We start from the raw sequence: 66,472 nt of genomic DNA, 5'->3' as shown, positions 1-66,472 counted from the left end.
GATTACAGGCAGTACTTGTCTATTTGTTTCTTTATTCTAATATTCTTTAGGATCACAAAAAAGTTAAAAGGACGTATTTTTCCTATTATTCTTTTCGTTTAAATGTTGAAAGTAAAGAAAAAATAAAGAGATTACTCCAACTAATGTTTGAGCCAGTGCCTCTTTGTACATTCTTTACACAGTTTACATGTACCATATACTGATAGGCAAAAATAGACTGACCTTTAATTTTACAAACCTTGGTATAATAAAGATCCATTTTAAAATTATAGAAATAAAAATAATCCATATGTTGCTCATCTGATGCCAGTGTTGTATAAGCATCCTGTGCCTCGTATCCAAAAGAATGGAATGTTTCATCAGGGTTCAATAAAATACATGTGGGAGTTTTCTGTGACAGAAGATTTGACGTTCCAGAATACCAGTTCTGCGAAGTGTGAAAGTCCCGCGCAGTATCACGAAAGGAAAAAGCATAACCACTATACGTAGTTCCAAAATCTATTGCTGCAATGACAAGCCAATTTGTAGCCGAAATTTCAGACATAATCTAAAACTGAAGGAACGTTTTACTTCCCTCATTCACAACTTTCGTTTTGTCTTGTTGTGATCGGGGACATGAGCAAACAAGTACCCATCCTTTACATACACTTGATAAAATAATCAGATCGTATCGGTTAAGTGCCTTTTCCCTTTGTATGTAATGTGCCCTTTAAATTAAGACTTTGGTATAAAAAAAAATTGGCACCCAGAGAGTGGATGAACGGATCTGATGTGATTTTAATTTTGCTTAGTGTTGCCTCATACTGAACTTCTTTACATGTGTAATACAAAGTTAATATTTTTGATATTATATCATTACTATTAATATGAAAGGACACAATGCGCTAATACCTATATAAAATAATCCGAAGATATCTATGCACACATCAAGGTAATTCATTCTTTCTTTAATGTCTAAGGCATTTATAAGTTCGTAAATCTTTCTCTCTGTTATACATTTAGTTTAATGTTACTAATCAATAGATATAGCAGGACTACAGTTTTTTGACAAAGAAGGGCTCATTTTCAAAGGTAATTGGTCAAGCTGCCCTGCAAAATAAAAAGGATTTAACTCACATGCTAGATATTACTTGAACTGGGTATACAATGCTATCTTTTGGGTGGAAAAAGGTTTTAAACCAGACAGACATAAAATCAATCTACGAAGACATTCACAAGCCTTAACTTCAAGACCTTATCTTTGAATGAAAGAGATGTTCAAGGTGAGACTATTCTTTTGGATGATACAACTTCTGTTTATATTTTGTGTTACAATAATATGAAAGGAGTCATGGGATAAACCCAGAAACAACAAAACAGACAATAACATATGTACATATACTTTCTTAGGATATGGCTTAAGATAGTTTCCTAAAGGAAAATGTGTTCCCTGAATGCCTTTAGTATTGCTCCATAAAATTCCTTCCATTTTTTATGTTCTCTTAATTTTATCAAATCAGCTCAGAAAATCATTCGCATCACCATTTAGCATGTGCAGATTAATATGGTGCTTGTGTTCTTTTTAATTAAAAAAATACCATGTGAATATAACAGAATTAATTAGTATCATCAGAATTTGTTCAGATAAGGCCGACAATTTATGTTATTTTATTGCAAATACAAATTAACCTGTGTAACTATTTAGGATATTTAAGATTAAATTAACTCTTAAAATGGAGTCGTTTTAAAAAAAAAAAAACATATGGACTTACAGAAAGAAAGAAATTCTGCCACAAAATCAAACCTGATTTCATTTGCCAATTCAACCCTGAAATCTGTCAGTGAGAAAATGTTAATGCCAAATGCACATTTTCCAGGGACATATTACAAAGTCGGTTGTAAGGTGTGCCAAATGCGTTGACAGTACAATATGTACATGGCATATTTATATTTAACTAGTACAAATCTGAGTATCTAGATAATACCGGGTATACATTGGCCATATTTCTATAAATCTGTTCACTTTTGAGGAGTTATGTACTTTTTAACATATCTTTGCCTTTTGTAATTCCCAGTATAAATAATAGTTTCTTACATTTTTCTTTACATTTCTACTAAATACATGCCAAGATATATCATTTATAAATTGCATTTTAAAAATATATTTCAACTAGAGGGATGTGGGCATTTTATGAAATACAAGTGAGCTCAAACATCTCCTAGGCCTGACTTTAACTTCAAACTAATAAATTGCAGGGCTACGCCCGTCAAATATTGTTCAATTATCACAAGCAGATTAGAGTGCAAAGAAGAAAATCGTGTCATCCACATAAGAACAAAGATTTAAATGAACTTCTATTCCTAATTTTTGATGTACAAATAGTACAATGGCGCAGTATTTAAAGAGTTTGCCTTAGAGTCGAGGAGTAAGGAGTTGATATTACTTCGCGGGTTCGAATCCCACTGCGGAACGTGGAGACCGATTCTTCGAATGAGACAGTATAAACCGAGGTCCCGTGTGACAGTAGTTGCTGGCATGAAAAAGATCCCTCGTTGCTCAATGGCCCTGAGTGCCAAGTTTAGGTCTAAAAATTGCAGCCCTCCATCGGCATGAGGTGGTGAAAAATTCTTGAAAGGTCGGTTAAACAAACAAACAAACGATCAAAACAATTAATACATCATATATTTCTCAACTGATTGTGTTAGAGTTTTATAAATGTTCATCTGCAGCTTTGTTTATTGTACGTTTTTATGAATTATGAACAATGTTACAGTCTGATGAAACATAAACATACATGTACTAATCATTATGTTTATTTTTAGACAGTGAAACTGTCAACTTTGTGAGAGATTACACTCTGCAATTTGTTGTCGAGATATAATAATTAAAATAAAAATATTATATTATACAATATCAAATCAATTTTAAAACTTTATGTCAAATTAATTTTGAAAGTAAAAATAGTGGCTACCCAATAAGAACTATTCAATTGACATATGTTATCAGTTGATAATAAGAGGCTAGATTCTTCTGCCAAATTCCAAAGAGATTATGATCAGTGATGATCTTCTTCTTTCATAAATATTCTTGCACTAAACTCATTAATTTCTAATTTGATAGACTGAAATCCGTCTCTTATCAAAATGTTCCTTTAAACACCACTGTTTGATGATTACATCCATTGGACAAGTGGAATTTCTCTTGTTATTGACACAAAAGAAAATTAGTTTTGTTATAAATTATATTGCTGTACAGTAAATAATGAAAACGTGTATTTTCTTGATTTGACATTTTTTAATATGGTTACTGCAATACCCTCAGTTCTCATTGTGTAACTTAAAAACATTTTTTTTTTTTTAATTTTACCTTAATTAAAGGTCCCAGTGAACTTTAAGTAGGATGCGACACACCTTTTGTCTAAGATGAAACAATTGACCTAGTTTGATTACTCTAATATATAGTTTTCCAGTAATGGGTCGGACAGAATTTTTCCATATTTAGCCATATCATTTTAAATAAAGGTCACAATAACCTATTCTTAATGTTCAACACTCCAAAGTTATAAAGAACAAACAGAACGGACAGACAGACTGACAGACAGACAGAAAGACAGAACAGTGATAACGATAGGGAACCCACAAATTCTTGCCGGGCCATTATTATTTACAAAGCGGAGAAATAAACTCATTTTCAAAGGTTTATGTGAAGGGAAAACTGTTATAAAGCTATTGTCGGTTTTCAAGCCTTTTTATTGTTCAATATATAATGTTCACTGACAATGAATAGTATCTTTATTTCAATTTCCTCACTACAGCTGAGTACCACTGACTTCTTTTCGTGTAGTTTACTGCGTGTACTTAAGTGATTTAGGGAGATTCACTATAATGTTTTTAATATTTAAAGACATTATACTGTCTAGTATACAGCCGCAGTACAAGGAACTTCAGCTGTACCTAAAATGGCCAAACTTCTTAAGGCAAGATTTTAAAATATTTTTTAAAGGTATATGCACATTCATTGCAAAACATGTATGTTTACAATTTCTTCAGTGTTTATAGTATATACTATTTGAATTTGGATAATAAAGTCATTAGAACTATTTATTCTTCAAATTTCTACATGTAATCAAATTGGCAAGAAAATAAATGTCATCTGACAAAACAAATTGCTCCGCAATAACATACGCTACTATTTCACAAATGTAAACAATTCTACAAATTTGAAAAAAATATAATAAAAAGGTGTACATTTTTGAAGCGAGTATCTTCGATGGTTGTTCATTCAGGGAACGTGACACCGCCACAGAACAGCAATTGCTACTGGTGAGTCTTTTATGTATACACGTATTATTCGATGTATAGTAATGTCTATGATTTGGCTTGGTGATAAGGACCATTTGAATTTCTTCCTCTAATATAAACATAGCATGCAACGACAACGATAAGAAAAGCAATGATACAACCGACAACGATCCCAGCAAACATTCCAACGTCTGTAACAGCTGCAAAATAGCAATAAAAATCCCTATAATACACAAATCATTAATCTATAAGTATTGTACGTAGATTAAAAGCAAAATCTTAGTATTATACGTGTTATTTTTATATTATGAATTGGGATGAATCGTTCATTTTCCTACGTTGCGAAAGGGATATAACATCACCAATGTGCGTATGTGTGACATTGTCTGTGGGTGTGTTAGTGTACAAGCTTATGGGCAAGACCAGAGGAGCACCCTCCTACAAAGGAGCAGCAGATTTTGCATATTTCTTTCGCATTGTAATAGGTTGAATCATATTAATTTTCAATATTAAAGGTAAATTATTTCTCGGATATACATGTAGGTTAATTACAACTCAGTTGTTCAAGTTACATGTAAATAATAAAGAATAATTAAAAACTGAGCAAATTGGAATGATATTGCTCTGATTTTAGTATTCTTGTAAATTGTATGCTACTTTATAAATGCATATCTCCATCCTATCCAAAATACATAAAACTCGATGCAGTTAAGTAATTTTTTAAAAGTAAACGTGTCCGGCTTGGGCGAAGATTACTATCGCTATAGGATGCTCTGCGTGGCTGTGATTTGGTTTTTTTGTTATCAAGATGATTTTAAAGGATTCATTGAACGAAAAAAGTGCAAGTATCAGCCATTTATATGTACTGTCCTTACTGCTCTTATAATACAAATTATCATACACATAATGAATAGTTTATAATAAAAAAAAACTCATAAAACTCTAGAGATTTTTTTTCAGTAACTTGGCTTTTTATTGAACGCTGAATTTATCTTACGTAAATGGGCATTCCTGAAACATTCTAAATCACAACGCTTGGTAGGGTCATTGGAATGATGACACTTAAAGGACTGACGTTAATTCAAATACCGAAACTGAGAAATTCTTATTAATTGGAGTCATTTAATTGAAATAATTAACCTACATCAATGGGAGATGTTTTCACTATATAATAAAGGATTTATTGAGTTATAGTTTTCACTATAGAGTAAAGGAGTTATTGAACTTACATTGGTGGATATTGGCACTCGTTGGCTGTACAAATGCATTCGCAAGCTCGTGTACTTAAATTGCCGGTTCGTGCCAATATTCACCAATATAAGTTCAATAACCCTATAATATATTTCTTTTTAGATTTCCATTCATTTCCTGTGTATATCACATATGATAAGAAGAAAAATTTTGTAAATTTTTGTACTGATATATAAATTTGCAAAGGTTTTATTTTATATTACGCTATATGATGAGCAATCCGTATCTATCACTGTATGAATATAAGAACGTCACATCACTACAAATGAAATGTTATGACATAGAGGATTGATCATTATTTCACAGTGGCGTCATAAGTAGTCGACTAGTTCAACACATTCAATTTAAACTGTTGATCATTTCATAGATTTAAATCATAATACGCAAAAGTTTGTTGGAAAGCAGTCACTTAAGTAACAGGGTATCATCATTAAACATTTATCGGGATATACGAGGGTTGTGCGATAAATTCGTAGACAATTTTTTCTATTTTACAGTCTTTAGGTACAGATATTTATATTTAATGTCAATATATTAGGTAAGATAAAATTCAAAAAAAATGCAAAAATTAAAGAAATACATCACCAAATATAGAAACGCATAGCATCGATAAGCGGCGCAGTAAAATCACTTTCAATAACGTCCAAGTTGACGTCAATTATTTTTTACTCTTTTTCAAAGTACACACCTTCTAGGTAAATACATTTAGGATGTTTTAAACTTATTCTTGGTATATGTAGTAAAACCTGCTTTTATCCCGAGTTTTAATAGCGCATACTCTTTCCATGTTGATGTTTTCTTGTAAAAATCAATTGTATGTACAGCTAAAATTGAGCAATTTACTAACTGTAAGTCTTTTATTGTTATTAGTCCCCTACCGGTGAAACCGGAGGGGACTATAGGTTTCCTCTGAGTCTGTCCGTCCGTCTGTCCGTCCGTCTGTCTGTCTGTCTGTCCGTCTGTCTGTCTGTCTGTCCCTCTGTCTGTCTGTCAGTCTGTCCCACTTGGTTTTCCGCACTTTTTTCCTAAACGCTTGCAGATATTGAGCTGATTTTTGGTATGTAAGTGTATCTTGATGAGTTACAGATCAAGTTTGCATTTCGTTCCGCTTCATTGATTTTTGACGGAATTACGGCCTTTTCAATTTTTACGGGTTTTCCGCAATTTTCTTCTAAACGCTTGTAGATATTGAGCTGATTTTTGGTATGTGGCTTTAACTTGATTAGTTATAGATCAAGTTTGCATTTCGTCCCGCTTCATTAATTTTTGACGGAATTATGGCATTTTCAATTTTTAACGGGAACGGAACCAGATTACACTTGCCGGTAGGGGACTAGTATTGCTAATGCAATACTCTCAGAATGCTTGTTCTTTCATCATTTACTGCTTCGCGTATGACGCCAATACGGTAGCGTCAATTTCCTGAGGTCTTTCATCATCTTCTACGGATTCTCTTCCTTCCCTAAATCGTTTATGCCACTTGTAAGCTACCGCCAGGAAAACATGATAGGCGTCCCCAGCCATGTCCATCATCTGGATAGGTTCTTGTATTGTCATCCCTAGCTAGAAACAGATTTTGATAGCAGCCCGTTGTTCCCGACATTGTATTGATTGTCAATATTCCGTTTAGTCATTTTGATAAGGCTTTTAGAATCACCTGTTTCTTTATAAACAGGCATCCGAACGACATCAAAATTTGACTATATGACATCACTTCGTCATTGAAGATAATACCTGAGTGGCAATATATTTAGTGTCATAATAAAAAATCTATTGCCTTATCAATTTGAGTATTTAAATTTTAAAGTTACTGTAGTACATTTTACGTACTGCGCCGCTAGGAGTCATAACATAGAATTAAATGATATTTTATTTAGTTTTTATCTCAATCATTTTATTCATATTGTAAATATTGTTTACAGTTTTCCTAACGATTTCATTGATAGAATATTGAAAGGGTACTATTACGCAATCTAAATATATCGCGATCGTCTACGAATTTATCGAACAACCCTCGTAGAGATTTCATCACGTGATCATCCCATATTTATATCCATATAAATGTTTTAAAATTATATCTTTTTTAAATGTACATATGTATCCATGAATATTTTTTATAATTATCTTTTTAGTACTTTATTACAATGAAATTCGTTTATTAATAATAATTTGTTACCTTGATATGAAACTGCAAAACAAAAAAGAAATCTATTTCATTATGAAATATAATCCTTTGACATCATTAAATGTTTATTTCTTACTTTATTGCTGATAGCGATGGTAAAGCAAAATCAAGAATTTATATAAATATTTGAAATTTTTTTTAAAATGGAAAACTAACTTACATTTTGTAGATGCTATATTTTGAATAATGAATGTGAAATTGGCATTTTTAAACCCAGTTACTGGTTTTATATTGATGCCAAGTTCCGTTTCTTCACTTGTACAAAACGTATCATTTGCTGTTGTATTGCAGTTGAAGATCTGGAAAGGATATTGTTAATTCAATGATCAAATTTTACTTCAGTCCTTCATAATAATAAATGATTAGATTCCTTCAATGATAACTAAACATTATGTTTGAAATGATAATTGTAACTAATATCTATTCATCAAAATAACGCTTGTTACTCATTTTAAACGTCATTTGGCCCAAAAATTCCATTATTGAACAGTAAAAACGAGGGATCTTACTATGATATTTTCGATGCCCCGTTCATTGTATTTAAATTCAACAGTAATGCTGCAGTTTGGGTCGATGAAAGAAACAGGAGTAATGCAAAACTTAAACATATCCAAAGTTTCGTCTGCATTGTGAAGCGCCACCTCTCGGCAATCATTAGGGATTTGCTTCCCTTCGTACTCGAAAATGAATAATAGAGAAGTGTTGATATGTCTTGGTTTCGATGACAAATAACACGTGTTATCAGGGAAAACATCTGAAATAATCAAAATTAGACATTTTTTTAAGGTTTGAGATCAAAATATTCTGCTTAGTTTTCATCATAAATATCAATCTATAATATTTTGAACCAGATAATGAAATGAAAAATGATGAAATTAAAAATGTTTTCTATCTTAACACAAATAAAAACTCGATCAAATAATTTTCCATTGTACAGAATAAATTCTTTATTAATAAAATGAGAGTTGTGACTTTGCTTGTACTTACATGTTATGTTCATATTTGTTTCTAAACTGGCTTTGACAAAAACTGCTATACTCGTGACAATAAGCAAAAAGAATAATTGATCCATTTTCTTTACAAAACAGCTGTAAAATACAAAAACGTTATTAAAAAGCCCTAAAATACTTGTATGTTTTGAGTTTATTTCATTAGATTTTTCTATTTTTATTAAATTCCCAGATTTATTTTTATAAAGCGGAATTTCCATTATAATGCGGATTCCCCCAGTTTTAAATGACCCTGACTAAGGTAAAAATATTTCCAACGTATTAGAAACTGACTATACGTGAACTTCTAACCTTATAGGACCGAGGACATGTACACCGGTGATCCTTAAAATACCTATTGATTCATACAGGTTTGTCGTCTGCTTCACAGCATTTTGTTTAAAATCGCTTACAGTGGGCATTAATTCCAAATTTTGAAATAAATTATTTAAACATCAGTTCGTATAAAAAGAATAAAATAAAAAACGTACTTTTCAGGAAATTCTATCAATGAAAGGTCGGGGGGAAATCACACTTACCTATCTTTACACTGCTACAAAAATCTGTGCACGTGTTTCCTGGATGTCTTCTTCTCGGTAAATAAAAATCACGAAGGCATTGTTCAGTGATAGAAGTAAGCATTAAATGTGTTATTACAATAAAAACAGATCCATTATTTAACCTTTTAAACGATGGATTAATGGCTTGCAACAACAAATGCAGCGCCAAACGATATGCCGATGTATGGAAACACTGTTGTGCAACTCTCTGACCACGCTTGTATGGTTTTTAACTCTCCTTACATGTAAAACATGAAACGTAATTCATCGTTACGCTATACCTCATCTATCATCAGATGAATCAGAAGGTCACAATTAAATTATGAATTAAATGAAACGATTTCTCCTTTCAAGTGTCATCAAATAATTCAGAAAACCGGTTTTTGTGCGTTTTATGGTTCTTTGTTCTATCGAACATATCAGTATTTTTAAACTACTCTCATAGATTACCTTAAGTTTATGTAACATTGCAAAAATACTACGTATTTAATATTTCTTTTGTAAACTATTGCCAGCTTTTACACACTATACCCCGTTTTAATAAAAATGATAAAATCATAAGTGCCTCTTTGAATTAATTTGAAGGCCAGTTTGAAACCTCAGTGTAGAATATTGTATTTCTGGTATATAATTTGATGCATGAAAACTAATAGAAACTGAATAATTCATTTATTAAATTGATATTGAATGATAATCTTGTTTTTAAATGTTAAATGTTATGTGTTTGGTTTTTTTTTCACTGAGAGTAAACCTTTATTTGCAATGTAATTATTTCAAAAGCCTTTTTTTTTCTTTAACAATGAACAATTAAAGTTATCTAACGCAGCAGCTGTGTTGTTTTCATTTATGAAATATGAAGATAAAGAATAGTAATCAATTTCAAAAGCCCATTTAAACAATACAATTTGGGAGCAGAGCAAATATGGATATTGAAAGAATTATACACACAAAATTGAAACACAATGTTTGTTAGTAGATCATTGTCAGTTGACTAATCTTATACTATTTTATTTATTGACCTCAAGGAACTCACAAATACTATGTGACGCTTACGCTGCTTTTTCTGAACAGAAATCCATCATATATCAATAAAGTGTTTTTATTTTGAATAACGAATACGTATTTATTCAAATGGACATGATAAATTTGTTAATTGAACATTTCACAATAAAAAAAAAAAATTCATTTGTGATCTCCTCAACATTTCATTTATGCTATAAAACAGTGTGAAAAATTTATATTCTTCACAAATGTTTGCAAAGTATATCATATCCCAAGAAAATGAATTGAAATACATTAAAGTAGGGAAGTCTAATATGAAGCTTTTCTTGTTTACCAGATAAGTGAAATAGAACGAAAGAAAAATGGACAATAGATGATTTCATTTATGTGAAAGGCAATTTTGTACTATATTCTATGTAAAAATCAGTCATGGCTCTTGAATCACTCTGTAAACCTGTGTATTATAATTTTCGAATGCAAAAAAAGACTTCACCGAATCTAATAGCTGGTTACTTGTTTATCTAAGTACAGTTACATGTGCGGAAGATTGTGATAATTGTATAACTTTACTTTTGACATCTGACGTGTTGGCAGATAATAAAAAAAATGACGAGAGCATGAACGTCTAAATATCTTATAAACGAATCATAATATACGATTTGCCAATATTTTGCTAAGCTTATAAATATAGTTAATTATCTTTATTTAATGCTTCATAAATAAAATACAGTCTTCCAAAGAATGAATGTGTCACTTGATATATCATCATTAAAGTGTGAGTTTATTTTTATTATTTGCACACAAGCATTGAATTCCATGCAAAAATATTCACAGATAGACTGTGAAAGAATAGTATTTATCATAAAATTTGACAGTTAAATAGAAGTAGGATTCCTCAAGCGTAAGTTATCATTATAAGATAATCATTTCTTGATATATGTTTAATTTAACAATCGGTTAGATTCATAACTTTGCTTTATTCATGTCAGCCCACAACTTTGCGGTATACCTATTCCGATTTATTTTTATATATCTTACGGAACGCATTAATTTTCAGTTTGTATGGTAAAATGTATATCATAGTACAGTGTCTTGTGGTCAAGATCATGTAATATTTGTATACTACTTATCAAAGTCCTACCTCTCAAAATTCAACTACATAAATTAAGTTAAATTACAGGTTCGGAGTTTTTTTTTTTTTTGGAAAACAGATGTACAAATGGACAAAAGACAAAAAACACAAAGGAAAACGATACCTTACTGTTCTGTAAGAATCATTTGATACAAACTTTAATCAGAAACATTGATTCTACAAATTTTACGTGTCCTATGTAAAAAAAAATGTTAGGGGCTTTCTTCAACAAATTAATATATACGAACAGTGAAATTACTAGTTTCTCTTTCTGGTATAAATTGTATGAAATGAAGCACCTTTCTTCTTATCGCAATATGTTACAGTACTTGTTTGCTGGAAAATCAGACTGGATAAGAAAAACATGGTGTTTTATGTGTAAACCAATACAATTTGTATAATTGATGTCCATATGATTTAAAATGTAAGCTTTTATAAGTATTAACGACCCGTAAATCTTGTTTAATTGTTTTAATAATGAAAACATATTGCAGTATTTTTTAGAAGAGTTTAGCCATTTGCTACTTTGCTTTCAGAAGGTAATACACGTTTCTATGAATCAAAAATGTTGATTATTGAGAAATTTGTCATTGAACAAGTATTGTTTGAATTGAATTCAACCTTTAATTCTAGAAGAATACAGACGTAATGGTTTTGTTATTAATGGTTCTACATTCGTTATTCGTTTTAAATTCTGCAACTGCTAGACAGCCACACGTTTACATAAAAGGTAAGAATACTGCAATTTTAAGAAAAGTTTTAACCTTTGTTGTTTTATTTTAATTTGGAGATGCATAAGATAGCAATATTTATAATCAAAGCCTTTAAGGGGACTGTAAGAAAAAACATACTGTAAAACAAATTTTAATTTGCGTGCAAGAAATATTCGCGAGTTTCACGACCTACTTTAACTCGCGAATATTAATCGCCGCGAACCATTTATTTTGGTTTGTATTTGTAGAGAATGTTTGATTTCAAACTGATGAGTCGCGAATAAAAGTTGACGCGAATTCTAGTTGGTTTACAGTATAATAAAAATCATGTTGACAAAAGCAAGTCCCTGGTTCACGATCTAGATAAAATTGAAGTAAACCGACAGATTTTTATTTCCTGTTGTCGGGGCTGGAGAACACAGAGTTTTTCTATATTATGAAAGAAGTAATCGTCTTATTAAATACCTGAATAAAACATGCATTGTTTTCGAATATGTAGAGATATCTTCTAATATTTTGTCTTAAGAAATGAGCAATTATATAAATTCATAAGCAGAAATGTCATTTCTTTACCCTTATTGAGGGAGTCTGGTATTTTTTCTATATGATATGTTTATTTTTTACAGTTCTGATATACATAAGCTGAAAGAAAACACTTTTATTTGATAAATTTATAGCAATTTCTGTGAATTGTTCATTATGAGAACCTGTGGGATAGACTTTCTAAAGGGTATTTTTATATTTATTGAACTTATTTAAAGGCAAGACTTTTTAAAATCACAATGATCACTAATTACAATAAAGTATGTAAATGTATATATACAATGATTCAGAATGATTAAGCAACAAGTTATCAATGATATCAAACATTATTTTACGTATAAGTACTCATTCTAGAAGTACTTATTCTATTTACACATGAATAAATATTAGGTAATAATAAAAACAAAACAAAAAACAGAGTCTTATAATTGTCGAGTTTTTCAATGAAATATTTCAGGAAAAGTTGGTGATTACTTGAAGAATACCGACTGGAAGCAAGTTAAGGCACAGGCCTCCATAAGCGGACCTGTCATTCTAGATGTTCACAAGCAGTATATCCTAAACAAAGGACTTGTCTATTCAAGTATTGAAACTACTGCATAAAGGGAAATTTTCGATCTCGACGTCAGTGAGCGAATTCGAAACGGGGTGAAATCAATGGAGACAGTTATCTTTCTTTGAAATTCTGGGTGAATTTAAGGGGTGGGGGGAGTTTATAAGTGTAAAAGGTTGTTGATGGGTGAGATAAACTAGGCGAAAACAACCCTGTAAAAAGTAACTAAACTAATTTATATCAAAAAAGTTCTTCCTAGATATCACAGAATTCATGGAAAAATCCATTCATGTCAAAGTCCAGTATTTTAAAAATAAATAAATAAATAAAATATCCTAAAAACTCTTTTAATGCTCGGTTTTTTTCATATGTAATTGATCAATTTATGATATGCCTAATTTTGGTATGAAAATCGTAGAAATATTTACTACTCACCAGTTTTGATTTATTCTCCTATATATGTTTCTATTCCTCTTTCCTATAAACAGCTGGCTATGGTTTTATCATTTAAACAAATATTAATCCCTTTCTACCAAACCTTTATCTAACTTTCTAGATGTCTCCGACAATCGATATTGCTCCACTGAATTAAATTCATTGCATCCTCAATTAACAAATATTCATTTTATTACCCAGATATTTATAGACCAAGAGATTGCTCCATCATTTTGAAATTCTCGAAAACAAAGTTGAAAAGTGGTGTATACACGATTTACCCTGACCTCAGATCATCAACCAAAGCTTACTGTGACATGGTCACCGAGGGAGGGGGATGGACGGTAACCTGATTATCTTAATTAATACTTATTAGTAATCAAAGAGGTAGTTATTAGTCAAAAGATATTTTTTTATGTAATCATCATCAATACATCATTATCATATGAAGATATTTTTCCGTCTTGTGGTGTTCAACCAATTGTGTCTTAGGTGAGAAATTCATTATATTTAATAAGGTAAAATGGGTTTGATATATTTTATTCCTCACCCAAATCCCAAACTCTAAAACAAAATAGGACAACTAACCTGATCAACATATGCAATTTTAGGTTATCCAAAATCGTTATGACGGAAACACTACCTTTGACCGGAAATGGAATGACTACAAAGCTGGTTTTGGTAATCCATCTAAAGAATATTGGATAGGTAACTCTCTCTCTCTCTCTCTCTCTCTCTCTCTCTCTCGTGTTCTTTCTAAAAGAGTTTCAATTTATCAATTGAACTACGTGTAACTATTTCAAAGTAATGAAATCTATTACGAATAGAGATCATACTATTCAACATGTTACATGTTCACACACAGAGTTAAGTCATTTTTTTTTAAATTCAACTTTAAAACGCATTGAGTCCTTATTATATCATATAATTGATAAGATTGGTGATACACTTTGAAAAATGTGACATAAATAGAAATTTAGAACAGTTGGCTATTTTAAAAGAGAAGTTTAGACAAAAACCATAAGGTCTTTTCTGGTCATATTTTGTCTGTTTTCTGCCTAAAGTTCGGGTTTTTGTCTTTTTGAACTTTTTCAGAAACAATGAATCAATATATAATAGAAGCCTTAAAAACATTGTTCTAGAGGACAGTACAGTAACAATGGTTAAGCTTATAAACAATTATTCAGAAGTTGCTGAGTTTTTTGTTTTCAGAGCCAGAATAAATTTGACCAGAATTAGTGAAAAATAGAAGGTGGGATGGAAAAATTATGGAAATTCTCAATCATTGCAATAGAATTGCTTTAGAGAAAAGTATATTTTATAGTTTTAGTGTATTTTGTGTAGTGGTTAGCTGAAACTTGTTCAGATAAAAGGCGTTCTTCTTAAGGAAATGATAATCTCCATGCTCTGACCCAGCACGGTAACCAGGTTCTCCGAGTGGATCTTCAGAAGTTCTCAGGAGATCGTGGTCATGGTAAATTTTACAACTTCGTCGTTGGAAGCGAGGCTAAAAAGTACAAGCTTTCGGTAGAAGGGTACATTGGAAATATCGGTACTTCTATTTCTGTACACAATAATAATACTTATTAGAAGTGGGAATAGGTATTTCTTCATGTCTTTCATGCTTTTCCTGACATTGAAACCAGATTGAATTTGTATGTCAAATTCAAAATTTAAATTATTATTGGATTACATTATTTGAGCACTATACCTTCATTTCAATCTACACCTCTGAGAACGAAACGTAATTTTTCTGATGTATGTACATTATTTTATTCCCTTTCATTACAGGGGACGGTTTGAAATATCACAACGGAGCATATTTCAGCACTAAAGATGTTGACAATGATGAGTCTGACTCTCATTGTGCGAAATCTTGGAGCGGAGCCTGGTGGTACAAAAGTTGTCTGCATTCCAACCTCAATGGAATCTTTTCGAAAACAGAGAAATCTGGAGCCCAATACATGAACTGGTTCCAGTTCACAAAAGCCAACAAGGCTTTGAAAACGGCAAGAATGATGATAAGAAGGAAAATGTGAGGAAATATGGCTTTAGCGCAATAAAGAGAGTGTTGAGTCTTCTGCAGTATTATTCATAATTTTGCAGTCGCCCGCGTGGCGCAGTGATTAGAGCGTTTGCTCTAGAGTCGCATTGTACGGAGTTGATCCTTACGTCGGGGGTTCGAATCCCACTGCGGGACGTGGAGACCGGTCCTTCGGATGAGACTGTGTAAACCGAGGTCTCGTGTCGCAGTAGGTGCTGGTACGAAAAAGATCCCTCACTGCTCAATGGCCCTGAGTGCCGAGTATAGATAAAAATTTGAAGCCCTCCACCGGCAAATGGTGATGTCTTCATATGAGTGAAAAATTCTCTAGAGGGACGTTAAACAACAAACAAACAATCATAATTTTACAAATGAGTAAAATCAACTTACTTCCACCCAAATTTTAATTACACAAAATTTAAAGTTTTCATAAATATTCAAAAGGCATTTAAAAGTTACTGTTATCACAATATTCATTCTACAGTCCGAATTTTGAGGGGGAAACTAGAAGGAATATACCACTAAGAAATATTTAGTAATTTCGGTGTAAACTACTCAAATGGACGTTTGTGGCAAAAGACCCTGGTTTACTTTCTTTCACAAAAACAATCATTGACACCTTAAATGAAAAAAATATGTTGTATTTAACAATAGAGTTTCCTATTTGAATATCTTAGTTCTATACGCAAGAAAATATTTGTAACATTGCACTTTTAAAAATGAAAGTGAAATTATCTGAAAACGATTCATCTACTTACATGAGCATCTTAAGGTACAAAATGAACAACGGATAACATTTACTATTATTATATAGAATGGGTATAAAGCTTGATTCACATTTCACTTCCTAAAAAAAGAGTATTAAGTCGATATTTATTTGTCTAGTATTTGAAATTATACCATAGGAAATTTTAGTTACTGACTTATTTTAAAGAGGAGATCAAATACTTTAATCCTATCCGCCTCCCTGAAGAAAAAATGAACGTTTCCCTCATTCATTGAAAGAGAATTGATTGAATCCTTCTTTGAACTTATACAAAAAAATGATTACAACTGTTATTATTTGTATAATATGCATAAATGGTATTTGGAATAATTGGTCGAATCGGCTTTAAATTTTTTTATAATTCTTTGATGCTTGTATTTCCAGCCTTTTTAATACATTTCCCTAGGTATATTACCAAAAGTTTTTTCCCTTTATTTTTTATCAAGGCTTAAGAAATTATCATCAATGTTGATGAGATCATTTTAATATCAAAGCCTTCATCAAAGTAGCTTTTTCAAGAATAATGATTCTTATTTTATCGTCATGTGCGGTTGTTTCCATATGTGTTCAAATTAAAGACACAAATCTGTCATTTTCTTGGATTACATTAATAAGTATTATTTAATTAAGCAGGACTCTTTTTTAAAAATTTTTTAGCAATCTTTTACACAAATTTAAAATGTGATCAGAGATAAGAGCCCCATATTTAAAGTTTTTTAATGTTTGTCTGTCTGTCTGTTTTTGTTTGTTTGTTTTTAAGTTCAGCCTATAAGCAGTTTTACCCAATTTGCAACTGAGTAAATAAGCTTTCTGACCCAGCTTGATTTGAAAGCAGAAATGAAATCTGTGTAATCCATCAGTATTGAACCTCTATCTTTATAATCCTGAATTTTTATCTTATGAATTTTATTACCCTTTAGCAAGTGCTACATATCTTCAACATCTAAGTCTAGGGTGTGGTAAGGTTATAATACAATGATTTTCTTCACATGTGATTAATTTTTTAATTCTTGTTAACTTACTAATTGAGCTTAGTTTTCTCATGCTCATGCTTCATTTATTAAGCGGATTTTTAATACTCTATAACTTTATAGCATAAGTCAAGAATTCCATTCACTTTACTGAAATTTTTTTCCTGGACAGATACATTTATTTACTTGATTAACGGTTACTTGACATTTGGTAATAATATTGCAGATGTAATATTTTTAAAAGAGATATATTTTATAAATAAACATGAATCCAGCAGACCTCAAAGCATTAAGAGAAATATTCTGTAACCACTTAAACGTTTTTGGCACGCAAGGTCACCAAATTCGATGAAACTTGCTCACTGTTATATCTCCACACCAAAATATATATCAAACAACATTTGGTTGTATTGTGTCATGGTTGTAGCCGGTAAATTTTGAAAAATTGATATTTTCAGCTACGTTGAATCTTAACGGAGCCGTAATAAAGATTTACAAAACTAAATTAATGTAAGCACTCTTATAAAACATTAAACCTTGTAGCCACTTATGCTACAGAGAAATTACTTAGAATATATATCTAAGTGGTAACCATGGGTACATTTGGAATACTTATACTCGGTAAGTGCTATAAAAACGCTGAAATATGCTTAACATTCATTAAAGATAGCGCAGGTACTTGTTTCTGTAGTAAATAACCCATAGTAATAATGATAAAAGGTATCAACTCCGAATTATGTGTTGCATCCTCTTCCCAGAATGGAAATCATTTACACTTTCAATAAACTGTTTATGGCCATTCTCTTCTAAGATAGTTTATCTACAAAACCATATATAGCAAGCTTGTCTTTATTGTCTTTAATCTCAGAGTACAGCACCAAAACTCTCACACCATGAAGTGGTATGTACTTCTCTTAGACAGAGAGCAAACTTTAAAAATTAGTTGGTTTAAAAATTTAATTCCAATGTTTAAATATTGCAGTAAATAAATCAAATTTCTTTACGCTTTATTTCCATAAAAGCAGTACGATATTTTCCAAATGTAGTTTTTGAATCAGATTTTTAGCCAGTCTAAATCCAAGAACATATTCCGCTAGAGATTAGTACTTACCACTTTATTGAGACCAGAGTTTTGACGCTTTTTACTTAAAAGACAAGCATGCTATACATGGTTTTCTAGATATATTATCGTAGAAAAAATGGTTTTATTCCGTAATTAACAGTTTGCCAGAGCATTTCCTCTGAAAGTTTAAATAACTGCGATTCTGGGGAGGGGGTACTCAATGAAAATCGGAGTTTGATACCTTGTGTTATTATCAAACTATGGGTTAAGACATTCATTACAGAAACATGCAAGTTCCTGTGAATGATAGGTACTACGTGATCAAACTCAATCACCAACAGAACAAAAACAATAAAAATATTTGACCTTATGTTAAAAGGTTATAGCAATATTATTCTAAAATTATTAATTAATAAATACAATTCCCTGTGCGGACGTATGAAGCGCTAATTCATGATTACGATAACAACTCCATACCCAGTGATTGCGCTAAATTTTAAATTCGTCAATTTATATACACGTATAGTAACTTTCATAGTTACCATGGTAACACAGTGAAGCCCAGACCTTGGGTCAATTACTTTGAAATGTAATGCATTAAATTACAAGTACTTTGACTTTTTTACTATTATCATTACTCTCATTCAAAAAAGAAATTATTTAAATTACAATTACTTTATTAAAGAAATGAATCACATTACACATTACGTTTTATACGAAAATAAAAAGAAAATGATGTTCGCACTTTATTTTGTAAATTAACTTTTAGTCAGATGTGATATTTGGTATATTGGATCCATTTTTTAGACGAAGTTTATGCAGTTTAACTATCCACAGTTGACAAAGGGAGTGGGTCAGAACACTTTCAATATTGTAGTTTTGTGTTAGGTCCTCGCTTTTTATACAAGTAGATAATTAACATTTCATACTATATATATTTGTTTTACGATTAACTGATAATGCTATAATTGTTAAACAGTTATGCTCTGATAATTAGAAAAATGAGCACTTGTAATTAGCTGACATAATCAGTGAAGATATAATTCAACAAAATTACGTCTTAATTACCGGTACGTACATCTATAGTTACGAAGGATACTATTTGGCTATACAGTTTCCCTTTGTGATCTACAAGTAGATCATATTGATGTAGTATCTTGCTTACCAAGTATATTTCACCAGAATGAAAAAGGGTAAGATAACGAACAGTAATCGATCTCAAAAAATCTATCAACAATACAAATCTGTGAAGAGGGCATACAACACGGATCCCTAGAAATTCCAGAGGTCGGAACATGTGTCTAGGAGGAGTGAGCATCCCTTGTTGACCGGTCACACCTGCCGTGAGCCCTTTGTATTGATCAGGTACACGGAATATTCCGTAGTCAAATTCAGTATAAAAACAAAGGCCTAACAATTGGTATGAATCACGTCAGTCAAAATACGACCCTATGATAGGTTATATTTGCTAACAAGGTCATTATAACGACCATAGAATTTACGAAATGCTGACTTTGTTGAAATCCCTGTAGCATCAACTTATCTGTCAGTAGCATGCCTCGGTTAAAGATTGGTCGTACTTGGAGCATGCTCTTGAGTATCGAATGAGTTGGAAGATGTTAACTCCATATGCAGGTGATAGCGGGATATTACTTCATAAAAAAAGGAAAGTTGACGATGGAAAAGAACAATCAAGTTGAAAAATATAAATCATATATGTATGTCACTGAAAATGGTCACAGCTTGGTAGTCACGGTATGTTTTGAGGCTATCTTTGAACCTAATGATTGTTTTGGTTACTTTTTTCTGGCTCTTTTCAATTGATTTTATAACTGTCAAGAAGTTTTCTATTAAAATTTAATATGTATGTCAATCACCATTGAATATCATTTAAAAAAAAAGAAATGGCTAAGATAAGATTTTAATTTCAAGAATGTAATATTATCAATTTAAATAAAAATAACCTTTCATTGACCTTGATTTGTTTTAGATTCAATAAAAAAAGGAGACAAAAATACAAAATGTAATTGAAATGCGATTGAAAAGTAATGGTCACTACCGACATTTTTTGAAAGTAATGCACTACATTACAATTACATGTACTTGTAATTGAAAAATGGGTCCATTACTCATAACATTCGATTAGTTTGAAAAAAAATATAATGATTACAATGTATTTCCATTACACATTACCATTACCCCAGGTCGGGTATAGCCACATAAAAGTTTTGATAAATGCTGGTACCTTCAGGACTTTGGAACAGTTATAGCATAAGAAAAAAATCGGAATTTAATACATTGTAGTGTCACCATGGAAACAAGATACCAGTAGTGATACTTTTTGGATGCTTTAGGAATTTAGTTATCTTTTAATCAAAAAACATATTATTTCACTCACCTTAAACAGTACTAATCTGATAGAACTTACGTTTTGTGAAGAAAATAACACTGTTGCTGTGGTTACCTAGAAAAAAAAATGTTCACTTGAATTGTTTAATATTGTTATATTGAACCCTATGTGGTAACTTCTGGCATCCGGTAAGAGATTGTGTGGTGGTGGTCAGAATTGAAAGTCAGAGTAGATGTTAACTTGTGACAAATCAAAAAAGTTTTGGGAATCTACACACTAGGGTACGTATCCAAGGAAACAGAATATTTATCAACTTTTTATGCATATTTTCCCTAAAATTTCCATAGCAACGATCTATTTTAAGAATTTAAGTTGATTTTTTTTAATGTGGAAACTAGAATCCCACCATTGCCTTTAAAGATTGCTCTCTAGTTATAAAGAAATGTGCTCTGTAAAAGATAGGATCAGATAAAAACATATAGAGAGTATATTTGGAATCACTTTTCGATGTTAACACCATAGCAACCATTTCCAGCCAAGAAGAAATATCACATTTCTTCCTTAGAATATGTTGCAATGATTTTTATAATTTTGCTGCATTTCAACCTATAATTGCTTTTATTATTTTAATGTATGGCTTTGCCAAAATGAATCAATACATTATTACTTTTCAATATTTTGTTTCCATGGTAACGTATGTAATAGTTGGTTTCCCAAATATTTTTATCATGCATTTAAGACATCAAGACATATATTTTTGGAAAGAGTCAATGTCTCTTTTCTGCATTGCTGCATACATTAATAATGGGACTCTGGAACTGTTAACAAAGGCTATTTTCAATATTTCGGGCTCATTGCCATGGTTACCTAACACACAGCAACCATTTTTCTGATATATAAGTTTATGGGTATCAAAGACTTTTAGCATAGAGTTTTTAGAGAACTTCGTGGATTATGCGTGCCAACTTCGTCAACTATAACGTCATAAGTTGGACATAATACCAAGAAAGTGATGTAAATGTAAACTTTCAATGACTTTGAAAAAAATGCTTTATTTTCCCTCGATACTTTGATTGGTTTTTATCGATCACTGGTCTGTTCAGACTTCACCTTTTGACGTAACGTGTAGAATGATAAAATCAATGAGATATTTTAATATTATACTTGATCAAGTTTGCGCTCCCTAAATACTATAGTCAGAATTGAAAATTGAACAAACTTTGTGCATTTTTTTTTAGAATTAACTAAAACAAGACTTTTACATTGACGTACTTGACGTTTTTAAACCTTCTCTTCATTGATAAAAAAAACTCCACACTAAAGGTTTAAAACATCAAGTGCCTGTGCTTTTATGGTAGTCTAAATAGTAAAAAAAAAACAATCATAAACACATGGCCTCTTCTTCTCAACGTTTAGTTATAATCATACCTATCCATATAAAGGGAGACAAATCAGTTCTAGCAAATTATTGTCCTGTTAGTCTTTCAATCACTGACAATAAAATATCAGTCATTGTATTAGCTCATAGACTTCAGAAAATTATAGATTCTGTTTGTTGGCTGGGTTTATTTTGTTTGTTTAACGTCCATTCGAGAATTTTTCACTCATATTGAGATGCCCCTACTTGCCGGTGGAGGGCTGCAAATTTTGACCTGTACTCGGCACTTACGGCCTTTGAGCAGTGAGGGATCTTTTTTCATGCCAGCACCTACTGCGACACGGGACCTCGGTTTATAGGGTCTCATCCGAAGGACCAGTCTCCACGTCCTACAGTGGGATAAAAATAATAGATCAATTTTTAATTAAACATCAATCAGTATACATAAAAAAAGATAAACGGGGACAAATGCAAGAACAATTTTTGATATACATGTAAGTATTTGATTATTACTCTAAAAATACGACTGAGCTTCACTCTTCTTAGATTTTCAAAAAGTTTCTAATTCAGTCGAATAGAATCTTATCTTTGAAACTTTAAATCGTTATTACTTCGGGGAAAACTTTCTGCAAAGGATTGTAAACACTGTTTAAAGAACCTATTTTTGAAAGAAAATAAAACAATGGGTTAATTTCAGAAGCATGTATCGGATTTTAAACACAGTATTAAGAACCTTTTTTTAAATAAAATAAAACAATGCGTTGATTTCAGAAGTATGTACGGCCGGATTTTAAACTTTGTATAAAGAACCTATTTTTAAAATAAAAGAAAGCAATGGGTTGATTTCAGACGCATGCACCATGGAAAGGGCTAAATGATCAAGATATTCTATCTCTTCTATGGTTTTCTCTTTGTTGTAGAAATCTTATCAAGAAAATAATGTCTAACCATGAAAATAATATATAACCTTTACTCTTACTATATCTTAGTGCTGATATCATAAATATAAAAGTAACTTTTAAAATTCACATAAACAAAAGGGATAGAATTGATAAACGACCTTTAGTAGGGCCCAGGAGTCTGAAATTTTTATCGTAAAAAAAATACTTGAAAAAAAAAAATTTCACCCTCTACTAAAAAGACACACCGGGATGGCAAAGAGGGTTTAGCCCGGGCGACTTATTCAGTAATCGGAGTGTTTAAGCTATTTATTCAAGTTAAAAAATTCTAATCTGCTTAACAACTACGGGCCGTTTCTGCCTTTTTACCACCGTGACATTTCATCCCTGTCTCCATGCCATTCAACCGAAAGTGAACTCTGCAGTGAATATTTGAAGTCTAAACAAGCATTTTTAAATAAAATAAAATAAATGATTCTGCTACGATTTCAAAAATAATTTCGAAAACGGTAATATTTTTTTCATATCTATATGATACAGTCAAATTTACAAAAAGTGTTACGAAATGTAGAATTATTTACTGTTTTTTTTAAATATTTTTTTCATATATTTTTAACAATGTACATCTGTGTGATGAAATGGGCACATTCATGTACTATTGTACCAGGTGAAGTGTAATAGGGGGGTGCATCCCCGATATTTGCCATGGTCTCTTCAGCTTAAAAATCAAATCTTTGTTATAGAATACATGTAGATCTGTAAAATAAACATTGAATCATGTTGTAAATTTTAGAGTTACAGTATTATATATATTTTGCATTTACTTCTACTTAGTAAATTCAAAATTTACAGCATGATATTTGAAAAGAAAAGAACTAAAATCTTTAAATTGAACGAACTTGAACGATTTACAATTCCACAACAAGTTTCTTTTTTAAGTTTTTTTAATTTTTTACAGAACTCCGGTAAACATTGTTCGGGATTTGGTTCTCCACCAAACTTCAACAAATGTCGCACAGTACAGTTAAGGTGCCATATGGAAATATCGGCGAATTTTTTAGACAGAAAATACATTCTTTACAAGGTTGGGCGATTCTTTTTAGGCCTTTACTATTATCAGACAAATGTAATGTGGCTGAAAACTACATGTTGATGACGTTTAGATTTCTTATTTAGATTTGTCACGTAATGTGGCAGTCACGTGATTTTAGCAAATATACCTGCAGTATTGAGGTCATCTATAAATTCCAATATTGCAAGGGCATAACCAAGTTAAAAATCTAAATTTAATTTATAATTATTTTCAACACTCTTTGTAGTTTGTGAAAAGTGCTGCGAACCTATATAGATTCTACTATATAATTGCTAAAATTACATTTGTTAGACCGTATGTTGAATATTTTGCTGGTCAAGTACATTAAATCTTAATATCATTAATTCATTTGCAAGATTTCATCAGGTTCGCAGCACTTTTCAAATATCTTCATACCTCTTAAGTTTATGTGTAAAAGCTTGTCGTAATTCATTGAGGGTATGTCCTTGCAATATATCGATTTATTACGATCCTCTGTTACCCTTCAATGAATTTGCATACAAATGTACGGCAGTTTCACTTGTCTAGGGAATGTACGGGAAGTATATGAATAAAATCATAAAATAGACATCGCATCCAAGTTAATGGCCTCTTATTTATCTGCAAATAATATTTTATTTAATTACAAAACACATTTTTCATTGTATAAAATACAACTTGATCCGCCTCTCACTGCATACAAACTGCGTCAAATTTTATGATATGAAGTCACATTGACAAGTGCATTGCGATCAGTGAATTGTTTATATATTGCTGTGTGGGATTTAACCAACGACAAAAATGCATGCAATAGTAAGTATTGATGTAGTTTCAAGCTATCCAACAGTTTGAAATAGCGTATCATTTGATTTTGTGGTAATTTGAAGAGCATGTATTTTTGTGTGATGTCATAGTAAGCATTTTCCGTAAAAATTAGGCCCCGCCTCTTTATTGCAGCCTTAACTGTGCTGGCATTAATATATTGAGGGCTGGCCGTAGAATGGGGACTTTGACCAGAAAGGGGGAAATGCTGATCAGTGTAAACATTACAATCCTAGTACTAATGTGAAAACAACTATCGTTACAGCTGGCGGTCATAAATGCGAACGGTAACTTTATACTATTTAACACCATAGCAACCATTTCAAGCCAAAAAATGCAATACAATATAATGGTATTACATTCTTACTTCTATATAAATATATAGGATTCCTTATGATACAATTTTTATCAATTCCATATCTTCGTTAATGATGCATATAAAAAGTACTAGAAATGATTAACAATTTTTGCATCAGCAATTACCTCATATAATAAAATTCTTTTATTATATGAATAAATTAGCTGAACATTTAAAGACACTTTCAGCAGGAGTTGAATGGAAAACTACTTGTCTGCTTGATGTTTCATTTACTAATGTCCCCTTTTCTTCAATTTTTGCAAGTCGAGTTTCCAAAAGTTCTCGTTTCTTTTTCTCAGGAAGCATCTGGTAGAATTGATTCGTCATATATCTGGTAAGCTTATGTGGTATCAATGTTTGGAAAGATACCTCATATAATTCTCTTAAGCAGTACTCATTGCCGTAGTACAGGCATTTCATAAATATTCGACGTCATTTTCAACATTCAGGTGATGCTTCGGTACTTTCGCTTTCTTGAACTCGAGCTCTGTCAAGAGCCATGTTTCACATTCCCTTAAAATACACTTCACATCGTACTCATGAGCTAGTGGCAGAAGGTCAGCAATACGATTCTCTGAAAAATGTAAAATAGGAGTTTTATTACTATTTCTCAAAAGTTAAAAATATCAAATTGACGATTGTTATATTTCTATTACATGTACCAGAAAGAGTAACACATTCTCTTGGAAAAATACATCTCAGAAACAAAACGAAAGTGGAATATTCCTTTCCAGGAAGATGGACTTCTCCTGCATTTTTTTCTTTAGAGTCGTCGGTAAACATTTTTCTGAATACCGGTGATGCGTCCATTAGGACGACTTTGGCCAGATGAATCTTCTTTTCTTCCACGATTAAAGTTAAATCTGTCACCTCTGGATCGTATGGAAAGTAATCCACCTCAGATTCGTCCGCTTTTGTTGTATCGTCTACACTATTAACATTATCAGAAGACATGATTGTCTTCTACTATATATGTTGTCTTCTATTAATACACTTCCTTGTATGGAAGAATGATTTTTCTATTATTTAAATTGGAAGTTGATCTATTTCTAAGACCGGAAACATTGCGATATAAAAGCGCCAAATTTAAATGAAATACTCAATGGTTTAATACTTATCATTGTTGTATACATTTTTGCTGTAATTTGTGCCATATACGCAGTAATAAATAAAATAAATACTTCGTTCATAGTACAGAATTGTAAAGTCATTTTTAAAAATTATTATAAAGATGTAAAATACGTATAGATTTAAAATCTAAATATCTAGAAAACAGTGCTAAACAAGAGATTTTAATTTTGTCTTAATTCTTGTGCGATTTTGCAGGCTATTTGCAAGGAACCTTACATGTAAAATCCGAAGGCTGAATGTCAAATATTTTCGTAGAATTATGTCCTAACCGTTAACTGGACACCACTCTATAAAATTGGATTCAATTTCTAAGGTAAAAAGCATTTATGAAATTTTCAATTAATTAGACTGTTTAGTACATGGTACTTAACTTAATACTTACTTTCATTACTTTTAAATATTTCATTTTCATTTTGTAGTTTATTACAAGGATGTAATTGAAAATACGGAGTATTATTTCAGTTTGAACCCATGTAAATGTGGGCTGATATTGTTCTCTTTTCATTTTCGTATAATATGTATCACATTAAAATCAAGCATCGTATACAGTGTATAACTAACCTTTGTGGTAGTAAAAGTCACGGGTCTTTCTGGTGAAACTTTAAAAAAGCGAGGCCCCCTACCTGACAGCACAGGCGTCAGCACGCTAAAGAACTTTCACTGCTCAATGGTTCTGACTGCCGAATAAAGGACTAAATTTGAAGCCTTTCACCGGCAGATGGTGACGTTTCATATGAGTGAAAAATTCTCCCAACCTTAAACGACAATCAATCGATCTGATAAGCCCTATAAACATACAAATCGAAATCACATCAAAATCATGCACCAATGAAAACGTTAGACGTGGAATCAGGTGCCCAGAGGAGTAAGCATCCTTTGTCAACTTGTCAACCCGGGCCCGTCATGAGCCCTCTGAATTGATCACCCAAACGGAGTAATCCGTAATCAAACTTAGCTTGAAACAATGGACTGGCAATTGGTATAAACCACGTCAAACACAAAATCAAAAGCAAATCTAGACCCCCGCGATATGCTGATTTACAAACAAGACCACGATTTTATGACCATGGAATTAACGACCTGCTGATTTCAATCGAGACTGTTGAAACTTCTGAAACAATAATTTATTATAAACTGAAACGCAAAAGAAACACAACATCCTATTTCAGGGAGAAATATTATATATAGGATAAAATTTTGTATCTAAAAAGTAAGGACATCTTCAACTTTGTAAATATCGGTAATTTAACGGTTGAATGATTTCCATACCATTACCGGAAGTTAAGTTTGAGTCCGCTTAACAGAAATCAAAAATTGCATGTTTAACAAAATATTTGGCAATAATATGGGGTTTTAAGAGTTTGTATCTGTTCATCATAAGTAATGAAGCAATGTTTCGAAAAATAAATTTTCCTTTCTTTTCCGTAAGCGATGCCAAGGCTTCCTAAAATGACTTAAGTACGCATTTCCATTGCTCTAGCTGGAAAATATCAAAATAAAGGTGATTGAGAGTTGCAGATGCAAATATGCAACACATCACGCCTCAACAGTCTCTTACGTATCATTAGCATGAATGACAGTCCTTGGACCGGAAGTCCAAGGGTTACTTCACTGCGTTTGGCTAGAGAAAATTCGTCCTCATCATCTGAATATTTCTTTCGCTCAGATCTCGAGATTGATGAACCTACTGCATCGTAGAAATCAAGCTGCAACTGTTGTACATGACAGTCTTGCACGCTGTAATTGAATGGCCGGGGTGGGGGGTGGGGGGTTGTAACATACATGTGTTACTTTCTAAAGTTAAAAGATTATAATTTAACATTTTTTATCAAATCTCTGATGTTTATAAATCGAGTTTTACCTTACTGTATTCATTTTTGAAAATCATTAGATAAAAAATTCAAATATTTGTAGATTACTGCTTGTTGCGTTTCTTTTGCGTTTCAGTATATATAGTCAGTAGCCAGTCTCCGTTTAAAATTTTTGCATGTGAATCAGTCGATGGTCGATACAATGACCTTGTCATCAAATACAATTTATCATTGAGTCAAATGCTGACTGACGTTTTTCACACTAATTGTTTGGCCATTATTTACACACTGAATTGTCGACGGATTTTTCCGTTATTTCCCGATCATGACAAGGAGCACACGGCGGGTGTGACCGGTCGGCAGGGGATGCTCACTCCTCCATGGCACCTGATCCCACCTCTGATGTTTGGAGGTCCGTGTTTGCTCTGCTCCTATTTTGTATTGATTATGGACTTTTGAGCTTGAATACTGTTCGTTATCTCCATATATTTCGGTACAACATGTAGATATATGCAAATTGCAGAAACTTGCAAACTGGTTCTAAGATGATTTCGTCTCTGAATTATTGTCTATATATTGATGGGAAATATTGTTCGAAATAATTTTTTGACAAGCTTACTGTTCGTGTATTTGTACACGCCCTAACAAAAAAGTACTATAGTTAACTATAGTTTACTATAGTTAGCTATAGTATAAAAGTTTTTTTACTATAGTAAATCAAAGTATTTTTACTATGAGTTTCAGATCGTTATATTTTTTGTTCTTCAATTCATACATGCACATTTTTATATTAAATTGAAATATTATTTGTATATTCACAAATTATTTCCAAATTTTACATAACTGATATCAAATTTTAGAGATTTTAAGCTTTGAAATCTCAAAAAAAGTTTCAGAGCAAAGTTTTCACTATAGTTAACTATAGTAAATTTTTGTTAGGGACGTACAGCAGGATTTAAAAGACTTCTATGCCTCCTCAAAATATTTGTCTGTGAAATGTTTGGTATCGTAATTGTACTCATCAAAATTAGATTCGTCATCTCTGGATCGTAAGCAGATTAAGCCACTTTAGGGTCTGCATTGTCAATACCAGCTTATTAGTAGCATTAATGGTACACAGTTATGGGATATTACACTGAATTATTTTGGTATTAAATCAAAGTGAAATAACACATGCAAAGCCATTTTACTTGAACAAGAAGTATTGCTTATTGCATAAACAGCGCTGGTCTCCGTTCAGCAAGTGTAATCTGGTTCCCCTTAAAAATTGAAAAGGGTCATATTCCGTCAAAATCATTGAAGCAGAACAAAATGTAAACTTGCTCTGTAACTCATCAAGGTACACTCACATACCAAAAATCAGCTTTATATCTGCAAGTGTTTCGACAAAAAGTGCGGAAAACCAAGTGGGAAAGACTGACAGAGAGAGGGATAGACAGAAAGGCAGACAGACAAACAAGGAAGAAATCTATAATACCCTCCAAGACTCCCTGACTAGAAAGGGACTAATTATGAATTCAAATACTGAACAAATTCTTCGACGACGGATTACATACCACCTGGCCGTCCATTCTGCACTCTTTCAACAATTCTTTTTGATTTTTTCCCATTTTGTTCTATCATAAAAAGCTGTTTCTATGTTTCCTTTTTTTTATTTCTCTCTAGCAACATGTTGTAATACTTTTTCTTCGTATATCTTGTATGCTGTATTTATTATATTACACTGAATGTTTTATACAAATACATGTAACACTGAACCGTGCGTGCATAAATTCTATGCAGTCGATATTTTTTTGGGAATATCACCCGTGGTCAAGCAATGTTGACTGTTGCTATGCTGCAGGGCGTGGTTTTATTATTCAGATGGTAAAAAAAACAATTAAAACGCTCTATGTAATAACAATTTTCTTTTTTAAAAATCTAGCCCTTTTATCCACGAGTACTCATAGGCAAAATGTTATTCAAATAACTTCATATATGTTTATGATATGCAAGCTAGCATTCAGACTCCCTATAATTCCTCTATTTTGATAATCACTGAAAGTGAAAGTAAAAGTTTGTGTTACACATGTACATAGAGTTTCAGTGCCTTATATACTAGCTAGCACTTCCTAAACACATGTGAAATAATGTGAATATCAATTCACCACTGAAAATTCGTGTATAAAAGGGCTACATTTTTTTAAATTCTGCTTTTGCAAAGTGCATTTAATTTAATTATGTTCCCCAAACGAAGTTTGGGAACATATTGTTTTTACTTTCTTTTTTCAAAATTTCTTCTCCGGTACTTTTTTGTCAGTGAGTGTTCTCGTGAACTACTCATGCGATTGAGATGAAACCTTTTCAGGGTTAATAAGCATGTTGTGTAGATGTGCAGAACGACGGTCATTTTGCACGCACATGTATGCACGTGCGGACGCGTGCGATGAATGAAATGACTTAATATAGCTATAACTTATATATTTTTTTATGAAATGCTTTTAAACTCAAAACATAAAGATACGTTTATTTGTAGTGAAGATAAGATGACACTGTCAAATTAGCATGAACTCACGCACTTGCACATGCGCTTCGCTCTGATTGGCTGAAACAAAATCTCTATATCTTCCTGGTTTTTTGACAAAATCCTTTGAAATTTAAAATATACAAGTAGGTATACATTATAAGGTTCTACAATATGTTATTATCAGAAATTCTTGAAAACACATGTGCATATGTTCTGCAATTTGATTGGGTAAACTTTAAATGGCTATTACTTCTTTAGTTTTAACAAAACAGAATGAAATATAGAATATAAATAGGTATAATGGGTTCCTACATGTACATCATGCTACTATCAGAATTGAATGCATGTACATGCATACATGTGTGCTGAAATCTGATTGGCTGATACTTTACATTTATAGGTTGCATCTCTCTTACTATTCAATATAATTCTTTGAAGTGTATGACATTGGCATAATTATGCGATAAGAATATATATGTGAAAAATCTAGAAAATACGCACAAGCACGTGTGCTGAAATCTGATTGTCTAAAGTTGTTAGTATTTATAATGTTCTTAATTGTTAACGAAAAAAGATGAAATTCAGAGTATATATACATAATACAAGTTTCTACATTATTCAATCATCAGAAATGAAATATGAGGACATGCATGCACGCGCACCGATTTCTGATTGCTTAATATTCATGTTGCTGTAACTTTCTCTGTTTGCAGTGAAATTCTTTGAAATTTAAAATGGAATACTTTATTTTGGATTTCTATCAGATGTTGTACATGTAAATTGTAATTTTTGAAACCATGTGCTTGCACTGATTTGCTTATGCTATATTTGCATTGTTATTCCATAAGAATTCTTTTGAAAATAAGTTGAAGTCTATAATACAAAGATTTTGCTTAATTTGCTGAAGCATGTGATAGGCGCCAAAGGGAGTAGGGGGGACATCTGTAGCGGTCTCCGTTACAATTTAAACTTGTTTGTATATCTCTTACTAGGAAAACTGATAAGTCAAACAGTTTTTGTCAAAAGCATAACTACATGTATGGCTTGCAGGTGTGAAACTCATAGGTCGCAACAATTAGGGAGATCAACAAGTTTTGGACACTCTTAAAACTCTTTCTGCAGACAAGAGTTTTACTTTAGCAGAGCCTTAAAGTTATTTTTGAACATGAATGGGTGAAGTCTCCATTCTATATAAACGTTTAAATGAAGAAAAAATGAAAGTACAAATCTATTTCATGTTTTTAAAAAATGGACTCTGAACCCATTCTATATGAAAATCGATCTAGGGGCATTTCTGACAAAATGTTTTTTAATAAACTTGCTTATTTAAACCACAACAAAATCTGCTGTACTAAAAAGACTTCATAACGTAATGTTTAACATTACGCCTTACCGAGAGTTTTGGATTGAGCTGAAATCATGTACAAGTAATAGCTTTTCAAAAAACTTGCCTGACTAAGCAATGAATTTCTATAGAACATATTAGCATGATAAGAAATAAATGTTTCCGTCTATTGGGGGGGGGGGGGGCGTAATATTCATTACATAATGACTTTTGTTTTATCTTAACTTCTTTGTGGAAAATGAACATTCAGGTAGAGATATTTATTGTTTTTCAAACAACAGAAATACTTGAAAATGAAATGTACATGCATACGGATAACATTTGAAAGAAGTTGATATGAGATGATATTAAAGATTCTTTAAATGGTTTTAGATTAAAATGAAGCAAGGAAAGCAAATCAATGTGATTGATTTGTGCTGGGAAGCTGTGGCTGTGTAAAGGTTACATGAATTAATTTCAAATACATAGATCAGATATGCTGAAAGACATGCAGCTGAAAATATGATAGCTTCTGATAAATCACCTATTGAAATAATTTAAAATGAATATCTGTATAGAGACTGAATTGTAGCACTACTTTTATGCATAATTATTTTGCGGATAATAATAATCTCAGAATTTTGAAGACAACGGATTTTCCTGTGTTCAACCGTAAAGCAACAAAAAGTGGAGGGGTGGGGCAGGCAGCTTCAAAATGACAATTTACCTAATAAATCTACAGGTGTATTTCAAAAGGACTATTCTCAGAAAAGAGGGGACAGGCCCCCTGGCCGCCAGCGTACTACGGGCCTGTATAAGAAGTAAGGACATGTATGGACGTGTATGATAAAATTTCACAATGGTGTGTATTATATGCAGGACAAAATTTATCAAACCAGAAAAGTATACCAAATGTTGACAAAAGATTATCATTATAAAGTAAAACTGCACACAATCCCCCTTGTTGATGAGGAGTCTATTGGAAAAACAATACCGTAAATATATTTCTGAAGACAAAATTTTCATTTATTGTCTTGGAATGAAAAATTATTAATCAAATTGGAGAAATGTATACGGAAATTATTTACAAGATATTGTTAATTGTTATGCAGCATGTTCTGTGTTACATTACTGCTTAAGTGTAGACAAATATATATCAGAATTAACATGTAAATTTCACCAGTTCTTCCTCTTAAGAAATTTTTGTCTGTTCCATTTTTTTAGAACTTTTATAAAGCATGTCATGTGACTTCCATCTGTTATTTTTGTTCCCAGCATCGGTTATTGAATGTCGTTTTGTAATGACTAATTGAACAGGTCCATTTAAAGATAAAATAAGAAGGAAAAGTTACCATGCAAAATCACTGCTTAAGTGTTACCTGCCCATAAACGATACGTTGCTTCTTCTTTTTTTAAATAAATCATAAAAATTCTAATGTTCGAGAATCAGGTTAAAAGAATAAACTTTAATTTCATGGAAATTATCACAGCCATTGAATAGAAAATTCCAAGAATTATTTTACTCGTGACATTTGATGCGAAAAATGATTGTGTCACCTCTTTCCTTGAAGACAAATAGACTGATCCAGTAGTATAGAAACGCAGAAAAAAATGTTACATGGACATGTCCTATTAGGAATCATTGAACAAATAGTTGCATGCAAAGAAACTATTTAGGAAGTAAACACATCAGTACTTTGCATCATTAATTGTTTGTTCTGCTTACTGTTGTTGTTAAAGTATGGAATTTCGATGTAAATCAGTTTGTACTAAAAGCTGACTAGCTCTGACCTCTTAGCTTCGCACTATGGAAAAAAATGATCCTTAATCTGCCGGACGCTCGTGGCGTCAGGTAATGAGACTCATATATGTAGGTTAAGACATAGCTGAAAAATATATTATTTATCAATGAATAATTCAATAAAAGGTGTAAAATGTGTAAAGAGATGTTACTGACAACACAATGTTTTATAAAATAATATATAACTTTTTGATGAATTCGTAGAATTTAGAAATCTTGTCTCAGAGCAGAGGATTGTGTTCGTCTTGTACGTCTCCATTCTTTATCTACTTACATTAGCATCATGAGCAATATATGAAACTTGCTATTTTTATATAGAATGTGTAGCAAGCATGAATCCTTCTGACATGCTTCGAAATAATCAAAAATAAAATATACTTAGTACTTAATACTCAGTCTGTAGTGTTTATGTTTGCAGTCCACAATGTTTAGAGCTTAACATGCTCATTACTAGTTTTCAAGACTCAAAAGAAACCTTTCTGGGCCGTACCATTACAGGCCTCTTTTCTGTATTTGATTTCGGAAGCGAACCACATTCACTGAAAATAAATTACATTATATCAGCTGCATTCAAACACGTATATCTTTTTAACAATTATTAAAAAGATTCTTGCTTTCTATCTATTCAATAATTCTTTTATTGATCTCAGGCAATTTCTTGTCATGCACCAGAAGAGATAAATCATAAGGAATATATATATATATATATATATATATATATATATATATATATATATATATATATATATATATATATATATATATATATATATATATATATATATTACGAAAGCCGGATAGGCTCATTTTTGACAAGATAAAAAAATAATTAACTCGTTATAACGAGATAGTTATCTCGTTATAACGAGTTAGTATCTCGTTATAACGAGTTAGTTATCTCGTTATAACGAGTTAGTATCTCGTTATAACGAGATAATTATCGCGCTATAACGAGTTAGTATCTCGTTATAACGAGTTAGTATCTCGTTATAACGAGTTAGTTATCTCGTTATAACGAGTTAGTTATCTCGTTATAACGAGTTAGTATCTCGTTATAACGAGATAATTATCGCGTTATAACGAGTTAGTATCTCGTTATAACGAGTTAGTTATCTCGTTATAACGAGTTAGTTATCTCGTTATAACGAGATAATTATCTCGTTATAACGAGATAATTATCTCGTTATAACGAGTTAATTATGTCGTTATAACGAGACAGTTTTCTTGTTATTTTGAGACTTTATAGCAATATAGGAATAAAAATGGCTGCAGTTTTAAATGCCATTGAATTTTTAGCAAGTAATTATTGATCAGTCAAATTTAACTTGAACAATTGATAAATGGTTGAAAATTTAATTTGCTCTGGGGTTTACTTATGATTAAATCTTGAACTATCTCGCTGTCAATAATCATAGCAACTCTAAGGCGAACACATTTACACATTTTCGTGAATTCCTCCTCAAATTGTTGCATTAGGACGCGATATTTTTCTTAAAATAATATTGCCAAACATACTTGCTTCAAACTTTGGCAATTTATTTATGACAACTATTTCTGATGAAAAACACTATTTCGATATGTTTTGGACGACTTATACACTTTCATATATCAATTTCTATACCGCTAAAATTAAATATCAGAGACAATATAAGTGCCACATATCGTTTATGCAACATATAATATATAGATTACAGTGTTATACATATGTTACTTCTGAGATTCAGAAATGTTTTGAAGACGGGGGATGGTGAGACATCAGCAGTTAGATCATAGGCGTAGTAATAGAGGGGCTCATGTCCACAACACCACTTTTGAAAAGGGGGCGGTCAAGAGTATCTTTGTGCCCCTTCCTCCATATTTTTTTACCTGAGTAAATATCTCCCGAAAATAATGGCGAATACTCGTAGTTGGAATATCAAATCTATTTTTTTTTCTTTTTACTTGTCAAATATTTTACTTGGTTTACCCCCCCCCCCCTTTGAACTTTGTGACTTAGCTTATGCATATTGTCCACGATAATGAGGAATGGTGAAGCAAAAATGATATTACATCCTTTTAAGTAATAAGACGTTAAATCTGATCTGCTGATATTGACATTTTATCTAATATTCTGTCATGATTCACTGTTTATATTTTTTGCGGGGGGGGGGGGGGGGGAGGGGTCCAAGTTGTAGAGATTCACGGAGACCTATTTGAGATTCACGTCTATTTGGCGGATCCTATATGTTTACCACATAGTGTCAGAACGTCAAACCAGAGTTTACAAAACAAAAAAAAAGTTTACAGAATTTACAAAGCCAGTTCACTTTTATAATCTTTTTACTTAGGATTGATCAACGAATAGACCTAATACTACATATGTACATTTATATTATTAATACAACATTGAAGCAATGTCGTTAATTATTTTCCTCATCACAATATTTATTATGTATACTTTACAAGCATATAATTTTTATAAATAAATAGAGGATATTCAATGTTTTATAGTTGATATGGAATTTATTTCACGAGTGGGACAGGAATTTTTTTTATATTTTCATGAGTGCGAAGCACGAGTGAAAATATCAAAAATCCTGTCTCAACATACAATACACATTTCTTGGCAAAATTTATGCTTGAAATACACCTTAAGTAATGCTTCTATTTTTGTAAACTTTAGATATTAAACTTTCATTCTATACCCAAAAAGGATCACATGTCAACTGTTTTTACTAATGCTGACCTTCACCTTTATTTGTGGCTTCCGTAGAATAAAGAGCTCCAAAAGTTTTTTTTAATTCTACCACATTGATAATAACGCAAAAATTACATATTGTAATTTATAATTCCATGCCAAATTGGTAAATTAAAATGTTTCTTTCTTTTAATAAACAGAAGAAATATATAAATTATTAAGTGATAAGTACAGTGTTAGTTCTTGATATTCATCATATTTATTATTGCGGGGAAGGAGGGATTGATGATAAAAACAACGTGAATTTAGTTTTTTGTCAGACATTGAATTTTGATTTTGCCACTCTAAGACGATAAAATTGAACTGGTATTCCTTTTTAACAGGCAAGGAATTATCAAAATATGATCGTTAAAGCCTAACAAATGGTTTCATATCCACATGATTTACTCGGAATATTTAAAAAAAAAAATGGGATTATTTCTATGCATTTTTTATTGCGACAAATATTATGCAAACATTATTATAATTTTAACAAATTCAAGAAAGCTTGAACAGGGCAGTTAAATCAGTCAGAGTATATCATTTTTTTCTGATCTCCTTGTACAAGCTGACAAAATTTTGATGTTTTATACATTCCATTTGAAGATGACACTAATTCTATTTTGCAATTTTAAGGTATGACACAACAACATGAGGGGGTCACAAGTTTCCGTATATTTGTCTTCGGTCTTTCCAATAAACAATACTAATCAAATGCATAACACAAAAAAACTAGTATGCTGTTCCATAAAATCTTTATCACACACACTTCAAACAAATTTGATCGACTTGCTTCTGTATATTTCCTATAAATAATGGTCTATTCTTTACTTAGATATATCAATTCTATATCAATTTTTATCTCGTTATAACGAGATAATTATCTCGTTATAACGAGATAACTAACTCGTTATAACGAGATAATTATCTCGTTATAACGAGATAACTTACTCGTTATAACGAGATAATTATCTCGTTATAACGAGATAACTAACTCGTTATAACGAGATAACTAACTCGTTATAACGAGATAATTTTCTCGTTATAACGAGATAACTAACTCGTTATAACGAGATAACTAACTCGTTATAACGAGATAATTATCTCGTTATAACGAGATAACTAACTCGTTATAACGAGATAACTAACTCGTTATAACGAGATTACTAACTCGTTATAACGGGATAATTATCTCGTTATAACGAGATACTAACTCGTTATAACGAGATACTAACTCGTTATTACGAGATAATTATCTCGTTATAACGAGTTAAATATTTTTTTTGTCTTGTAAAAAATGAGCCTATCCGGCTTTCGTAATATATATATATATATATATATATATATATATATATATATATATATATATATATATATATATATATACGTAACATACATTTACATGTATGAGCATCGTTTGATATGTTTCAAATTAAGCTTATTTCATCAAATTCTTCCTAGTTACAATTTTTAAAATTCTACAAATTAATTACTACTTTCTTGTCATTTTTGTCATCCTTCGCATCGGAAAATAAACATCCTAAATAATTAACTGTGTTTCTTAAATGAATAAATCAGCTGAACATTGAAAGACTTCTGTCGGAGATGTTGATAGTGAGAAACCAGGTGTTGATGAAAAGTAAAATGGGGTCGTCTGATTTTTCTTCTCAGGAATGCCTGGTCTTTTAATTAGTAATGTCCCCATTTCTTCAATTTTTGCGAGTCGTGTTTCTGTTAGTTCCCTTTTATTTTTCTCAGGAAGCATCTTGTAGAATTCATTTGACATATACCTCTTAAGCTTGTATGGAATCATTGTTTTGAAGGATTTGTCGTACAATTCTCTCAATCCATACTCGCTGCCATAATATATACACTTCATGAAATACTCAACGTCATCCTCAACACTAAAATGATGGCCCGATACTTTCTTTTTCTTAAGATCGAGCTCTGTCAAAAGCCATTTTTCACATTTCCTTAAAACGCACCTCACATCGTACTCGTGTGCTATTGGCAAAAGATCTTCGATAGAACTCTCTGAAAAATGAAATATAAAAGTTATATCTTAAACCAAGCAATGTTTAAGCAATTGACGATTGTTACCTGTACGGTTGTGTTTTATTTCTTTTTTTTCTTTTTTTTTTCTCATTACAGTATCAGATGAATATGCATAGTACCAGAAAGGGTGACGTATTCTCTCGGACAAATACATCTCAGAAACGAAACAAAACTGGAATATTCTTTTCCAGGAAGATGGACTTCTGCTGCGTTTTTCTCTTTAAAGTCATCAGTAAACATTTTTCTGAATACCGGTGATGCATCCATTAGCACGACTTTGGCCACATGTATCTTTTTTTCTTCCACAATTAAAGTTAAATCTGTCACCTCTGGATCGTAAGGAAAGTAATCCACCTCGGAATTATCAGGTTCTGTTTGATCAGCAGTACTACATTCAATATGAAAAGACATGTTGTTACTTTGTTATTAACTTCCTAATACACTTTCCTTGTGCGTAAAATATAAAGTGGCAAGTCAAATCGTACTCTATCTTATTGTTATCCCGGAACCATTGCAATAAAAAGCGCCAAAATGATTAAAGGCATTTGATTAGTATTATGCACCTTAACTATTATTTGTGGGAGCCGTAATGAATACGTTTAATAAAATTATACATGTAGCAATGTCTTTTTTTTTTAAATTTACCTTACAGAATGAGACATTAAACAATATGGTATAAATTGAATGAACAAGTTGATAGTTGGTCACTGTAAATAATTGAAATCCCTCAGAATATATAAAATTCAATTTTAATTTTTACTATTTTAACAAATTAATTTGAACTTAAAAACAGCAAAAACAAGAAAGACTGATGAAATCTACACTTTCTACAAATTTTTGGTACCTTGTGACCTTTTAAGTGTTCTTTACATCAAGCTCTTTCTATTAGTTATAGCACAACGATAATCAAAATTTAGTTGTTGTCAGTGATTGCCTAGCAGTGTCTCTTGACTTTCAAAATTTTCTCAGTATTAGTTATTGTATATTTATTATGGTGTATCCTGATTTACGCGGGTATGTTAAGGCAGTACCCAGATCATATTTAGGCGAATTTAGACTTTTTTCGTAAAATGTAACATTGATAAATCGGAAAAATCATAGATAAAACATTTACTATTATTATCCCTTGTATAGACGTCATTGAGTCTTAGGCTAAAAGAAGCACTGTTACAACGCGAAATGTAATAACAACGTAAAATGTAATAGACTGGGGTTATTACATTTTGCGTCGAGATCAACGCAAAAGGTAATAACGCAAAATGTAATAACAAGATTTTTGGATTATTACATTTTGCGTTATTAAATTTTGCGTTGGGATTAACGCGAAATGTAATAATGCACTTTTTGGTTGTTACATTTAACGTCACTTAATTTTTGCGTTGGGGACAACGCAAAATGTAATAAAACAAAATATTATTATTTTTTGTATTGTGTTCAACTCAGAACATCACAAAATTGATCGAAACATATAACAATGGGGAAACTCGCTTCACTAAATAGACAGACATATCTATGACCCTGAGACAAAGTTTAACGTTACGGCTTTTACGGACATTACTAAATCTAATTGTTTTTTTAATGCTGTTTCTAACATTTTTATTGAATACTTATAAAATATTAACTAAACTTTGATTGACTATTTATAAATCAGTCTGTATTATATATCCATCACTGACATTCTTAATTACCAAAGATTGACCATGGGTCCATTAAAAAGTTTTGATATGCATGTACGACATGCATGTGTACATTGATTAGCAAATTAGAGGTGCATGTGTGTGTGTGTCTAGCGAGGAGAAGCAGGGGGTAGGGGTTACACGTATGTTGATCATTGTATTTCTATGCAGATGCAGAAACCATCTATTTTATTGTTGAAGAGAGAGAGAGAATTTTATTTTTGCTGGTCTGCAATACACATGATTTGTAAAACAGTATGAAATTTTTATTGTCAAGAAACCCCTTTCCTGCTATATTTACACCTGCCAGTAAAAATAAATAGATTTCTTTACTAAATTTCAGGCATGTGCCTATCAAAAAGCAAAAGCAAACTAATACACTGATCAACGAACCCCCCCCCCCCAACACACACATACGTCTCTAATTTGCAATACCTATGATTTGGATATCAACTGATTTTAAATAGCTAATGAAATCAATATATGATGAAATGAGATATAATGAAAGAATAAACATATGTTTATTTTCCTTTTGTTTTACTTTTTCCATTTATTTTCTTCATCCACTACTCAATTGAAAATTATTCTCAACCTGACTGACTTAAAAGTGTGTTATTACATTTTGCGTTGTTGCATTTCGCTTAATCTCGACGCAAAATGTAACAACGCAAAATGTGATAACCCAAAAATGGTGTTATTACTTTTAACGTTATTACATTTTACCTTGATCTCAACGCAAAATGTAATAACGCAAAATGTAATAATCCTAAAAAGTCTGTTTTTACATTTTGCGTTATTACATTCTGCGTTGATATCGACGCAAAATGTAATAATGCAAAATGCAATAATCCCGGATTATTACATTTTGCGTTGTTATTACATTTCGCATTGTAACAAAGCACTCCACTACGACGCCATCACGTGACGTCTATAAATAGAAAAATTGACTTAATGAAAAAGTGAAAAGTTCAACACTACCCCGGAGCTAATTTATTTCTTTTAGTGAAAATAATTATGTAAAAACATCACTGGGCCATGAAAAGTGCTGCTAGAATCCTACCTTCCCGACACAGAAAAAAATATTCCAAAGTTTCACATGAAACCTTACCAAAATTTTTACATTTTATACATACGATCAATGAATTGTTATCAATTCATGTTAACTACACGATTCTAGCAGCACTTTCCAAGTACTATAGAATACAAGCTTTCGATACAAACAAAAAATTTGTTTCAAAGTATGCGGCGTAGTGTTGAACTTTTGCATCTTTGTTGTTATAAAACGACAGAGGAAAGCCTGATCGGGATTTCAAAGCACTGCCTGTGTTCATTATAAGAAAACATGATAAGAATATATCAGCGTACCTGATTCTTAATCTTTAATTCCTTATGAATCACACATAACATTCACGGTATATGCTTTAAAACTCCCATTTCATCTATTTGTTTACATGAGTTCTCGTCACATTTAACTATTTGATCAATAGTTATGACGTCACTGGGTTTGGTATTTAACCCCCGTGCTAAATACTTAGCTATTTATACCACCCAAAAAACGACAAGATTTAGTTTATATTACGTTTTGAATGATTCCAATCATTTCTTTGACCTGAAATTAAACTTTAAGGAGGTTGGATTCTGACATCAAAAGTAATGAGAATTTTTTATCAAGTATATTTTTAGAATTTATACACATAGCTTACAGTGGCTGCAACGTTATTGTTGACAAACCAATCGTGTAGAATCGTTCGTGTAACGTGCGTGATCGTTCGTGTAACGTGCGAGATCGTGCGTGTATCAGACTCAATCGTTTGCGGTTTTAATCGTGCGTGATCGTGCGTTAAGAAACGTGTAAATTTCGTTTTGTAAGTTTTTATCGGAATGTTATTTGTTATACAAGCATTTCTCTTGTCTGTTTTTTTTTCAATCCAAATAAAATAAATGAAGAGTGATTGACATAATTAAAAGCAGTACGAACTAATTATCGCTTGGAAATAAGCAATATAGTAAGTCGTACAATATTGTGTTCTCTTCAAATAGCGTAATTTTTTTGTGATAAACCGTACTTAGATGATTAAGGATTTTTTTTCTCTGATGTTAATTATGTTTACTGCTAATTATGGTCAAGAAATTTTTAAAATCAATAGATCAAAAATAGATAATTTTACAAATAAATAAATAAACAACTCTCAATGCTGACATAAATATTTAGTCGGCGAATGTACATGTACATGTATACGACATGATTGTCGGGATTTCGTTTCTCAGTGTTTATCTCTGGAGCTTAATTTTAATTATTTTTATAATTTCTGCAAATAAATGTTTTGTAAAATAATTGTTGATTTAAGAGATTCGCAAATGGAAACATGGATATTACATAATTTAATTCATTTTCATGTCATTTTTTCAAACTTATCTCTTTCTGCATATTATGAAATCCAATTCAATCAAAACTCACGATCCACCTACATGTACATCTGATAGAAAAAAAAAATCAGTTTTCTTAAGTCGGAGAATTACTTAAATAATTATTTGTTATTTGTAATCTAGAATAATTAATAAGCCTTACATGAATTTGGTTCCAGAAATATCCATTTCTATTTTTTTTTTTTTTTTTTTCATTTTTCAAAGTCGATGAAATAATATCAATAATTATTTGCAAACTAAAATAAGTATTCAGCCTTATTTCGTTTTGAAAATATCCATTCCTAAAGAATTTGAACTATTTTGCGTGAAGAATCGAGCGTTTGCGTTAGCAATCGTGTAAGATCGTGTAACGTGTAGAATCGTGTGCGTGAAGGATCGTTCGTGTAACAGATTTTATCGTGCGTTGATCGTGCGGAATCGTTCGTGTAACGTGATCGTTCGTGTAAGTTGTCAACAATAACGTTGCAGCCACTGTAATTAAAAATCAAAACAAAAAATGGGGGTCAATGCGCTTCTTTTGGCGCTACAGAGCATTTAGTTTGACCTTTTTGCACTGTAAAAACGTCTTGCACATAAATCATTTTTTACAGTATTCCTCCAATATTTTTTATTCAAATAAGTTACGGGAACAAACACTGTCTTATTTCATCTTGAATAGACCCATTAAAATTTTTGACAACGAAAAAAATTTCAAATTACTCCGCATGTTCAATTATTTGACCTTTTTGCACTCAAAAAATTTCATTTTGATAACATTAATAATTTAACAAGCAAACAACTCAGTAAAAAGTTATGCCATTTTACTGAATTTAAGAAGAATGGTTAAAAGTATCTTATATATTCAGAAAAGAAAGTTAAAAGTGGGGGTCTGTGATGTTAATTTTTAGATATTATTAAAAAAGTGCTAATTTTGAGCTTAAAATAGGGCTATTTTTTTTCTTAATTTTCACAATATATTTGCTATATTTATCAAATATGATGATAGAATTCATGACAGTTTATTAGATATATAATTTAGGACCAGTATAAAACAGTTCACTGCACAAGATAACTCTGTGTGCAGACTGCATGTAAAAATAGGAGTCCAAACTTAACATACTTTAAATACTTCGAAAGGGAAAAAGTTATCATTTTCTTCTAAAAAACCTTCCGCCACAAAATATAGTTCCTCACTTAATGCTTTTGGTATGGAATTTAATCATGGAGTTTTAACTGAATATAGTTTATTTGACATTGTAGAATCCAAATTTATTGTAAGAATTAAAACATTATCCAGAATTTTTTAAATATAGGTTAAAATGAAAATCTGCTCAAAAGCTCAGGAGCGAACCTCGTTAAATATAGATATTAAGAAATCATTATTTCAAAGTTCACGTCATACAGCTTATTATGACGTCATATTGTAAGGGCAAGTAGGATATCTCTGGACGAAGGGCGATGACGAGTGCAAAGCCTCCACCCCTTCGTCCAAATAAATCAGGATACACCATAATAGATATTAAATAACTTTCTTGTACCACGGTCAATCAAAACGTCAATAATTGTCATGTCACAAATTTTCAAGGATGATTTTAATTAGATTAATAAAAATATATAGTTTGTGTCAGTTGACCGCATGGATAATCTCTCCTTCCTGCCACAGGTACTTGTGGACAGGACCCCCCCTCCCGAAATATACCCCCCCCCCCGTGTCAAAAAATATTTTTATGTCTTTTTCATGAACTATTCTTCTAGTACACATTTACAATTTATTCCATATGAAAAATCCAAAAATTAACGCAGAATTAACGTTTCACTAAAAAATCATATCCGCGGTATTATACTCAATTTTTTTTTTTTAGTAAAACGTTAATTCTGTGTTATTTTTTAGATTTTACATTTAAAATGTTGAAATCGCCTTGGTGTTCAATAGTTTACACTGTATTTACACGGCACAGTTTTTGCTGGCTCCGCCCATCGGTGTATCTCCAGTACACTTTACTTCAAAGGAAAAACACCACAGCCATTATACAAATCTCTGTTACATCATATGATATCGCCCTATACACAGACATCTCGCCAAACGACAAATAATCCTAGTATGTATTTAACTCTCAAATCCTTAATGCGAGTTTCCTAAAGTTGCATTAGCATTCTGACCCAGAGGCATGAATTTCAAATTTTTGAAGAAACACCCTTGCTTATCATAACCATGCCCTTAGTTGATATGCTAAATATCCAGGAGCATTGAAAATTTTCAAAGAATAAATGCATTTTCACTATATTATCAACAAAGCCCCGCCTTAACACCAGAACCCCTGACCCAAGGACCATAATTTTTTTTCCAATTTTGGAAGAGGCATCCAAGCGCATTAAATCCATGCACTTGTTTGCTAAATACATGTACCTCGAAGCAGAGAAGAAAATTCTAAAGAATTTATTCATTTTTACTATATGGTCAATAGAGCTCTGTCCTAACACAAGAAACCCTGACCCAGGGGCCATTAATTCCGCAATTTTGGAAAAGGTAGCCTTGTTTATCATAATCATTATCATGCTCTACCAAGGGGTAGAGAAGATATTCAAAAAAATTAAGTTAATATTAATGCAGTTTCACTATACATGTATAACACCTATACATATATAATCACCATAACGCAAGAACCCCTTACCCGGGGGGGGGGGGGGGGGGGGGGCAAATATTTCACAATTTTGGAAGAATCACTCTTGCTTAACTTCATCTTCGCTAGCCAAGGGTTTCTGATCCGCTACTCTCCTCACAAACGAGAAGTGGATCAGAAACCCTTGGCTAGCGATGATGGCTTATCTTATGCACTTAGTTTATCAGTGAGTGCTAATTAAATACCCAGGAGCAGAAAAGAAATTATAAAAAAAAGGATGCCGACCATAGGCACTCCTTAGCTTAATCTATTCTTATAAATAAATAAATTTTGCAAATAAACTCCGAAACGGGTGCACTAGAGTTCCTACTTACTCCTCTAACGATACACTGGATACAAGATGATGTCCGTACACTATATTTAGATTTCACTCGAATACTAAGTGTCGTACATTAAATCAAGTCTACTTTCATTTTCTATAAACAGCCATGAAATAGCAAAAAAGTGAGTACGGTGGCGTTTCCGGTTGGCGGATCTAAGTTACTGACAATATTCAATGAAACTGACAACAAGCAATCGTTTATTTATTTCATAAAAAGTCATCACTGAATTATTCAAACAAAACTTGATTTAAATGATATTAAAAAAAAAATAAGTATGATAACCGATTAAAGAGGGAAATGTGCAAATTATTTTCGTCATTCACCGGTCTTAATATTGACGAAAGCTTCTAGAACATCATATAGCACCGAGCCCGATGTTAAAAAGAAAAACGAGGCGATTATAGCTGCATATTTTTTTTATAAATAAAAAGCTTTTGTGTGAATGGTCATTGAAATAATGGTAAATCATTGATAACACTATAAGTTGTGAATATATTTATTCATGTATGTACATGTATACGTAGTAGGTTTTCCTAATAAATTTATCGGTAAAATGTGTATATATTCGATACGGAGAGCTTCGTGGAAGCGAACCCGAAGTACAATTTGTACTTCCTTATAAACTTGCTTACATGAAAAGAGAAAATTAATGAAGAAGGTATTGTTCAAATACAATTAAAAATGTAAAATTTTGTGCTTTAATCAATACATTTGTTTTTTTTTTTTCTTCAGAATACTGTCTTTTGTATCAAATACTCTGCCTTTTCATAGGGCGTTACAACCTAATTTTTACACAAGTACTTGGGTATTGGTTTATATATATGTATGTACTTTATTGATATGTAAAAAAAAAAAGTAAAGTACATTTTTTACATATCAATAAGGTACAAACATATTTATAAACCAGGACCGAAGTACCTATGAATTTTAACCCCCCCCCCCCAAAAAAATCAATTTATCAGTAAAATGTGCTTATTTGCTGCTTTTATCCTTGACGGAAATGGAATAAGAGCATCTGAAGCACAATATCCATAACGTAGTATAACAGGTTTCACAATGAACAGAAAAACGTAAAAGTTTTTACAAAAGAGGGGGTTGGTGGAGACGTACATCAACTTCATGCGGGATTTTGAACAAAGTCCTGCTATAAGCCTGTAAGCTGTCAGTAGAAACTACAATATATTTTCTGTCAGTAGTGGTATAAATTCAATTCCTCGCGCTTGCGCGGGATTTCATCTAGTTGTTATAGAAAAAAAAGTATATCTACTACACTAATGTAATAATCATATCCTTCTGATAAGAGAGATTACTTCAGAAGAAAAAAATATTCGAAATTCGTTGACTTATATTTTCTTTTGCTAATATGTTTGATAGTTATTTATAGTTTTCTAACTTAAACATATGCATCCAGATTGTTTTCCTTTTTTAAATTTTAAAACATGTATTTTTTATTATAAAAACTAAAAAAGTTGTATAATTTACAGTGTGCTATATAGAGTATTTTTATAAGAAGTATATTTTTTCTTGCTGACATAACTCTTGCTGGTGGACACATTTTTTTTTACAAGTGTGATGAATCTGGGTTGTACCAATCAATGTTAATAGGGTAGTAAGGGTTTTTGACATGGAATAACCTGTCTCCCCTACCATGAAATAGACTAGTCCAATGCTATATATATAGCGGGTGTTGGCAGCTTCGGTCAGTCTATTTGGAGTTAGTTTGCTGTAGCTGCAGAGTAGTTGCCAGGTAAGGGTAAAGAAATAAGTGAGGTCGCTGAATAAGCCGAATCACAATAGAAGGTTACTATAGGGCAGGATAAGCATTATTTAATAGGTTGCGTCAACTGGTCGACCACCGTAGCTTTGGCATTGGAAATAAAGGCTGAATAAGTCTGTACTCTAATGTCAAAGTGAGCTGGAGACGCCAGTTGACTAGAGACCTCTTGTCCGTAACCAGGACTATTGGTTGGGCCAGTTGTCCGGGGACATTGGTTAAGGGTAGGACAGGTGGTCCAGAGTCAAATTGTCCCTTGATTTCTTTAAGATTAGTTATGCGAATCATAGTAAAAATTTTGATTAAATTGTTTAAATAATAATCGTAAATATATTGATTAAGTTTGAGTCCTAGTGGACCAGATACAGATCATTTGTTTAGGTTATTGCACTGCGGAAATCCCGGGTGTAACCGGGTACGTGTCCACTTCAATATTGAGACCGCTCGGCTGGTAACACGTTACACAAGGATAGATACATAAGATAAACAAACTGATATTCTGACTTCAAAAGCATCGCTTGCTTGTGTTTTCTGATATGAGTTTAATATGTATGACACTAAATATTATTTTTAAATATATCTCATATTTTTTTTATTTTATGTTGTGATTATAATCAGTGCTCTTTCTATTTACCGTATCAAATTTTCTCCATAACATGATTAGACATAAATTCAATTTTGAAAAAAGTAAGCCTCGCTTCATACCTCAACCCTTATTTCGTTTAAATCTAATGCTTTTCTAGTAGACAAATCAATGTCGGGAGTTTTTAAGTTTTTTGATGAAATTTAGAACAAATGGACATTTTGGCCTTAAATCTTTTCTATTAGCTAGTTTCTTCTGGTTACACTAGCTTTCTACTATGCAAATAATGGTGTCAAATTTTGTATAAAAAAAAAAAAAAAAAAAAGACTGTTTTAAGCAAAAACTGGTACTGAAACATCATATTTTCATTGTTAAAAACCTTAACTATAGATTATTTAAATTAGAACATTGTTTTGATGAGTATATGACCCACCTTCCGAAATATTTCAATCAAAGTACTGAAAGTACCGAAAAACGGTTAGCATGTTCCCATTGGGATTTTACATCAAAATTCTTCGTTCAAAATGATGGTATTAAAATACTGTAGAGTTCATGTGTCCATGACCTCAGACAAGAAGCAGAAATACTTAACATTGCAGCATCCTACTAAATCACAAAACCAACAACGTCACCTCCTATGAACACGAAGCCATCAATTTTCTTATCAATTGATGTCATAAACGCATGTTTAAAAAAATTAAATCGTAATTAATTTCCTTTGAAATACAAGAAAAGCAATTTTTGGAATTAATTTCCAGTGGCGACCAAAGTACCGACCACGCAAAAAAGTTGATGATTACACATCTATCTGTCAAGCTCTATGATGATCTCTGACATAAGAAAAAAAATGTGAATTTGGAGAAGATATTAACTTATTGGATCAAAAGAAATACTTTATTCCACCAGTTTTCTACTAAAACAAATTACTAGACTAAAAATCTAAAAGTTTAAATGTTCAAGTTTTAAGTAGAGATTTTGTATTTTCAATTTATTGAGTTCTTCCGTTTAAAATCATATGCTACTACTCTGGAAGACGGACAAGTAAACAAAGTGATCAAGTTTCAAGAAGTATATATACATACTGAGTAATTGTCCCTGCAAACAATTTCAATGTATAAAAAAGTAAATGGAAAAATTTAACATAATTTATTAATCATAAACTCACAGTCTTGCACACTTTATATACAGGTACTAAGTATTGTGCACCTGGTTTTCATGCAATACTCTTTATATCAGAGAAAAGGTGTGTTTATTTCTATTCTTTGTATCTTTAGAAAAATGGAATAAAAAAATATCTATTCAATCTAATTGAAATCAGATTTTCTTAGATCCGCGCCGTATACATTTTGCGCAGATCTAAGATCTTATTTTGATTAGATTGATTTCTTCTGAAAATGAAAAACTCTTTTAAAAGTTGTATATCAAACAATTCTGTAAAAAAGTATTATATATGAGGTCATACTACAAAAAAATTATAGTATTTTTGAAAAAGACATACAAAATTCAAACTTGGTTTTCTGGATTGAAACTAAACTTGTTAAAGAATGATGAACACAATTTTAAGGGAGATATGAATTTAACATAAAATGAACTAACAGAATTCAGTGAACTGGTACCTGTTTTCCACACTCCAGTTTTGAATTAATTTCAGTGTATTTTTTCCCCATTTATTCATTATTGCCACACATTCATAAATCACATTGGATTGCATAAACGAACAAGAAATTTCGAACCAAAATTGAATCCGGATAGATATTGTTTGTTTTTTATATGTTATACAATTTAATTAATATACATGTTGAATGTATGATTTGAATAAATATGTGAGACATAAAAAAAGAAACTAAACTGTTGTCATGTTGTCTAATCCAAAAACCAGTATTTATGAATGTACATATATACTTAGAGACGTTGTTTTCACTTTTTTTTTTCTTAAATGCTTAAAATTAATATTAATTAACAATTTTAACACATTATTTAAAGTAGGTTTACAACCTTCAAATCTTTTTTTATATATTTAATAAGTGTTAAATCAGATTTTAATTGCTTTTCAAATTGAAATCCAAAGAATGTAAAATGGAAATAAAAAAAAGTGAAGTTTATTTTCGGGGTCATTTTTCAACAGCCTTGTATTTTTATCTCGGCACATATTACAACAGCACGTTAAATATTGACCCTGTGGGATATTGTCATTTAAAAACTTATCAAGATTAATTATCAAGATTTTTTTTAACCACTTTTTTTTTTAGATTTCTCACAATTTTCTCAGCTGAATATTTGCATATTTTCAAAGTTCGATGAATTTTAAAAGAGAATGATGCCGACGAAAATTTTCATAAGCTTTCTTAAGTATTGTTTTCATTTACTTTTCTCGGTTTCCCATAAACATTTTCCATAAAATATCATTACCATTAAGTATTTTGATCGTGTCAACAAAAAGCACTCATTTCCTGCGATGACTATAATCGGAAAACAGATTACGGAGCGCTTTGAGGACATAAAGCATTAGCGTATACGCTAACCGCTTACAAACATGAAAAAGAATATGAGTAATGTACATGTGACAACCAAAAAAGATCGTTTTGAGGGTGTTGAGAGAGACGATCGAATTTGTATCCCTAGGTAACATTTTCTTGGACTTTCTTTGTAAAGTTCTGTATGAGGAAGAAATTGTCAACCTCAACCCTTTTAGTCAAGTCATAGATTTAATCTGTCACCTGGCAGTGAAACTGTACGTAAATTAACAATAAGAGGAAGATATAAATAGCTCAACATGGTGGTTTACTGAAGTAATAAATTATTAAAAATCTTTAAAGAAGGATAACAATTAATCAATTATTTAAATTTCACAAAGAAAAAGAGAAATAACAGCAGTCTTCTGTTTAAATATGTCCTGATCAAACAAATTAAGCTTTCTCTTATCAAAATAATTGTCGAAACGTTGCATAAAGGTTACATGGAAGTGAAATAATGCTAAGGTTATTTTACTTAAATAAAGAATTTGAATACTGGATAACTTCTTCTTCGACCGATTCTATAAATCCTTGCCGTCGATTTTGCACTCTTTCAACAATTCTTCTAGATTTGTTTCCATTTTGTTCTATCATAGAGAGTCGTGATTCTAGAAGTTTCCTCTTATTTTTCTCTGGCAACATGCTGTAATACTCATTTTGCATATATCGTGTAAGTTTATATGGAATTAATGTCTGAAAACATTCACCGTATAGTTCCTTCAAGTTGTACTCGCTACCATAGTACAGACACTTCACAAGGTATTTGACGTCACTCTCAACATTTAAGTGATGGAAAGGTACTTTTGCTTTCTTAAACTCGAGCTCTGTCAAGAGCCATGTTTCACATTCCCTTAAAATGCACTTCACATCGTACTCGTGTGCCAGAGGTAAAAGCTCTTCAATATTGCTCTCTGAAAAATTTGCAAGTAATTTTGTTAATACTTCAATTACGATAAAATTTTAAGGCAACGGATTATAAATGTACAATTTATATTTTAAATTCCAGCACATTACCAGTAAGTGTCACATATTCTCTTGGAAAGATGCATCTTAGAAACAAAACAAAACTAGAGTATTCTTTTCCCGGAAGTGGTATTTCTGATGCGTTTTTCTCTTTAAACTCATCAGTAAGCATTTTTCTAAAGACAGGGGACGCTTCCATTAGAACAATTTTAGCCACGTATAACTTCTTTTCCTCGACAATTAACGTAAGGTCCGTCATCTCTGGGTTATATGGAAAGTACTCCTTCTCCTCCTTTTCCTTCTCCAACTCGGCTTCCACGGCCTGTCCCCAATCGAGGAATCCAGTAGATGAAGGTTCAAGCTTTTCCATTTTCGTTGTCAGTGCAAGTAACCTGTTCTTAGAAATAAGAACGAAAGTAGTTTAAATATAAAGGCAAATTATCCTATATTTAAATGGTGAGTCAGCATTAGGGACTTGGCATTTTATCAATTTTATCAGTGAACTAAAAATACGATTAAAATATTTATAAGCACCAGGATTGCAGACTTTCGTGACACTAGGGTGATATCTTTCTATCAAAATCAAGCGTACTGTGAGACAAAAAATTAATCTCGCTTGAAAATCCTACTGCCTTATTTGACATATTTCATTCAATCAAATAAAAACTGCAACCTCAATTTGATGGAATAAAATATACATGTCAGATAGGACACGACTGTGTACACCACTATCCTCTAGCATTTGAAAGGGGTATTTAGCGATGGAAGCTGTGGAATTTCTCCGCACGTTCACTTCGTTCCGTAGTCCGATGTACTTCATGACAAGTCAGCAGTGTAATAATTATATTCAGCGAAGTTAAATACGTCTTCATCAAGCATTATGTTTACATGTACCGTGCCATGAAACAGAACAAAACAGATTATTTATTTCTCATTGAGAGCCCAAAACAGACTAATATGAAATGATAGCTGTAATAAAAGACATGCTGTCCCAATAGATAGAATAACAACTTAAAGGACTTATCGCATGTTTCTAAATTATTTGAAATTAAAAGCATATTACGTTCCTTATGACCACAATTTATGAATTCTGTGTTTTTACTGTGGATAAATCGCGGTAATTAACCAATTATTGACTCAAATGAAAACCCCTGAATTAAAAATCTAAGTTAATTAGATAGCGATCACGTGACCCTGTGACGTCAAAGGCGACAATGGCTGATCAGCTCTTCATTAATCTTACTAAAATATACGCGATACAACCTGAATTTTCTGCGTTGTGGACGACCAAATCACTTATTTTATCGATATAAACTGAACATTCAACCTTATATGTTAGAATTGTCAGCAAGAAAAAATCTGAAAAATCTGTTAACTTTGTAAAAATATACAACATTGCTCACCTTTGATAAATTTGCCCAAAATATTAAGAATTTCCTTGTCTTCAGATTAACCAACAATTTTTTTGTTCATTGTCTGATGCTGAAAAATTTGAATATAATATACATGTACTTAATGATTAAGTACTCTTCGTGCCTTGAGCACATAAATTCTGCACCGAGGACCTACATCTCTGTCTGTCCGCTGGCATTTGCTGCACCATGCCCCAAATCCATCCCCTGATCTTTCGTCCTTTTACCATTGATCGCCGCCATTTCTCGTTTGGTCACCCTCTGTTTCACTTTCGCGGAGGAGTCCATCTTAAGCCTACTAGATATGTCTGATGCTTCCATTCTTAGGACTTGGCCAGTGCATTTCTATCAATTTTCTCTCATCTGGCAAATATGGCAGCCGTTTGTGTTTTCTATATACATGTACTCGTTGCTCATCTTGTTCAGCAAGAATACTTGAGTTAGCATCTTGTTTGGAATGTGTCTAGTTTCTGTCATCTTCTAGGACTCTGTACCACAAAGGAGGGTTCCAATAACATTTGCTCTAAAAATCCTTATTTTGGTTTTGGTTCTGAATAATAATTGAAGACTTCCAGATGTTCTATAGGTCAATTGGTTATTATGTTATTTGGATATTTGTTTAAAATAATTGAAATTGAAATAATTGAAAGGTTCAATTCAACAATTGATTAATACATTTTATGAATATGCTTATGTCGTATCTAGAACTGGGAACCCGACAGCATTCCCTTTGGTACCTTAAACTGAGCAACGAAAGGCTGTAAAGTTTAACGTATATCTTGGAAGGGCAGGCTAGGGCTCATGTATTGCCTAAACTGGCTAAATCAATTTTCTTATCTAAAGTAACAACAATTGCTTTGTTTATAGGTAAGGAATTAGGCAGGTCCGATTTGTCACTCAGAAAGAGGTTGTTTTGGCTAGGGATAAGGCTTGGATTAAGGCTTGATTTTTTGCAGGTGATAGGGAAAGTAATTTGTATGGTGGTTTCTCAGGAAATGAAGTTTTTTGGGTTCAGGTTTAAATTTGGTATTCCAGCTTACATTCGGTAAAATTTTCAGGGGTGAGAAGGGTAAGAATAATTCTTTTGTAAAAAAAATATGTGAAGACTAAGTGCTTTGCTCAGTCAAAGGTTTGTTGGACTATTTCTTATTTGCAAATAAAATTGAAGGTTGATTTGTCCAAGGGATATTTATTTAGAATAGTGTCAGAAAACGGAGTGGTTTTGGATAAAAACATTAGCTATTCTGTGGTTTATGAGAGGCTGTTTTACTATCTCTTCACCTTAGATATTTACGGGGTTGAGACGCTGTACAGCTTAAAATCTGCCTGTGGAATCACAATGGCTTTATCTGGTTCAGCTGACAATGCAGATCAAGTGATGAGACATATAGGTTGGTTGGGCAAATCAAGTGAGGAGTACTATAGTAAAATACATACAATGATTGATTCAGGTGTTGTTGCATCAAAATTGGCGGAGTCTGTTTCTCAAGGACGTATAAATGAATCAGATTATGAGGGAAAGGTGGACTTATACTTCTTTACGGAAAGCACTTATTTAATTTGGAATTATAATTCCTCTAAAAGTCATATTTATTTATAAAATACTTAATTTTGTTGATACAAATAATCAGGTTAATTGAATGCAAGGAAAAGGGTGATTGGAAGAATGGAGAGTTTTTTTTTATGCCCGGAACCTAAACATGACCTGAATGCTGATAGATATTAATCACTGGGGATAAGGTAAGAGCCATATTGGTTAAGATCGAAGCGGAAGTACATGTGACGTAGTATTCATTCTTAAGACATACATGCTTGATAGTAGATAATGTACACCGGAGGAATGATGAGGAGAATGAGGATGATCAATGAAGTTTTTTCCACCTACCCTCCCACCCATCTTGTGGATGGGATTCGGAATGTATTTTAGTTTGTGTCTCTATAGTAAATGTGCCTTTTAAGATTGTGATGATGATGATCATGATTATTTCTATGTTAAAATGTACTATAGATGCAGAGTTTGATATCATCCTACAATCATATTTCAATCCTGCAGAGTTTTTATGCCCTAAAATGAAACGTAATCTGAATGGTGGAAGATATTAAACACTGTGGATGGGGTAATTGTAGTGCCGGACGCTTGGCGAAGGAACATTTATCACTACCTATATTAATTGTCTTATGTTTGATACGGCACGGGTGACGAGAATCGAAATAGATTACGAAGAGAATGCCCTTCCACCAGGCTACGAACCAGTGAAAATACCTGTACTGTGTTCTTCAGCTGAGAGTGAAATCAATTTGAAACGGTTTATCTACTCAAATACCGTATATACTCACCTATAAGTCGGTTCGCCGATAAGTCGGTTGTATTTTTTGGAGGGATTTGCTATTGACCGGCTTATAAGTCGGTACAACTTTTCGCCAGAATCAGTTGACAATTTCAAATCAATGATCTGATGTTTTAACCTGGTTTCGATTAATATTTTTTTTAAAAGACGCCGATATTTAATTTTAAATCATTAAGGAAAATACAAAACGCACACTTAAGATAAAAAAGTAATCAAAATATGTAAATACTTGTATTTTATGTATAATTTTGGAATACATTAATGATATAATATATCCAGACCTTGTACAACAATAATCGTGGGAAACTTTTATAACAATTCTATATTTCGCCGTCCAGAAAAATACTTATCTTTTTATGGCTCGCCTATAAGTCGAACATAGAGTTTTGGACCAAAATGTAACTCCCAAATACAGACTTACAGACGAATATATACGGTAAGTGTCTTCGGGTCCAAGTGAGCAATGGATAAAATGTCCTAATGGTTAGCTTGTATGGTACCTATTTCAAAGACGAATATATACGGTAAGTGTCTTCGGGTCCAAGTGAGCAATGGATAAAATTTCCTAATGGTTAGCTTGTATGGTACCTATTTCAATCAAAGTACATGTAATATGGTTAGATAACATCTAAAGTATAATATTTATTCTGTGTTTTTGGTTTGTTGCTGCCGTTTCCTTTTATGTTTTTCAGGATGATGTTATCTCTTGTATTATGTACCATGTAAGCCACAGAAGTTCTTAGTTATGGCTTTGCTTATTGTGCGGTTCGACTCTGTCTGCCGGATTTTGCTTGAAGCACCGCTGCAGGTTGTTATCTTCCAGGGGCTGTGGCCAATAATTGTGCTTCCGTCATTGTGTCATTGTCATTGAACTTTCTACATCATATACTATTGAAAAAGTCGATGTAGACCATTGTGTGTGAACTCATTGTGATCATTGATCTTTGCGTTTCAACTGCACGTTGATAATTTTATTCCTATACAGTATTGTCAGAACTATTGAACAGTCAGTGATCATTGTTTATATTCATTGTATTGTACCATTGAACAGTCATTCATATTTGTTTGCCTTGTGTGATTATTCATTTCACATCTTATCATAAAGTAAAGCCATGACAAAAACTGCCAAATTATTGTTGCTTTATTCTATCGAAATAACATCTAAAGTATAATATTTATTTTACTTTTCAGCCTCTTAGTTTTGTTTTCTTTTAATTATATTAATTTTATTTACTCCATATTTTGAGAACATTTTTAGAATAAAATATTCACTTAAAAATTGAAAGACCCCAATGTGTCTACATCTATAACTGTACGTTTAGCTCTGAAAATATATTTTGAGTTTAAGGTCTTCTTTCTTTCATTCATGTTTTACTCAGTTCTGAAAGAATCTACATTCCTTGCCCTTAACGGCCGATATATGGCTGAAATACTTCCAATTCTGAGTTTAACAATAATTAGTTAATCAAAGATTCATTGCCGAATTTCAAAAAATTGTTTTCATTGAGAGGTCTTTTTGTAAAAATTTCTTTCATGATTTCTCTTATTGGCATTAATGATAGGTCTTTTAAGTTTTATTCAGCTCGATAGTAGACAATTCTTAGAATATTGAATTAAACGGGTGGTTAATGTTCTGTCGTCCTTAAAGTTTCACATTCCCTCAAAAACCATTTACTCGTAACATTGTAGATTTTTTTATTGACATAATTTATATCATGGCTGCTCGTATTATCGTTTACGGCTTACATCTTTATGGACAAAAAGGCTTACGTGCTATTTCCAGTTTGATTTAAATCAGATTGGTGCTGTTTCTTAAAAAATCACTTTATTAATAAGCTGTAGTTTCATAGGGAGGACCTGTACATGTATCGTTTTGAAAAAAAATTAATTAACTGATAAAATATTTACTTCATAAAAACAAATCTTATTTTTTTTAACCTCCACTCATATAGTGTAATTTTTATGAATTTTGTACATGAAACTTATGTTTACATAGACATTTAAAACAAATATAGATTTTAAAACGTCAGTTCGTCACACATTTCAATAATGCATGATTATTGAGCGATCTAGCAAGCTGATCCTGCATTGCTAGGAGACAGGTTCCGTGTAAATATATACATACCTCTAATTAATAAGAAACAATTTTTATCCATAGGTAGAGTTTTAGAAGCTGTGCAGTTAAAAGATAAAATACCTATGTTTTCTGTTTACATAACGAGTCTAATTAATAATAAGCTTCTTATATGAATAAATCTGCTGAACATAAAAAGACATTTTGTGCAAGGAGTTGATGATGCTGAGGTAACACTTTGTGTTCCGAAAATGAATCCACCTGAGGGTTGCTGGTTTTTCTTCACTGTCCCCTGATTTTTCATTTAATAATGTCACCCTTGTTTCAATAGTTGCTAGTCGTATTTCTATAAGTTATTTTTCTCAGGAAGCATCTTGTAGAATATATTTGTCATATATCTGGTAAGCTTATGTGGAATCATTGTTTGGAAAGTTTTATCATACAATTCTCTCAAGCAGTACTCATTGCCATAATATATACACTTCATAAGGTATTCGACATCATTTTCAACATTTATATAATGGTTCTGTACTTTTGCTTTTTTGAACTCAGTTTCAGTCAAAAGCCATGATTCACATTCCCTTAAAATGCACTTCACATCATACTCGTGTGCTAGTGGTAAAAGCTTTGCAAAACGTTTCTCTGAAAAAAATGTAATATAAACGTTTAATTTCTATTTCATTAAAGTTTAAACCAACAAATAGTGACGAATATTATATTTCTCTCTACTTATACAATATCATGTGTACTTTACCAGAAAGAGTAACATATTCCCTCGGAAAAATACATCTCAGAAACAAAATAAAACTGGAATATTCCTTCCCAGGAAGCTCAACTTCAATTGCGTTTTTCTCTTTAAAGTCGTCAGTAAACATTTTTCGGAATACGGGTGATGCATCCATGAGCACGACTTTGGCCACATGTATCTTTTTTTCTTCCACAACTAAAGTTAAATCTGTCACCTCTGGATCGTAGGGAAAGAAATCCACCTCAGATTCTTCAGATATCGTTGTATCGACAGTACTCCTATTTTGGTTTATCTCCATCTTTTTCACTTCCTTGATAAAGGGAAAGTTAAATCGATATCTACTTCTAACACCGGAAATATTGCAATAAAAGCGCCAGATTCAAAAGCATGACTTAGGAAATCATATCACACCAATGGCTAAGTACATGTATTATGGATGGAAACGGTTAAGCGGTAAAACGATTAATCGGTCGAAAAGATTGTAAATGCTTGCAATTTTCAGAACCGGTTGGTCGATATTTGTTCAGTTTATTTGCTTTTTAAGGACATACGCAACGTAGTTTGAACTTTATTGTCTTTTTCCCTGGAGTTGAAGAGTTCCAATACTTAAAGGAACTGTGTGCTACACTTCTTCTAAAACAAGTTTGGATAAAGAAAACATCTAGAATATGTGTTTAGTAATTTTTGTGTATTTTTCTTTGAATTATACAAGAATTTTCATCAATTGATATCTTTTCAAAACCCCTGGTAATGCATGCTGATTTTTTGTCGACAAACATCTGATGGCACTATAATCTTAAATTAAGAATATCTTGAAAAATTATCAGTAGGTAAGGTACGTTGCGTATGTCCTTAAATACATGTGATCTTTTTTTTTAATTTAAACTCCCTAAGTTATATCTCTTAGGTAGCGTGCTTATCAATAAAATGCTGCAACCGACCAGTCATATTATATAAGTTATATCTCTTAAATAGCGTGTTTAGTAATAAAATGCTGCAATCGACCAGTTATTAAGAGGTCGCCGGTGTCAAAACCAGACACCTTAATTTAGTAACCGTGAATACTTATCAAAGCTTACGTACCCCAGATAAAAAAATCAACCTGTTTTTTTTCTAATTTATGCATTAAAAACAGCATCTAATTTTCTACTCTTCTCTACTTTTCTTGTTTTTACCAATCACTCCGAAACCTTGCAATTCATTTGTTAATTGCCACAACCATGGACAGCTCGGCGATATTTTAAGATAGAACGGGACTGCAAAATTTTATAACTGAGAGTACAAAAAGCCCAAACAACCTTTACACGTCGAACAACTCTCAATTATATCAGGAAAGTGCCTTGCGATTCCCAGAACATCATCTGTACCGTCAGAGCGATTTTTATATCGCCTGCAGAGGAGAGCGGCACTAAGGGATCACTTTACCCGGCGTCTGTCTGTCTGTCTAGCTGTCTTTCCGTCTGTCACACCCTATATCTCGAGAACTGTAAGAAGTATGGATTTGATATTTTTGCACAAATATTGCTTGGAACTATGGTTTTTAGCTTACCTGAGCCGAAGGATCAAGTGAGCTTTTCTGATCACTTTTTGTCCGGCGTCCGTCTGTCTGTCTGTCTGTCCGTCTGTTAGTAAACTTTTATCATTTTCGACTTCTTCTCATAAACCACTGGGATAATTTCAACCAAACTTGCCACAAAGTATAAGGGGTTTAAGTTTGTTCAAATGAAAGGCCACGCCCTCTTTCAAGAGTAGATAATAAAGAATTAGTGAAAAAATAATAGCATTTTTTAAAAATCTTCTCAAGAACCACAGGGCCAGGAAAGATGAAACTCATGTGGAAGCATCCTCAGGTAATAGATAGATTCAAGTTTTTTAAATCATGACCCCTGGGGGTAGGGAAGGGCCACAATGGAGGATCAAAGTTTTACTTAGAAATATATAGGAAAAATCTTTAAAAATCTTCTTCTTAAGAACAGCAAGTCCATGATGAGTCATATTTATATGGAAGCATCCTCAGGTAGTGTAGATTCAAGTTTGTTCAAATCATGACCCCCGGGGGTAGGGCGAGGTCGCAATGGAGGATCAAAGTTTTATATAGAAATATATAGGAAAATATCTTCTTCTCAAGAACTGAAAATCATGTTTAGTCATCTTGATTTGGAAGCATCCTCAGGTAGTTTAAATTCAATTTTGTTCAAATGATGACCCCCAGGGGGTAGGGTGGGGCCCAATAGGGTTTTACATAAAAAAATATAGAAAAAATATTTCTTCTTAAGAACAGAAAAGCTATGTTTTGTCATATTGATACGGAAGCATCCTCAGGTAGTGTAGGTTCAAATTTGTTCAAATGATGACCCCTGGAATAGGGAAAAGCCACAATGGGGGATCAAATTTTTACAAAGGAATATATGGGATTTTTTTTTTTAATCTTCTCAAATACATCAAAGGCTTTTGTTATATTGACATGGAAGCATCATCAGATAGTTTAAATTCAACCCCCCCCCCCCCGGTAATCTTTTCAATACTGAACTGATTTGTGCTTTTGCCTAGCCAATGTGCTCAGGTGAGCGATGTGGCCCATGGGGTTCTTGTTGTAAATTACCATGGTTGCCAACTTGTAACCCTTGTCCTTGACCTACTTTTCAAAATAGTTTATAGTGCTGATACATGTGTATATAGCATATTTATGACACTAAAGATTAAAATCTATGCTATTTAGCACGTGCACTGTTTGTCATAAGACATTAGAAATATGCCAGCATTACAATCCACTTGATTTTGACCTTTGACCTACTTTGCAAAAATACCCCGGACAGTTTTATTTAACTTATAACTTTTAGATTTTGAGATGCAGGATTTTGATAATTTGCATTTATACATGTTTATGAGCTCATGATACGGTACTTTGAAACTGTATGATATTCAGATACAACACAAACTTATATTTAGATACTATGAAAATACATTGGGATCGGTATTCCAAAATGGATCGTGTAGACTGACAATTGCAGTAAAGACAGACTGAAATTTCTCTTGAAGGATTGTGGAAACTCGTATTAACAAAATGATAAATAATTATTTCTAATAATTTCAATTTGATTATTTACTATAGGGTTAGGGAACCATATTTTCTTTGATTGTCATATTCTATCGCGGTCTTATTCTTTCCATGGATGCCATTTTATCTTTGCAGGCAAATGCTTGAACCACCAAGCTAATAGTAAATAAAAAGTTGACCACTCTTACATTTATTTACATCTTTAATGAAACTGCAAAGCATGCGACACAGGGGTTCCTTGGCACACTCTAGTTTTCTTGTGAAGAAGCTGATAAGTGGCACAGTCACCAGCAGATTAAAATATTTCTTTTTAAATAAAATTAACAGTGGAAAAGTTAAATCTATGAATATCGAAAATATAGACTGTCTCTGATTGCTATAAATAGTGAAATATAAATGTTCATGTTAATTAATGAAAAATTAAAGAATTCTTATTATCATAGTTGAGCATTTGTTCACAAGTTGCTTTGTAGGAATAGAGCTTGAGTAATCATTTTGATATTATCTCTTCGATCATACGGTAACTTGGTCGGAATAATTTTACTCCAAATCGGTTACAAAGAATATTCGTCTGCCATCCCTACTAAATATACGCCCGCTACTATTTCGACACACTTTTTTGTAGCGAATATGTAAATCCTCTCTTCTGTAATCCGCCTCAATAAAAAAATGAAAATAGGAATACAAGATGTCATTATTAGAAAAGAAACTTAATATGTGAAAAAAAAATATAAGAAAGGATCCACGATTGAATATCAAATCTAATCTGAAATCATACAGTTTTTATGTTCTAATCTTAAAGAATTTTCATAAATTTATAATTTTATATTGTTTTTTTTTAAATGAATAGAATTGAACAAATCTACTAATATACTAAGGTATTGCTTATATGGTTTCTTTTATTTGTTTGAGAAATTTCTTAATATGCTTAAATATATTTACAGGGTGTTTCTGAATCCTGACACAGAACTTCATGCTATGATAGATGAATAATTTTTGAAACTTCCAACTGAAAGACAAAATACTTGTCAAAACTTTTTTTAAATTCCATCAGTCATAAACAACGTATAAATTATTGAATTTTACATGTTATTTAGTACAATTTTCATCCAATATAGATTAGAGTCAGTATTAAATAAAGACAAGTATTAAACATACTTAATTGTTTTCCTGTATTGTTTATAATATTCTAGGCTACAAATATTTTTTTTCTGTAAACTGTGCCCTCCACGTCAATTGATGAATACTAATTATATGTTATAATGGTTACATTTAAAAGACATATGAAAATGTTACATTGTTCTGGACTTGACATGTATTAGTTGTGTTTTACATGATATGGACAATAAAAATAGCCCTCAAATCGACAGTAACAATAGATATACATGTATAAACATATATAAGGGATGGCAATTAAATATAGATTTGCCAATCGATGTTCAGACCAATTAACCGGGTAATGGTATCAAAATACGCATTTTTATATAGAATTTTCAGGTAAGCTCTATTCATTTACAAAAGACATCAGCAATATTTTGATTATGCTTGATCAGAACACTATATATTTTCAGTCACCATAATCAGAACAAAGTCTGAACTATTAGTTAATTTACAGTTTGTTTAATGATATTATTTGATAGATAAACTGAAAAGGATAGACAATGTACATGTAAGATACACATTATAATCAGTCCACGGTGCTTAGTGGTGATTTATTTAAAATTTACAGGCCCGTAGGAAGCAATTTCAGTTTGGGGGGGCACAGCCAAACATTTTTCAGTTGACAGTTGAGGGGGCACTACCAAAATTTTCTGACAAGCAAAAAAAAAAAAAAAAAAAAAAAGGTCGTCAACTACCAAATATTCCTTGACAAGCAAAAAAAAATTAAAAAAAAAAAAAAAAAAAAAAAGGTCATCAGGCGGTTTTATTGAGGGGGCACATGCTTATAGTATCTATGTTTACTATAGTAATCTATATATCGGCAAAATTATTGGGGGGGCACGGCCCCCCCGTGCCCCCCCCCCCGTTCCTACGGCCATGATTTATAGAAATACAGGAATGGCTTTGTAACGACAGGGTGCTTAAACAGTAACTAACATTTCACAAACTTAAATATTACATGTAACCCCACAATCTGAATCCAGCGAGCACTAATTAAAATAGATAAGTGAATTGGCTATTTATCAATGTTAAAGGATTTTTAAAAATTGAATTTTAAGAAAATTTCGTCCAAATTTAAACACATTCTATTTTTTTTTTCGACCGATTACAGATTTTCTAACCGATTAGCACAGTTCCAGCCGAGCAACCGGTTACAAATTACCACCCTTAATATATTTTTATTTTACAACACTGTTATGAATTTAATTTGATTTTTAAAAAAATTGTAAACATTTGTCTGAATATCTTTTTTATGTATATGGTAGAAATTTATTATGTTATTTTTGATACTAAATGAGCAAAGCATATAAACTTTAAAATTAAAAAGATAGAAAGCGGCTCTAATATTGACAGCAAAATACATGTGGATAAAATACAAAATGTATATGACCAGTTAAGGAATTCTGAATGTTGTCTTCTCGATTTCGCAGGCAAATTCAAGGAATTCCATTGTGGCATAATGCCAGATTTAAAGCAGATATGTCATATATGGTCGTTGTACGATGCTAAAATACTTCCTGCCAACTACTCTGTAAGAACCCGACGCATATTACAAAGAAAAATTTCAAATGTGAGATCTAGATCTTTTCAGTGCATAGTTCTTAGAATGTTGAAAACGCGGATCCCTGGAAATATCAAAGGATGGAATAATCGCCTAAGAAGAGCGAGCATACCCAATCGATCGTCACGTCCGCTCTGAGCTCTCTGTATTGGTCAGGTAAACGGGTAAAATTACTTTGAAAACTTTGTCCCTGCAATTGATATATGAAACACTCCTTCAAAATAAGACATAACGATGAGCTGTATTTGCAAACAGGGTCAATTTGCGCAATGCGGACTTGAAATGAAACCCTGGAACATACACTTTTAAGCTAGTAGTCTGCCTTTTTAAAATTGAACATAAACAGAAAATGCCCTTCCGTACCGAATAATTCGGAGGTACAAGTAGGTATAATGATACACCGTATGTGAATATGGTAAATATTGTCGAAATTATTTCAAAAGTCATTCTGATGTCATATACTTGTAATCTAGTTTTACGTTTGCCATTAATGTCTATATTCAGTGGCGGATCCAGAAATCTTGAAAAAAAGGGGGGGGGACCGACCAGTTTGGGGTCGGGGTAGGTGCCCACGGCCACACAAATAAAATTGCTTTATTAAATCTTATGTATATTTTGGACACAAAAGGGGGCGGGCCCCCTGGGTCCCTCCTCTAAATCCGCCTGTGATATTTATAGTTAGTAAATAAGAAATGGAAAATAAGAAATAAGAAACAGATGTGGCATACTTTGTGATATTGATTAATTTTTGTTGTAATATTCGCTTTTGTTTAAAAATATCGATCCACTTTTCCTCACTTGCAACTTACAACTGAAACTCGCTAAAGTAATTTTCACTATTTTTTCTGTTTGACAGAGTTGCATATTGATTCAGTCATTTCGTGCATGGTGAACAATAATATATTCAAACGCTGCTTGTAAATTTAATTAAAAAGATTTTAGATAATCTTTTTACTTTACTTTGGGGTACTCCTCTGTGAGGGGGGGGGGGGGATAAGGTTTTAAGAAAAACAGTCTTCATGGGATATATTATAGAAACACGTAAGGAAAAGGCTTATATAGGAAATGCCTGCTGCCTTATTCATTTATATATAGGTGATGATAACGAACAGTGCTAGTAATCAATCTCATAAATCCAGTAAACAAAAACAGATCGTGAAAAGGGCAAAAACACGACCCCTGGAAACCTCAGAGGTGGGATCAGGTGCCTGAGAGGAGTAAGCATCCACAGTCGACCGGTCACACCTGTCGTGAGACCTATGTATTAATCAGGTATAGGGGGTACTCCGTAGTCAAATTCAGTATAAAAACAATTTGATACATAATAAGATATATTCAAATAAGAAACAGGTGTACTGAGTTGTAGAATCTTGGATTAAAATGGTTCAACATGAAGGATAGATACCTCCTTGAATTTTGTCCCTTTCATAGGGAAATATTGTTCTAAAAAGAATTCTTGTCACTGTTATTTTATGCTGTTTCAAGTTAACAATATAACAAGATATTCCAATTGTCCGGTCTAAAAATTTTTCCAAGGTTGCTGTGTGACATTTTGTCTCTAACATACATGACTGTACTTTTACGGTTAAACTACATGTTTGTCGAAAATTATCTGATACTGAGATTTTTTCCAGACAGTACTTGTGGATGTATATATATATTATTATAACAGTAACTTGATCCGAAGAGCCGTATCACGTCAAGTTGAAGCGTCGAGTTTGATCTGATGATCCGCGCCTGTCAACGAGACGTGATACGGCTCTTCGGATCAAGTTACTGTTAAAATGATAAATTTATTATATACCCCTTTACAACTAGCAAAATGTAATAAAAGGTAACTTTTTGGATAAATTACATAACTTTTATACATTAAACAAACCATTTTTTCAAGGAACTTTTTGAAGCGCGAGAATAAAAACGTCATTTATCTGTGTACTACGTCATCAGTTTCAGAGGTGATATGGATTCAGAAAACCACAGTGTGGTGATCCGGAACGTCGGATCACACCGTCATAAATTGCATAAATTCAACAGTAAAACTGAGTGACAAACAGTTGGGTATATAATAAAAGTTTTTATAACATTTTTTTGCAATGTTTCGACACATGACACTAACCACGATACGCCTGAATGATGTATGTAAGAATGATATACTCCCTTCAAGAAAATGGTATTTATGTCTAAATATACTGAGTATTTAACACCTACACATCTACTATGTATTCAATTTCATTGAATCTGTTGCTATTAGGAGTGGAAAACCTTAACTTCTTTATTGTTGATTCAACATCCAGCTTCTTCCGCTAGCTAATACCCAACTTTCCGAAAGCTTTGCCTTATATACCCTTTGGTTTGGCTAGTCCATTCTAGTGGTTGTTAGGTCATTCCATTATTTGAGGTCTTCAATGCGTTTTACTCAAATGGTCCTTAACCATTGCACCTATATATTTCTATATATTCCTATGTAAAACTTTGACCCA

General features: G+C 32.1%; 6 protein-coding genes and 1 pseudogene across 6 annotated transcripts in view; 1 reads left to right on the top strand and 6 right to left on the bottom strand.

Moving 5' to 3' along the window:
• The window catches only part of LOC133194811 (heat shock 70 kDa protein 12B-like), a 3,343-nt gene extending 2,799 nt beyond the window's left edge, over window positions 1-544 (bottom strand). The window contains exon 1 of the mRNA XM_061330717.1: window positions 239-544. The gene's annotated coding sequence lies outside the window, so the exon portion shown is untranslated. The remainder of the gene's footprint in view (window positions 1-238) is intronic.
• A 3,574-nt stretch (window positions 545-4,118) lies between these two features.
• Window positions 4,119-9,403, bottom strand: LOC133195288 (uncharacterized). Its single transcript, XM_061331139.1, has 6 exons — window positions 9,246-9,403; window positions 8,705-8,805; window positions 8,227-8,471; window positions 7,878-8,016; window positions 7,709-7,720; window positions 4,119-4,481 (listed from the first exon to the last, which is right to left on the bottom strand). Exons 2-6 carry the CDS (start codon window positions 8,787-8,789, stop codon window positions 4,348-4,350), a joined length of 615 nt encoding a protein of 204 aa, XP_061187123.1. The 5' UTR covers window positions 8,790-8,805; window positions 9,246-9,403; the 3' UTR covers window positions 4,119-4,347.
• Window positions 9,404-12,036: 2,633 nt separating this feature from the next.
• On the top strand, window positions 12,037-15,725 carry LOC133194810 (ficolin-2-like). Its single transcript, XM_061330716.1, has 6 exons — window positions 12,037-12,130; window positions 13,114-13,239; window positions 13,846-13,988; window positions 14,256-14,352; window positions 15,032-15,196; window positions 15,436-15,725. The coding sequence occupies exons 1-6, from the start codon at window positions 12,049-12,051 to the stop codon at window positions 15,681-15,683; spliced, it is 861 nt and encodes a 286-aa protein (XP_061186700.1). The 5' UTR covers window positions 12,037-12,048; the 3' UTR covers window positions 15,684-15,725.
• Window positions 15,726-25,514: 9,789 nt separating this feature from the next.
• Window positions 25,515-26,321, bottom strand: LOC133195287 (uncharacterized; annotated as a pseudogene).
• An 11,756-nt stretch (window positions 26,322-38,077) lies between these two features.
• LOC133194809 (uncharacterized) lies at window positions 38,078-39,158 on the bottom strand. The gene is made up of 2 exons (XM_061330715.1): window positions 38,831-39,158; window positions 38,078-38,690 (listed from the first exon to the last, which is right to left on the bottom strand). The coding sequence occupies exons 1-2, from the start codon at window positions 39,120-39,122 to the stop codon at window positions 38,218-38,220; spliced, it is 765 nt and encodes a 254-aa protein (XP_061186699.1). The 5' UTR covers window positions 39,123-39,158; the 3' UTR covers window positions 38,078-38,217.
• An 11,980-nt stretch (window positions 39,159-51,138) lies between these two features.
• LOC133195286 (uncharacterized) lies at window positions 51,139-53,363 on the bottom strand. Its single transcript, XM_061331138.1, has 3 exons — window positions 53,200-53,363; window positions 51,682-52,022; window positions 51,139-51,578 (listed from the first exon to the last, which is right to left on the bottom strand). Exons 1-3 carry the CDS (start codon window positions 53,361-53,363, stop codon window positions 51,139-51,141), a joined length of 945 nt encoding a protein of 314 aa, XP_061187122.1.
• A 4,250-nt stretch (window positions 53,364-57,613) lies between these two features.
• On the bottom strand, window positions 57,614-58,510 carry LOC133195285 (uncharacterized). The gene is given in 3 exon segments (XM_061331137.1): window positions 57,614-57,819; window positions 57,822-58,106; window positions 58,219-58,510. Coding segments are annotated over 3 exon segments (783 nt in total).
• Window positions 58,511-66,472: the final 7,962 nt, after the last annotated feature.

This window comes from Saccostrea echinata, unplaced genomic scaffold, assembly GCF_033153115.1.
Source record: "Saccostrea echinata isolate AGI-Se365-2 ecotype Australia unplaced genomic scaffold, CSIRO_AGI_Sech_v1 ptg000029l, whole genome shotgun sequence".
NCBI classification, from domain to species: domain Eukaryota; kingdom Metazoa; phylum Mollusca; class Bivalvia; order Ostreida; family Ostreidae; genus Saccostrea; species Saccostrea echinata.
Note: the sequence above shows the minus strand (reverse complement) of the source record. Positions and strands in the feature narration are given on the sequence as shown.

Bases quoted from the DNA above. Each gene is read 5' to 3' on its own strand.
- LOC133194809 (XM_061330715.1), bottom strand. From the start codon at position 39,122: ATGTCTTTTCATATTGAATGTAGTACTGCTGATCAAACAGAACCTGAT. The intron at 38,691-38,830 runs GTACTATGCATA...TTCATTTTTCAG, and splicing joins AGAATACGTCACCCTTTCTG to AGAGTTCTATCGAAGATCTT.
- LOC133195288 (XM_061331139.1), bottom strand. From the start codon at position 8,789: ATGGATCAATTATTCTTTTTGCTTATTGTCACGAGTATAGCAGTTTTT. The intron at 8,472-8,704 runs GTAAGTACAAGC...TGATTATTTCAG, and splicing joins AACAAATATGAACATAACAT to ATGTTTTCCCTGATAACACG. The intron at 8,017-8,226 runs GTAAGATCCCTC...TATCCTTTCCAG, and splicing joins GGGGCATCGAAAATATCATA to ATCTTCAACTGCAATACAAC.
- LOC133195286 (XM_061331138.1), bottom strand. From the start codon at position 53,363: ATGGAAGCATCAGACATATCTAGTAGGCTTAAGATGGACTCCTCCGCG. The intron at 52,023-53,199 runs GTAGGTCCTCGG...TTCTAAGAACAG, and splicing joins GCCAGCGGACAGACAGAGAT to GTTACTTGCACTGACAACGA. The intron at 51,579-51,681 runs GTAATGTGCTGG...CAAATTTTTCAG, and splicing joins AGAATATGTGACACTTACTG to AGAGCAATATTGAAGAGCTT.
- LOC133194810 (XM_061330716.1), top strand. From the start codon at position 12,049: ATGGTTTTGTTATTAATGGTTCTACATTCGTTATTCGTTTTAAATTCT. The intron at 12,131-13,113 runs GTAAGAATACTG...GAAATATTTCAG, and splicing joins GCCACACGTTTACATAAAAG to GAAAAGTTGGTGATTACTTG. The intron at 14,353-15,031 runs GTAACTCTCTCT...GTTCTTCTTAAG, and splicing joins ATCTAAAGAATATTGGATAG to GAAATGATAATCTCCATGCT.